The 53445-nt window shown below is 36.0% G+C and overlaps 1 long non-coding RNA gene across 1 annotated transcript; it reads right to left on the reverse strand.

The window, feature by feature from the left end:
* Nucleotides 1-25182: 25182 nt before the first annotated feature.
* LOC117244228 lies at nt 25183-30433 on the reverse strand. The gene is made up of 3 exons (XR_004496897.1): nt 30389-30433; nt 30107-30258; nt 25183-26124 (listed from the first exon to the last, which is right to left on the reverse strand). It is a non-coding gene; the product is annotated as an uncharacterized LOC117244228 (long non-coding RNA).
* Nucleotides 30434-53445: the final 23012 nt, after the last annotated feature.

Below are 53445 nucleotides of genomic sequence, written 5' to 3' on the forward strand. Positions count from 1 at the left end.
GACTTGGGGTTCTAGGTAACCTGACTTGGGGTTCTAGGTGTCGGGTCTTGGGGTACTAGGTAGCTGGTTTCGGGCGTCAGGGTAGCAGATTTTGGGGTTGTAGGTGCAGCTTTTTGGGGTTCTAAGTGTCAATGACCATTTTGTTATACAGAACTCTGTCCTGTGGCCAGCCAGAAGAAAAGATTATCTTCAACAAGTGTGACTTCCATCCACTGTCACTGAATCCAACCAATACAAAGGAGACAAGTAATTCTTTTCAAATATGAATCTATTCAGTACAGAAAGGGTAAACTCAGCAAGAGTCAGTGGAGAAGTGCTGTTTCTTTCCTCATTCCAGCATCTGATATCTGTGGAACTCAGTAGAAAGATGCTAGACAATAAAACAAAAAAAAACCCCTCCAACCAAACCACAACAACAACAAAATGAACAAAGAAAAACCAAAACAAAAAAAATAGAAAAAAAGAAAAAAAACCCCCGCAAACAAAAGAACTCTCAAATCAACCAAACCAGTATTGCAGCAGAACAGCAAAGAGATACCCCCTCAGCCACAAGAGGGGGTCACATTACTGGTCAATTGCAGTCCCTTGATTTCTATATTTTTCTCCTGTCCATGCATTGCTTTGTTTCAGGATTTGTACAGTTGTCAGTAGAAGAAACAGACTGTCTCTCACTCACTGATAATTTATGACAAGTGATTTATTTTCATTTATAGTCTAAGAAATTGTGTTAATATTGTTTACTTGTTAATTAAACCTTTTATGGTAATAGTTTTTAAATTATTGAAATGACTGTCAGCAAAATATTTTTTCCTATCTACATGTGTAACTACTTTCTCTTACTAATGTTCTTGTAAACATTAAAACAATAATTTTGTCTTTCAGTTTGTACTAACTAAATGGACATAACAGCAGATGTTACAAAGAACTTTTTGTATTTGTTTGTGCTTTTCCTGTGGACAATCCTCTGAGGAAATCTATATTTTTAGGTTTTAATTTAAGCTTTGACTTTTATCCCCAGACTATATATTAACAATTAATATCTTCAGTAATTTATTAGAAATGTGTGTGGGGCATTTTTTACTATTTCTTTCTCTACATAGACCCAATAATATATATAACCTTGTGTTTCAAATTAACACACTCAAAATTGAAGTGTACTCTCTGCTTTAACCGGAGAACTTCGTGGAAATCCAATTTCTGATGCTGTGATTTTCTTGGAAATACAGCTTTCCAGAAAAGCTTTCAGATAAGAATTCAGAAAATTTTGAACAGGTTTGAAATGAATCCTTAAATATTTGATTCATGGTCTGAAATTCCATCTGATTTGCACTAGTACAGAAATCCTGACTTGGTTAGAGAGGCAATGCTTTAGACTGACAGTGGATCAGGGTCATTATCCTTAACTGAGAGAAACATCTATGTGGAAATTATGCTATTAAAGATTTGTTGTAGCTGGTAGGATGTACAAAAGCTGTGCAAGCAGTTATCAGAAATACTTGGAACTTTGGTGTGTTATCATGGCTGATTCAGCCACAAATCTGAAATGCAGCACGATGCAGGCTGCTAGAAACGAAATTTTCAACAGGAATATGAAGTGAGTCAGCTGATTCAGAGGTTGTTAGGTTTACCACATTCTGCACCATCAGGCTATTATCTAAAATTCAAGTTAGTTTTTATCCTTCTTTCAGGGTTGTATTTTGATGGCTGAGATGTGTTCCATTCATTCTGGGACACCACGCTACCGTACATGAGGGCTGATTCTCAAGTACGTGGTAGCTAACTTCCAATTCTAGCACTAACTGTTTAAAGCCTACAAAGCACTTGGCTGCCATGAAGTATTAATTTCCTCCCTCTCCCCACCCTCTCCCCATCTCCCCCTTTTCCCCCTTCTCTCCTCTCTCCCTCATTTTTTTCCATTTTTCCCATAAGGAAAATGGAGTTTCACAACTCCGATTTGGATACAACACTAGAGCAAAGAAATGGGAATATTCTCCTCAATCTCTGTTTATGAATTTAGATGGGAAGAGATTCAACTATTCTGAAGATGCTTATCCATAGTTATTTGTGGTCTGAAAGTTTGTGGCACATATTGCAACTCAAGAAAACAAGTCAGTTCTATAAGACAATTATGGATTTTTTTTATAAAAGAAAAGCATAAGCAAGCAAGTATTTGCTTAATGAGACATATTTCTAAGCTAATATGCTACAGTTTTATTAGCTAATTAAATATGAACAGTACAATGATCAAATAATGGGGACATTTAAAATTGAATCAATAAATCAGTTGGTTCCAATTATTCAGTCTCTAAATTACTGCATTAAGTAATCACCTCAGGTTATGGGTTTGAAATGGGAAGGAATTGTTCAGTGTTATCTTTGTCTTGGGAGAATTTAAGAGGGATATAGTTTCCATTCCACCCCAGAACCAACACAAATTCTTGTCAATATAATGCATATTCCTTATACTTTCTTGACTTCAGCATTATATGAACACTTAAACTGGGACTAAGAAGGAACTTTTTATATTCAGGCAGTAAAACTTTTAGAGTGCAAGGAATGAGTGAAAAACACACTTACGTGGTTTAATTTTAGTTAGTCCTGCAAAGAGCAGGGAATTAATTGGACTCAATGATCCTTATGGGTCCTTCCCAACTCAAAAAAACCTATGATTCTGTCATTCCTTTATCTTTTGTGTACCTGAAAGTCTGCAGGTAATTGGTTTTACCTTGAAAGCCCCATAGAAATATTAAAAACTGTTATTCATGCACAGAATTAATATTTTGTGTATACAACTGAGCATTTCCCATGTTTAAGTATTCCATAAAATTAAAATATTAAAAATACAGCATTTCTTATGCTTGTGGAAGAATTCAAAGTATATCTTGCATCTGTCATGAAAATACTTTTAGTACTGGGATCTCAACAAGGAAGGCTTTGTTTCCTGTTTAAATCATGACATAAAAATGATTGTAAAATAATGAAAATTTCCAAGAAGAAAAGCCACAAAACAGTTGTTCTGTGAAGCCCAGATCTCAGGGAGTGCCTGGGTTATCTTTGTCCTGAGTTGGGTTTTCAGGATCCCCATGGCCAAGTGCTCATTGCCCAACCTATTTGAACTCCAGCTCTGGGAATGCTGCTGGAGAAGGCCCCTGGAGAAGGAGGGGATGCATCACCACAAAGCTTCATGATAGATTAATATATATCAAATATTCTCTTATATCTAGATAATGTTTTCTGGTGTACCATCAGAAATGAGGGAATGGGCTTTCAGTTCCTGACTTCAATAATGTTCATGAAGCCATTGTTAGCTGTAGTTCTCCCTTCCCTATAAGTATTTTGAATATTGTCTTTAATCATGAGGAATCTAAAGACACAACCAGTGACAGTTTACTATATGAAAGTATTAAAAATTGTATTTCTTTCTTCATACACACATCTCAGCATGTAATCCTTACTTAATTTCCTTCACCATGTTGGTATTTTAAGTAATCACACATTCAGAAAACAGGTGAGACCTTTTTTTTAATGTAAAACACAAGAAGCTTTTAGAGATTTGATTGGAATTGCCACAAAATTATAAATATATTGAGGTACAATAAGCCTTTTTATAGCAGAAATATATTTTTTAAAAATTTCTATGTTTTTTTTTTGTGAGTTTGAAACATGATAAAATCATATGAAAACTTAGTGATGTTATAATAGGAAAATAAACGTGTGTGCATCTGCTCAGACCTTAAATAATAATTAAAAATGTTCCTAACCAAAAAGATAAGTTTATAACTGAATATCATGCTGGTATTTTTTTGATGATAATTTCATGTTAAAATACAGCTGTATTTGCTACATTCAATTAACACAGCAGTTATTATCATTTATTATACAGAACTATCCAGTAAAACAAATCCTTGAAAATTACACTTCACTATTTTTATTTTCTCCTTCATACTTGTCTTTTAAGTTCTGCATAAGTACCCCTATGGAAAATATATAGGTCAAATTTTTCTCATCTCATATTCACTGAAGTGTTTGCCTCTACCTGTCCAAATGATGTGATTTTCCCCTTTTTTTGACTTTTATTTTTTTCTGATAATATCTGACCCTGCAATTCCCTGTAATAGCAAATTATTTGTAGTTACTTGGGATAACACATGCAGAGCATTTAAGAGTCATACCTTGATCGATGCTTTAATCAGCATGAAATTTTAAAAATTATGTGTTTGTCTCAGGCTTATTTTTTGAGGTCTTTTTTGTTCTGGGCTGTGTGACAAGCAGAGACTTAAAAAACAGAAAAGGATTCTGGCAATGGAACCTCTATGAGTGCAAGAAATTGTATTATAACTGTCTTAGATTGTTCAGCTTTGCTGGTATTTTCTACCCCTGCTCAGTGTTGTGCAACAGATATTCTGAGATCTATACTCTGTCTTCATACCTGATTTCCTGGGTTTTTTTTTTCCTCTTTGGACAACCATCTTGCTTTGCACATGTTTATTCTGATTGCTAAACCTTTTTCATGCTTGTAATTTACTTTTAGTTAGAGAATGCAACTATAATTGCAGTACTCTACTTCAGTCCAACCCAGTAGCAGTCTGTTTTGTGTAAAAGCATTTAAAGAGAAATGTAAACCCTTTCAGTGCATTTCTCCTTTCCCTGTTTATATTCTTCTTCTATAAGTGACTGTGGAGAGTGAGTTTGATTATTACTCACTCACATGTATTTTATTTCCAGCTCAGAGTGCAATATGAGCCTGCTTCTGTGTTTTCTTTTAGCTGAAAAAGTAATGAAGATGTAAGTGAAAAGATTATTTAAATGTAACTAATGTAGATATGTAGATATACATGTGATTAATGTTTTAAATGTGTACGTATAACTAATATGTGTATAAAATATTTCAAGATTCCTGTTATATATTTGACTAGAAAACTTTTTACAGACCATATTTTAAGAAGATAGTCCCTTGAGGGGAAAGCTATTTACGTGTATTCTTGGCCATTTCCATTAAAAATCTTCTACTTCCTCCTGTAAGAATTCAAAAAAAAAAACAACAGAAGGAATCACTTTAATCTAATTCACCAGTTCCCTTCTCACTACTGCCCTGGAATCATCCCAAATATCTCCACTAAACAGCCTCATTCCAGCTCTAACAGCCCACCAGTCTCCATAGTCTCTTACAAAACCCACTGCATATTGAGTACTGTTTTGTAAAAAAAAGGCAGATCAGATTTCATTACAAAGAATATCAAACTATTAGCCAAAATATGATTAACGAATATTGAGCTTTATTTTATAGAAACACCATTTTGGGATTGGCTTTCTACTAAATGAAATAGAAACTTATTTACTTGTATGTTGGGGTATGTAAGGCCTACTGAAACGTGTGGCAGACACTGGTGTTCATTCTGTAGTACACTTCATGCTTTCTGACAAACATGATTCCAATTAGCATGGATCAGTAAAAGGAAAGGTGTTGGATCAGGCAGCTTCCAATGATGCGTTAAAGTTGAAAATTAAATTCTGGTAGGTTTACTCATAAAAGAAATAAAGGGCTTTTATGGCAGCTGCCACTTGCACAAGGACCAATCATTCATGACTCAGCTGAACACCTGAGACAGTTTTCGGTACGATTTGTTTGTTTGGTGGGAAGTTCACTTACGAATTTTTCATGCTGATCTAATTGATTTGCAGGAGGGAGAGCAATCCCGTTTCCTGCACCTGGTTTCACAATTGATACCATCTGGTTCATTGGATTAGCAGCTGTAGTTCACAACTTGCATCAATTCAGACACATTTAACAAGAGTTCTACATCTTTGGTCTCTTTCAATTCATTTTCCTCTTTATATGATGAGCTTCTCTACTGCCAGGCAAGGTTTTCTTAATTTAAAGTGGAGGGATAAAAGGATGATGACAATTATAATCCTAGTCTAGTTAGAGCTGAAAACAGCCTGCATCGAGCCTAAAGCAAACACAAGGGGATGAATTAACATTAAGGGACACATCTACTTTTACTTCTGTGGAGATGGAGGGTGCTCAAAATCTCAGAGGAGTAGAAGAAAATCTTTAAGATTTTCATCTTTAAGAAAATAAATATAATTGTTCCATTTTAGAAATTATTATCACGTTTACAAGGTTCTTTGTTGACTGTCTCACATGCCTTAACACTACTCCCTAACAGTTCAATAAATATTTCAATATATATATCTCATAGTATGAAAAACTGGGGTAAATTTAAACCTGTGATTTCCTTCACATATAAGCTATTGTAGAAGTAAGGGAAGTTAATTGCCATGAGGGACACACTGCCCTGGGCACACACACAATGATCAGGAGCCCTCATTTCTGTTCTCCATGTGCAAGGCTGACATCAATTAACTTGTTCTTGGGCTTCCCAACCCCACAGGATGATGAGATAAAACCATGCAACAGTGGCCAATTAATTTGTGTTTTTAGAGTAGTAAAAATAAGCTAAATAAAGGCTTTCTAGTGATTACCATAGAATGGTGCTAATCAGGGTGAATTACTCACCAGCATAATTTGTGGTGAACTGCTGCTCATTATCCAAATGCAGACTGTAATGGAAGGGAATATCATTGTGCACATGCCCTGTTTGCATGTCCTCTTTGCTAAATTTTCCATCTTCTTAGTTTAGAGAAGAAAAAAAAACAAACATGAAAAAACATACGTTTGAACTAGACTACTCTCCTAACATGCTGATGTTATGGAGCTTTTGGCAAAAATCTGTGTTTTTTCTGTCTGAATACCAGCACCACTTTGGGCCTTTTTGGTCAATGGACTCCTACATTGTGTCTAACCTGCTCAAGTCCTCTTTCTCTCACTGCATAAAAGCTGATGAACTAGAGTCTTTTGTAAAACAGAGTGAGCTTCTGGCCCACCATCCAGCATGAAAATTCTTGGAGAACACCAATGAATGCACAAATAAAGGTTTATAGTACAGGCTGCATTTTCAGGATGCAGATGCATGAACCAACATGTCATTCATATGAGATCATTTTTCCAGCCTGGAAAATAGTCCATTTTACAATCTTGATGGTCTCCTTATATCTCTCTATGATGTTAAGGTATAACAACAGTTCCACCATTTGGTACCAGGTGTACATGTACACAAAATTCCAATGATGAAATATAGAAATATGTATTTATTATTGGTATATAAGCACATGGATGTGGAACTTGTAATGGACATTGCCTTGTGAAGAAGCTAGGTCAAAATACACCAACAAAAGTTGCCATGATGACAAAAATTCCAACCAAAAAAAAAATTTAAAAAAAAAAAAAACCAGAAATTTAAATCTGATCTATTTATCTGGGATTTATCTGTGTGGCAATATTAATGATCAGCTTTTGATGCACAAAGTGTAGATCAAATATCAATTAAACTTACACTCTTTGATTAAAAAATTGCTAAAGTATGAGGTGTTTTACAAGACTTATTAATTCATTAAAAATATTTAAATAAATGTTTTCCAGTCACTGAAGAATTAATTTCTTAGCAGGGAAAGTTGCCAGTGATTGAAATCTTTGCAAAACATTCTTTCCCCAAGAATGAAACATTCAGGTCTTGTGAGTGCAGGTACCTAGCAATCTTTTTCTGCTCTTGCAGCTCTCTGTCAATAGTATTGTTTTTGAAAACATGTTAATTAGTAGTATTGCTATTTCCCAGGAGAGAAGCTATCTTAACTGCAGCTACTATCCAGAAAGCCATTGTTTTGGAAATATTTCAATTAGTAAAAATAAGACAAAAGGAATATAATATTTTTCCACTGTGTATAGATGTTTTTATACTGCAGCAGAGACATCGCTATTAAAATTTTCATAGTTCATTAACAGCACTGTCTACAAATGTATATGTTTATTTTCCATGTATTATAGACCCAATTAGGAGAGGGATAATTCTCTCTAATCTAATAATAACAATAATCCTCTCTAATCTAAATACTTTTAGATTTATAAGATTGACACATGTAGTTTTTTTTTATGTATGCATGTATGCAAGCTTTACAAATATTTAAGTATTTATATATTATATATTATTATATCTATTATTATATATTATATATATTATTATATATTGTGTGTATTAATATCAATTTTTTATACAAGGAGTAACAGAAGCAAATATTTAATTTTTTTGTTTTTAATAAAATTGGGTAAAAAAAATTTGCTAAAACTTTGATTTTACATTTACAGTACATTTAGAGCAAAAATTGATCCACTTGATTTAATGATTAATTTTGAAAGCTTTTCCCAGGAAGAGAAAAATAACAGGTCTAGACATGAGCATTTAAAATCTCTTTAGCATTTCTTACTATAATTTTACCTCTACTGTAGCTTCTAAATTCATGCTTGTCAAAACTGACAATAACAATAAGATGCTGCTGAAGCCAGTACACCTAGAGGAAAAGTAGCAATTACCATGAAATCACTATTAATTCAATATATGTTGAAGTGCAAAAATAGCTATTCACGAAAAGAGCAGACATTCTGCTATAGTCACAAACTAAATGGGCTTTTAAAAGAATATTGAAATCCAAAGTTTCTTCTTCATGAGGATAAAAATGTGATTGACTGTGTTTTTTGGCCAGGAAGCACCTCTGCTCTCATTCTACAAACACAGAATCATAGAATCGTTTGGGTTGGAAGGGACCTAAAAGATCACGTAGTTTCAATATCCCTGCCATGGGACACCTTTCACTAGACCAAGTTGCTCAGAGATACATCCAAACTGACCTTGAACGCTGCCAGGGATAGGGCAGCCACAGCTGCTCTGGGCAACATGTGCTGCTTTCCTCACAATAAAGAATTTCTTCCTCATATCTAATCTAAACCTACTCTCTGTCAGCTTGAAACTGTTCCCCTTTGTCCTGACACTCCAGTCCCTCGTAAAAAGTCTCCTGCCATCTTTCTTGTCAGCTCCCTTCAGGTACTGGAAGGCCACAGTTAGGTCACCCCAAAACCAAACAATCCCAATTCTCTCAGCCTTCCTTAAGAGAGGTGCTCAATCTGAAATGGCTGAAAGCCATTAGGCTGCAGGTGCTTTTCAGTCCACTGACAGATACCTGGTTTTGAGAATCAAGGTATATTGTCTAGTTTTTATTGGACACATTTCTGCAATAATTTAACTTATTGAATCATTCAGCCTGTAAAAAACCAAAAATGTATTACTCTAATTTTCTTCTCTTGCATGTAATACTAAATAAAATATATTCTAACAAGAATATTCTTTTCTGCAAACTTAGTCTCCAGTATACTTTCTTAAGTGAATATAGGAATAGAAGAAAAAGTTAGTTCCAGGTGAATTTTTCTGTCATTTAAAAAATCTTGTTGTAACAGTGGTAATCAATTTGTGTGTGTAGTGATACCTTAAAAGAAGTTAATTCAAAGATGATTTGTTTTAAAATTGTTAAAAAATGTTCTTTTCTCTCTTTAAAAAAAAAAAAATTGGAACATTGCATGGTGAAAATACTTTTAAAAATGCTATTAAAAACATAGTTATCAAATGAATAACTAGACTGGCAAAATTGCTTCGGGAGCTGAGGAGAAATGTGCTGTAAAATATCCTACTGGAATAATTTTAGTTTAATGAGACTACCAAGAAATCACAAAATAATTTCATTTAATGTTTCAAGTCACATTCACATTACTGTTATCTAGTTGCTTATCTGTGTTCAAGGTTCATTCAGAGAATTATATTTAAAAGTGGACAATAACTCCAGAGTTACAGTCTTTTTTCTTTTTTTCTGTTTCCTCATTTTATCCAGAATGTAAATTTATTGAAATGCATAAGATGTTCAGTTAATACCTGATAATTGAGTTAAGAAAATTAAGAAATTAAGATTTTAACTAGAATATGAGCAACTTAAGAAAATTCAAAGTAAAAGAAATGTGAAAGAATCAAAGGTAGGAGTAATATAGGTGGTTAATGATTACTAGGTGTAGTTAGAAACAACGTTATGTACCTCCTGCTTGTAGAAGGAATGCAAAGTAGTCAATAATGATGAAGATGAAGATGAAATGAATAGGCGAAGGATATATATCATTCTGATTGTCTTAAGGCTTAGTTAAAGTAGGACCATGTATCATTTACTTGTGTTTGTAGAAGTAGACAAGAAGGATGGACTATTGTGGAAAAAGAAGGAATCATATCTGCACTTGCATCTTGAAACTAACTGAAAAACAGGCAAGGAATCTGAACAATGCCCAAGAGGACCAGGAAAGCTGCCAACAAGACACAGTTCAGAAGTTCAAGCCCAAGGAAGAGGAAGTTTTCATCAATGGTCAGTTAAAAAGACCCCAGACCCATTTCAAAAGAAGAACTGAGCATGCCCAGAGGGGTGTGGAGTTAATTAACATAACAAGCGAGTGCAGGCAGAGTCAATGACAGGCAGACAATGAATATGTATTAGGCATATGTAATCCTATTCATATGTAGCACTTTAGGGGATAAATAGGGAATAAGGGGCTGTGGTAGGTCGTGCACATCTTTGAGAGGTGGCTTCATGTGCCACCCAGCTGTAATAAAGCATACCCTTTCTAACTTTAAATAGTTGGAGAGTCTTTTGTCCATGATTATACTGCTTCAACACTAAAAAACTGAAATGGGCAATGAAGATTGTACGGTCAAAATGTTCACTTTTCCTTTCACATGAATTGAACAATTGAAAACAAAATAAAAAGAACATGCTAGGATATAAGTTTCTTTAGCAAATTCTAAAATATTTATTTCTAAAGCATTCAGAATGAACATAAGGTGTAGAGTCAAAAAAGCTTTTCGTGGCTACAGTTACCAGGAACCAGCATGGGACACCAACAAGATGGGTTTCTGCTAAGGAAACCATTTATTCAGCGCAGGAACAAACTCAGATCCAGAGACAGAGAGCCCTGAACAGAGGCAGGGTGATGGGTTTTATAGGACAGAACCAGGGCAGAGTTTAAGGTTGGGATCTAGCAAGGCAGAAACCCCAGGGGCTCAAACTCAATCAGAACTCCCTGGGCTGCCACCTCAAGAGGAGTCTGGGGTGGGACAACTCTTCCTGGGCTCACAGGGCCCAGCCCCCAAGGCAGAGGATGGAATTCCCTCTTGCTGGGCTTAAAGCCACACCTCTCACTTTAACAGTGCTTATCTGAAACTAAATCTTTGCCTCCCTGGGTGGGGGCACCTCACAAGGCCCCCGTTATATTATAGACAGGATAGATCTCCTGCTGCAATGATTATCCAAGGAGAAATGTTGAGATTGTACAAAGACAGAAATTATGATGAAGTTAAAGTCCTGAGAGTCAAGGAGTTTCATTTTAGGTCACTATAGGGTATAATAGTATTTAGTCAGCATTGTTCTATAAAAGGAGCAGGGTAGGGCCAGTGTCTTCTGGCCTCTTTTCAATATGCTGTGTATTTACAGATGCCAACTAAATCATTCCTTTCTATTCTCCTAACACATAAATTTCCCCAGAAAATAATTTTTCTTAAAAGAGACCTGCAGAGATGTCAAGTGCCCCCACGTGGCTTCCAAGCCTGCTGGAACACATCTGCTTCTGTTCGTTTGCTGAAGGACCCAAGAGCTTCAGTAATACAGAGCCTTGAAAATACTCCCCTGTATTTTATTGCCACAATTTGTCCTAGTAAAGTCAGCAGAGCTAGTTGTGCTGAAAACGTCAATAAAATGTTCTCTATATTGTTTTCCAAACATTGTGCCTGCTATTTGTTGCATAAGGCTAATTTTTTTCTGGAAAATCTATGTCTGTGTGTAAGCTGATAAAAGAGGAAGTGGGGAAGAGAGACTGAGAGAGGCAGTGACATAGATACATGCTCTGCACAGTCAGAAATGTGCTTTTTGCAGCATTGAACCTTTGAACTTACCAACTTAGATCCTTCAGATTTCATGCTCCCTTTCATACACTGAAAGTCAGATTAAATGTTGTTAGTGTTTGCAGGGGCAAACAGTTCAGTTTGTTCAGTTTGCAGTTCAGTTTAAGTAACTGCAAATACTTATATAACCTATAAGCATCCTAGACATTTCCCTTTTTTCAGGATCAGACCTGTGCAGTGGACAGAAAATAAAATAATCATCACACCCATTTGGCAGTCAAACTATTTTTAATTTGTAATATTTCTTCTTAAATGAAAAGCAGAGCAACAGTGAGTAACTGTGAGTATTCAATCAAATTCTCAAAGCACAAAGTGTCATTGTTACCTTTTTGCTGAGTAAAGCTCTTCTGACCTTATGTACACAATACAGATTGCAGGAGTATTTAAGAGCAGCAGCATAAGAAAATCTATTGAAACATTGCTAATAAAGTCTAAAAGAGACAACAACGATGATACAATTTGATTCTGGAATCCGTGTTTTTTGGCACACCTCTTGCATTCTATACAGTTCTATCTTTCCTAAGGGAGATAAGAGACTGTTTCAAACATTGTTTTTGCCAGCTGTGCACTTTGTAAGCTTGAATACAAACTCACTGATACCAGCACACTTCAGTGTAAACCAAAGCCTGCATTATTACAAACACTCAGAAATCATAGACCTACTTGATTCGTCCTCCAAATTATAAATGCTAATAAAACCATCTGTGTTCTTTTAAAAGAACTGGTTTTCTTTCTCAGTCTCTAAGAAATACTTCTGACCCTAAAACAGCATGTAATACAAAGGAGCTCTTGGCATGTCCCAAAGCCACATAAGCTCTACTGAATTTGAATTTCAGGTAAAACCAAGCTCTGAAGCAGTTTCAAAAAAGAAACTCTGAGTTTTGGCAATGCTGTTTTTGTAAAATAGCTTTTAAGATGTGCTATGAACAGGGCAGAAGACCTGCTCCTTTTCAGAGGCCTTTATTGAAGGACACAGCTCTGGGGTGGGGGCCCGAGGAGTTGTGCACACTGCCAGTGCTCCCACTGGATGACACAGAGGAGAAGGATTCATGCAGCTTTGTCGCTAGGGCAGAGCTGGGCCTTCCTTCCTCACGGGAGTCCCTAGGAAGACTGCCTTTATGGACCCTTGTCCAGCAGGGTCACTCTTTTCCAGTCCTCTTGTGGTCATGGTGACACCTTTAAAAGGTGCTTAAAGCAGGCTCAGGTGTTGTAGGAAGACAGTCTTCCATCGAAGCTTGCTAGGATATGTCCCTTTGGTCTTTTATTCCCTTGTTAGCTCATTGTTTTGGTGTCTGTCTTGCCTTAGTTTGCATACGCCTCAGGGCACACAGCCCCCTGGGAGCAGCAGCAGTGATTCCTGACCTGGGAGGGGAGGTAGGAGTGCAGGGAACAGGGTTGTTAGATAATAACAGGTAAGTAAGGGAAAGGGGATAGAGGTACACCTGTAAGAGAACTCTTAAAACACTTCAATAACAGGTAGATAATTAACATTACTAACAACTATCGTAATGGTTTATAATGTTTGAACTAATTGACTAGGACCAATGAAAGAAAAACTTTATTCCTCACAAGATGCATTGCTATTTCATTGTGCAAGTGTTGTTCGTAAGGGCGTTTCCAAAATGCAATACTCCTTGGACCAAGACAGACTGAGGAAGTGAATTTTGTGAAATTCAATGAGGACAAATGAAAAATTTTCTAGCTGGGAAGGAATAATAATAATTTTTTTAGTAAATATGGGTTTAGACGCCCAGCTGGGCAGCAACCCTGCTGAAATGCTTTGGGGGTCTGGGCTAACAGCAAGCTGAGCATGACCTACCCAAGATACCCAGCTCTGTCCTGGGAAATTGAGGGGAGGGATTATCCCTGTCCACCCAGCACCCTGCATCCTTCAAGTCCTGATTCCACTGTACAAGAAAGGCAATCACAAATGGGGTCATGGGGACATGATATTTGGCGCTGGAGCACTGGTCCTATGAGGAGAGGCTGAGGGTCTGAGGCTCACCGAGCCTGAAGCAAAGAGAGCTTCTGGAAGTCCCACTTCCTGCCTCCCTCAAGAGTACAAAGAAGACCCAGGAAGAGTGTTAGCAGTGATTTTGATCGAAGGACAAAAGAACATGGGAATAAATTGAAACAGGTGTCATTCTCACAAATTTCTTTTCTCAAAGAAGCTTTTGCACCCTGAGGGCAGTGAAGCATTTAAGCTGGCTGCCCAGAGAAGTTATGCAAGACCATCTTTTCAAGCACTGAGAAGACTGGTTTTCTATCCAGCTCTGACTTGTGCAGGATTTTGGACTTGAAGGTCTCCTGGAGGCCCTTTCAGCCCAAGCAGCTCTTGGGGGCTGAACTGGTACAGAGCACTGGACAACTGAAAACTCTCCAGAAGTACCAAAACTAAGAGTAAATGCAGAATCTTTAAAAATTACTATTTGCTTCATTTTGTTAGTGGAAAAAATATAGACACCTAGGAATCTTCCACTCAATCCATTATGGATAAGAGATTTCTAAAGTGCTACTTCTTTAGATGTTCAAACACTTGCATTGATTGTAAGATATTTTTCTGGTACTAGGGTGAGAACTGAGGGGGAAGAGTCTGCTGTTTTCCATTGAAAACACATCTAAATATTTTCAAAATTCTGAAAATACTAACAAAAACTGAAGACTGAGCTGACAGCTAGGACTCAGTTGACATTTGTTCAGTTGACATCTGTTCCTAGGTGTTTTTTCATTAGGACTTTTCCATTGAAATTCCAGAGTTGTGCCATCAGATTCAGTCTGAGATAATCCAACTGTATGTTACTTCAAGGCTGAATCTCTGTTTCTTGTAAACCTAATGTGATCTGTTATGCTGCATCTGCTGTTTGTGAGGAATTCCTCATGGAAGCCTTTAATGGTATAAACTTTTTATTGACATGGAAGTTACAGAACAAAGGATTGTATATATATATATACCTTACCTTATCTAATAGATGTGGGAAATGGAAAAATAGAAACTTTTACAGATGCTAAAGAGTTTAATCTGCAGCCTTGGAAGAAGCTTGGGTTAATACAATGATAAAGATACACAGACATTAAGTAGAAAAATTATAAACTTATGTTCCTATAGTTGTAAGTAAGAATATGCCCTAAGTAAGTAAGAAACTATATTGGGTAAGACAGTAAAGAGTTTTGAATTGCAATAGTGTGATTTATAGAGTAAACTAAGGATTTAGAAGTTATAATAGAGATGTATGTGTGTATGTGACCTAACAGCTTGTTAGATGAAGATCAGATGCAGTGCGGAAAAACTTAGCAAAGGTGATAGGTTATAAAGTCAAAATAAACCCCGTCTCATCTGTCTATTGGATCAAAATGTTATATATTTCTGTGTAACAAAGAAATTCATGACTACCTTTGACCTATGGCTGACTTGTTGCTTCTCTCCAAATCTCACACCTTGGAGACTGATATCTTATCTGACTTATATGGGCAATAAATTATCTAAATAGCACGGTGGTCCCCATCCCTCGTTATTTCTGCTCCTACAAGTAGTAATATATTTAACAGAGAGCAAAGAATAATCTCCCCACATATTTCTCATTGAATAGTAATATTTCTATATATTTCTCAGTAATATTCTTTATTTCAGTATTTCCTTGCATGGTTTCTATGACTTTGCCTTGTCTGCAGTATTTTTATTCCCTTATTGCTGGAAAATGCAGACTGTCTCAGCATGCTCTCAACATGTCCTATTTCCCTACGCCTTTTTTTTTTGTGTGCCTGACAGCTTTCATTGATACACTGTGGGTGGTGCAATCTCCTACAGAGTCTTTAAAGTTTAGTAGTTTTGACATCGCACCAGGCTCATGGGAATCATGCAGTTCCCTTCCCCAACCTTGTTCCCTCAGCACTTCTTCGCTGAGCCCGTTGCTTTTGGCTTTCTCTGTACCAATCTCACACAATCCCTAAGAGGCATACAGATTACTTCCATGAAGAGACACTTGCTTCATCCATGGAATTCATGTCAAACTGTGTATTTGTGCAATGTCTGATACTCTTACAAGGACATAAACAATTAGAGAATAGTCAGTGGAAGGGTATTGGTGTTTTTTTAATGCAGCTCTGCACGTGTTTTCTGCAGCCTGCAGAAGCCATACATAACACTGAGGTATTACTGTGAGAGGTTATATAGATGTGAGCAAGAGTCCAGCCTGTTTATCTTCCCCACAAAATGCAGTTATGGAGTTTGTGTACAGGATCATGAGGTCTTGAAAAGGAAGACTGCAGAGCAAATGCAAATACTAGCAATGCTAGGTTAGAAATAACTTGAACTGTAGGAGGGACTGAAATGTTTGACTCAGAGATCAGGAGACAAAGTGAACCAAACTCTTCTAATAGTTGATTCATAGCAATGTCTCTATCAGATTTTCTGGAGCCCATCAGAAATAACTAACAAGACTCATCCATCAAACAGAAAAAACCAAAAATTACAAAGACAGTAGATGGCTGTCTATTTTTATCAGAAATGCACATAAAAACTTGTCTCTACAAATGCTAAGAAATTTTGACCCATAAGGAAGTACTTTGGCAGAATATATAAAAATCACCACCAAAAAAAAAAAAGGGCAATTTTTTTTTAATTTTTGAGTTGAGGTATGAATAGATTTTTATTCGCTGCTGTCCTCCATGAACTAAAATTAGGAATTTCAGTTCAAACACTGGGTTATTTTTAATTATTTTCTTTATGGCAGCTGTGATTAGAGAAAGTTACATTGCTGAATCCAACCCTCAACTAGTTACAGACACCTGCTAGAGTAAATGCTCTAGGCTATCCCTTTTCTCAGGATACTGGAACCTGAGCTCAAGATGTCTTAGATGAAGGATGATCTTGAAAAGCATTCTTAGACTCACAGGTTGCCTGACTTTTTTCTTCAAGCAGTCAAGCATAGCTTGTCTAATATAACACCACTAAAGAAAATAGAGGAGAAAAAACAAAAAGCAAAAAGTTTAGCAAAAAATAATAACACTTTTCCGTTAAACTTCAGAGGGGAAATTGAAATATTTTAAAACTACTTCTTTTCTAGAGTATCCACCCTGGGCTTTGCAACTGTCTGTGTGCATCCACTTCTCCCATCCAACACACCTTACCTGTTCCTTGACTTCTATTGTGATTTTCCTACTTTCACTGCGTACAGACCTCTCTGTACCAGTGTATTGCATTACAACTGCAGCATCTTTTCCTACCCTAACTCACAGCACATATGATACATCTTTTTATAAACCATTTTGGTAAAACCTCGGTCTGTTAAAGTAGGTGTTTCAACTTGTAAAATTCGCTCTAAAATCTGAGCAGTCATTACTCCAAGTAGCTCACTAAAAGCATGTAATTTTCCCAGTCCCTGCAAATAAACATCCTTAGCAATTGCATGTTTTTCCCAGAGGTATTCTGTCTTCTTGGGCTAGGCTTATTTTCTGTATTTCTGGTAAAAAATGCTGCGGCAGCAACTCTTTTTGTGAAAAGGCTGAGGCAGATATAAGGGTCAATGTATAAGGGTAAAATAAATTTATATCATAAATTTTCAGACGTGATTTGTGTTGTTAATAATTTCTTCTTGCTTGGAAAACAAAGTAAAAAAAAAAAAAAAATAGGAAAAGAGATGCGAACCCCCACAAGTTTCAATGCCTTTAAAACAACAGCATTGTGCAAAAATAGTGATTGACATAAATTTTTAAACAGATAGGCTGTAATTCTTTTCATCTACAAATTTCAAGTGTGTCATCACTGTCATTGACTTACCTTATGATGGTCTGAAAATAGATAAATACAATACCTGAGGACAAGAGCATCATAAATCTTCATTCAGAAATCCCTTCAATCTCCCAGTATAACAAGAAAAGTGAAAGGAACAGATTGCATTCAACTAGGCAGAGCTGCATTACTTCATGACATTAAATGATCAGCATGGTATTATGTCAGCTCATGTTATTGCAATTCACAGAACAATTTCAAAATGAGCAGTGTGCCATCAGTAAACTACCATGTTACATTTCTCTATGCTTATGAGGAAGTCTCTGCAAAATTCAAATTAAGCATCCTTTTTATGAAAACAGGAGCAGTTTAATGACTCCTTCCCCCCTCCCAACCCCCAAGAAAAGTGCTGTAGTGATACACGATAGTTTTTTACTTTGAGGGTGCTAGTCACCTAGAAAATCATTCACAACCTTTCATGCATTTGAAGTTTCAGATGGCACTTTTTCCTTTGTGATATTTTTATAATAGTTGTTGCTTCATACTCATTTGAAATAACAAGAATTACATTTTTCCTAGTGAAAGACAAGTGGTGTGTGTATGGTTTTCTGCAAACTGATGATTGTCTGATTCTGGAAGTCTAGGGGAGTATCTTCAGGAAACAGAGGCATCCTCTGTTCTTTTGAGATCAGTTCTTAACTGAGAGGTTTTACAAGATGCTTTTATTATGTAACAAGTAGATTTTAAAATTGAACCATTTGATAAACTGCAAAATTCCAGTTTATTGAAACCAGTTTATTGATCAATGGCTCCAACTCTTGCATTAGTTTTATCACACAATAAAAGTATCTACCAGCTGATTCTACTCAGCTCAGGCGACATAAAGAAAACAAACAAAGGAAAAGTGCCATCTGAATTTTCAAATGCATAAAAGGTCATGAATAATTTTATTTCAAGGTGACAGGCACCTTCAAGCAAAATATTATCATATATCACTGTAGCATCTTTATGATTAATTCTGCTGCACTTCAAATCACATTTTTGAGTTTCAGAAATCCTTTGTAGGACATTGTAAAAATATAACCACCATAAAGGTAGAAAAAGAAGGCAGGCAGAGGAAAAATGGTACTGTTGGCCAGCTGGTCTACCCTCTTTGATGAATACAAGAGTAAATTATGAATTCATACAAACGAATGATAGACCAAAAGGAAGGTCATTGAAAGCAAGAGGTCTCACAGAGAAGAAAAGAGCAACATAAAGAATACTATAAAATGTACAAGAATTGATATATATACTGTCTGACCTCAAAATAATCAAAATAAGGAATGTAGTAGCTAAAACATTCAGAACCTTCCCTTTAAAGTCACTTTATGATGTCAAAGGATGAAGAGGTCATGAAAGCATAGATATATGGAACCATTAAATTAAAAAAATAAATAAAAAAAAAATCTTAAGGAAATATTTCACTTCACAATACCAGTGTGGAGACATAATGATCAGCTTCTTTTTTTTTTTTTTTTCCCTTTACTCTGGCAACCACTTAACACAATTTCTTTAATACATTTCTAACATTCTCTTCTATCACCCCATCCTCTGCCCTTTCTTCTTTCCATTTCCCAACTTCCTTTCTTCCCTACACACAGATTATGTCAAGAGATAAAGAAAGAAAAGAAAAGGAAAGGAAGTGTCCATGGTCTAAAGGGGGTTAATTGGAAATGTCAGCTTTTTGAGCGCAGAGTTTTCTTCTTCCATTCTCTCCTTTACCAATTCAAGATCCCTTTGATCCTTCTTTTTTTTTTTACCTTTGATTATATTTTTTTCCCTCATTATTCTGTATTAGAATTGAAATGAAGTGCAAATTCCTAGTTTATAACTTTTTTCCTTCAAATTATTCTTAGTATTTGGTTTCTTCAGGTAAGACCCCGTACTTTATTCTTTTTCCCAAGTGTCTAGGACCAGAAGGACAATTTTACTTGTTTGATAAGACTTTAGGGTACATATTTATTTCTTTTCACTTTTTTCCCCGCTTTTCCTTTTTTGGCTATTCAAATTTTCAGTTCCTACTCTTCCATTTGGTCGCAATAATTTACAGATAATGATGAAAGACCATCATTATATCAGTGATTTTAAATAGCTGGCAAATATATTGAACTGATTTAGCTCAGATGATGAACTACTCAAGAGTGAAGAAAAATTCTTGCTTAATTTCAAACTGACATATTTTAATAGCAAGGTGAAAAGACTAATTGTTATTTCACATAACATTGGTACAATATAATGACAGGGATGTCAGATACAGCAGAGAGGTCCTCACTGAAAAAAGAGTATTTTCTGACTGTAAACCTTGAAGTTGTTTCATGTGGATATTAGATAAATGGCTGAAAGCAGTTATTTTGTATTCTTGAATAGACTGAATGTTCCTATATAATTTTTTCCCAAACAATTCCAGTTCCTTCTGTTTTTCAGTCATCTTTCTAGGTCTTTTCAGAACAGTGGTGTGATAGCGCCTTTTGTTATTGTCAGCATTATGGATTGTTCTGCTGCTGATTTGCCCTGGGTTGCTCCCATCGAGTAAGAGTGGTTCCTTCCTAGCTATGCCTGCCTCTTCTCTTTGTCAGTTATCCAAAAACCCTTCCCCATGTCCCAGATTGTTCACTGTCAGTCTCCCCTTGAACCAGTCATCTCAGTTTCCCAATTGTCCGTCACTGTAACCCAACCCTTTATTCCAGGATCTTCCCTGTCAAGCCCACCTGGCACCTACCCTTTGTGCTGGAAAGTTCCCTGTCAATCTCCCCGTGCCTAGGACCCCATTGGCTTGTTTAATCTGTACCCACTCCTGTGTTCTCCTGTTGGTTTGTGAAATGTCTATCCTGCCTTGTATCCGTTCCCCTAAGATGCCCTGGTTGGTTACTGCATTGTATCCTCCCTCTGATCCTCCCCTGTTTATAAGCTACTGTTTCACCCTATTCTTGATCTTTGGTCCCTGACCCTTTTTAGGGAATAAATTATCGGGGCTTCATACTGAAGATCCCTCTCCATCCTTTACTGTGATCCTTGGTGTGTTTTACCATCTAAAAGCCATGGAGTGTGGTGCCTTGACCCACGTTTCTCCCCACAAGCCGCACCCTGGCCTGCCTGTCTCTGTGGGGACGGCCCACTCCTGTTGCCGGACCAGGAGCCAGCCTGGGTGAGAAAAAACACTGGCACACTGACACACATGTGGATCAAAACCCCTTGGCACTGTCTTGGGGTGATTGTATGACAATGCTTTATTTCCTAAAGGTCTCCTTCATGCCCAGAAATGTCTGCTGTAGCTTTGAGTTGGATCTGGGGGTTGGGGCAGGTAGCCATGGCCTCATGGATGGTTTGGGTTCAATCTCTCTTGGTCCATGGCTACAGGCATTGTTATTTCATTGCATTTGCTGGTTAATTTTCTTCAATTTAAGCAAGAAGCTTCTGGAGTTTTTTGTTTGTTTTTTGGTTTGGGTTTTTGGGGGGATTTTTTTTGGGTTTCTTTGGGGGTGGGGCAGGAGGTGAGTTTTTTGAGGGTTTTTTGAGGGTTTTTTTGGATCTTTCCTTCCCCTGGCCTGGAGGTATTTCACTGGTAAATCCTTTTAGCATTTTTGTTTGCTTGTTTGCTTGTTTGTTTGTTTGCTTGCTTTTTTCCTCTCTGGTCTGGGGAGCTTGTGGAGTGGCTCCAGCCTGTCCGAACCCAGGAAAGACTGAGACAGCAAAAGAAGGGACATTAAACTCCACCAACTTCGGCTTCTGTGAGGGGAAGACCCATGCCAGAAATCTGACAGGTTCCCAGCTGCTGTGTGAACCCCCTTCTCCCTTCCCCGAGATGAAGGAGGGCAGCCATTTGCCTCCTGGCAAGATGAGGGTGGAGTTTAAGGTTCAGGTTGTTGTTTTTTCCTGTGCTTTGCAGGTATCTTGCTTTGTTAAATAATTTTACTTTTTTTTTTTTTTTCACTTTCATCCCCTAATATCCATTTCTCTCATTGGCAGAAGAAAAGGGAGTTATTGAAATGATACCTTTCTCTCTAGAGGAAACGCTCGTTCCAGGGCATTTCCTCCTGAAATGTTTCCAAAACTGAGACAGGCATATAACTACTGTATGATCTTTAATTTATTCTCTTCTTGCCCTGCTAAAGTTCCCCATACCTGCAAGAGACAGCTAAAATACTTTTAAGAAACATGATATATAGAATTACTGCTTGCAATGTTTGGCAAGACTGCTCTGCTTGTCTGTATACAATTTTCAGTTGTAACCAATTTTAGTGTTTAATAAAATTTACTTTAAATTAATACAATTCTTATTACATTAGATTTGTCTGTTTCCTAAGGACAACAGGTAACAACTCAAAATACTGCTATTTTTAGTCATATTATATTCAACTAACATGTTTGAACTGCAGAAATACAATTACTGGATATCTGGTAAGCGGAAGTACCAATGATCTTGAATAATGACCAAAAGGACAAATTGTCTTATGAGTTAAAGATTCAGATTTGTTCAATAAGAACACTTCAGTATAGAAGGGGAAAATGCATCCTCTGTAAAGTATTCAAGGCAATGGAAAAAAAAACCAGCAGTGAAAAACATAACAAAATACACCACTCTCGTATCTACAGCTTTCAGTGTACTCCTGTGTGCAGATTTTGTCCTCCAGTATAGTAACCCAGCTCCTCTGGTTGGGTGGGTGGTTTGTTGGGTTTTAAAAGTATATAACTTGAAGACACTTTTCATTATAAAATGGGTAATGAAGACGAAAAGAAAAAATTATACTTACAGTATCCAGTTTTCTCACAGAAGCCTAATATTAACACATTCACTTGGAAAGTTGTGTGGAAAACCACACGGCAGAACTCATTTTTTAGTTCAGGCTTTTGCTTCAAAAACTATTCCTGCATTTCCCATTATACTGCCAAAAGTAACAATCCAGCATGGTAAGATAAGAATCTGGCCAAACCTTCAGTGGTCACCTACAGAGCCTTGTTTAAGACTGAGAGAATTGGGATTGTGCAACCTGGAAAAGAGAAGGCCGCAGGGTAATCTAGTACTCATAGTACTTAAAGAGAGCCTACAAGAAAGATGGAGAGAGGCAATTTACATGAGCCTGGAGTGATAGGACAAGGGAGAACAGCTTCAAAGTGAAGGAGAGCATGTTTAGTTTAGATATTAGAAAAAAATTCTTTACTGTGAGTGTGGTGAGGCCCTGGCACAGGTTGCCCAGAGAAGCTATAGATGTTCCATTCCTGGAAGTGCTCAAGGCCAGGTTGGATGGGGTTCTGAGCAACTTGGTCCAATGCAAGGTGTCCCTGCCCATGGCAGAGGGGCTGGAACCTCGATGATCTTTAAGGTGCCTTCCAAGGCAGGGCAGTCGATGATTTTGTGATTCTTTGAAACTCACTTTTCATCTAGTTTGGGTCAGTCATTACATCTCATCAATTAAAGGGTATCCTTTATCCATTGATGGAGAAAAAATTACTGGTGATTGTAATATATTGTAACATAAAAAAACCATTAATTTTTTTCTTCTATGGCACAGTGATGGGCATGCATATCCATTTCCTATGGCTGAGTTTTGGAATCATGGAGCCAGTTCTATGAAAATATGTAGGAAAAATTGCTGTGGGAAATTTCTGTTTTCACTTTTCTGAATAAATCAACAAAAAAAATGCATTTTGTTAAACATTAAATCTGTACCCCAAGTATTAAGTGTATTCCTAGGTTGAATTGTTCAGATGAGTTCAGATGCTTATTAAGGAAAATCTGACTTGTACATAGGCCTAAGATAGCTAAGAAACGCCATCTGTGAAATGCCATGGTGAAGTCACATGCAGGCATGTGTGGAAGCAGATTTCTGCAACAGCTAGAGAAATATAAAACCCCACATCATTTATACTGAAATATTTTATGAACTGTTTTCCACTCAAGAGAACCTTTTTTTTTCTTTTCAGATAAATTTCATATGTCTTAAAAAAACCAAAAAAATCTACATATTTTCTATACATAGCAAAATCTCCATCTAGGTTTTTCAAATTTGATTTTTTAAATTTGTCCCATTGATAATATTTTTTCACTCTATTTCTCTAAAAACAGTTTCATGGTAAAAACTGTGTTGAATCAAATAAAATAGCAGAAATACCCTTCTAAATTGCACTCCATTATATTAGCCTAACTGGATTTAGTAACATTCATTGTAAACAAACTGAATTAAACAATAAAACATTAAACAATAGGCAAAGATAGTTCAAAATTCACTCTTTTTGGTGACAAGGAAGAACAGATCTTTAAATACTTTTTATTCAAGTGCAAGCATACAGAACTGTAGTTTCGTCTGTGGATTGAACTATATATAAAAAGTATCAGAAAGAGTAAGATTTCAGCTAAATTGGTCATTCAAAGGCTTCAAAAGTAAAATATTTTCAAAATGTCAGACTTCACCTGTTATTAACATTATTTTTACGAGGCTATGAGTCAGTGATTAAGAGATTTTTCCTTCCAAGGTGTTGGCATGTTCAGACCAAAATATCTGCATTGCAAATTAAAATGGAAAGTAAAAGCTAAGGAACATGAAGAAGGATTAGGGGACTGCTTTTTAAAAAAAATTCCCTGAAGATTTATTTTGAAATTTAATCTTTAGCTGACAATTTCTATTATTATTTGAAAGATAGTAGCAAATGCATAAAAAACCCAAAAGTCAACAAACCAAAGACAGCTGGGAAAAGGAATATGGCATATAGTTTTTTAAGAAGCTAAGCAATATTTTTGACTAGTTATCTTAGCAAATAGAAATGTCTATTTCAGTCATCTCTCTGCATTCAGTAAGGTGAGGTATGGATGTAGTGTCTCATGTAATAAGATCTTACAGGACTACTATGTAATTTTTTAAATAACTAACAAAAAACCAATTCAAAACCAGAATGATGTTAATCTCTGGTCAATGGTACAGTGAAATTATAAGAATTATTTTAAGCCTACCCTTTCCCTTGAAACAAAGAAATAAAAACAAGTGTCTAAATAAATAAAGCCATAAACCATCATCTCTGCCCCCATCATAATATCTTGGCAAAGAATTGAAGTTTGATAATATATTTAAACTATTTAGGCTTAAATAATTATACTTACTTGTCACATAAACTGGCCAGTTTATAAAGGTTTATTTCATTTTTCTGGAATATGAAACTGATATTAGAGAATGCAATAGTGTGTTTACAGGAATGTCTACATTAATTGCTGTGTTACCACTCATAATGCATTGTGTGCTAGTTGGGTAAATTCTTGACCAATTCCAATATGTTTAAGGATGCAATAATGCAAATCAGTGTTTGGCTCTAATAAATCCAAACAGCTATGGAAATAAGTTGATTTAGTTTTTATCATTTCCTCTCATACCTTACTGAGAGATTTAAATAGGCAGCATAATACTATTTAAACCAGAGCAAGGAAAAGAGTACATTTATTAAAAACTGTCAAGTCCACTTTTCTTTATGGTGTATTTTCTGCATGTTTTTGAAAGAATCTCAGAAACAAATGAAAAAATTACAAACCAGATTCTTAATCTCCAACAAAGGTGCATTTTATGTACATTGGGGAAAAAACCTTAAATATAAATAGACATGGGAGGAATAATAACAAGAATAACCATAACAATAACAACAATGATAACAAACCATCCTGCTGTCCACTTTTTTTCATTATTTTCTGTATCCTTTAGTATTCATTCTGATAACTAATTATTGCCTGAACAACAAATGCAAAATGGAGCACTATGTATATTCTAGGTTTTGTTTAAAGACACAAAGGTGAATCTTCCTCAAACCCTGTTTGACCATTTGACAAATTCAGGAGATAAATGAAATTGGCTTCTGAAAAATATCTGAAGTGCAAGACTGTGTATATAACAATGTACACACAAAGTCACAGACATAGAGGCTGATACAAAAATGCTTCCTTAACAAGGAAAGTTTCTTTCAAAAATCACTCTCTGCAACCTTTTTCCTATGAGATATAACTAGTACTGCCACTAAATCACAAACAATATGGTCAAAATACTGACCATAATAGAATGAACCCTTGTAATAAGTGTTAAAACCCTCAGCTCATGTGTGATACAAAGACCAAGAACCAAACCATGACAGAAGGCAAACAAATAGGATTTCATGGCTAATGTTTCAGGCACTTAATGCAGACAGCTTTTGTTTTCCATTGAGGTTAACTGGAAATAATCCAATCTTCTCGGAATTTCAGACAGCCCCCCACAGCATTTGTGTCCATAGTTCTCTTCATCCTCTGAGTAGCAGACTTTCCGATTTCATTTGCTTCAGTACAACCTCTTCCAGTTCTGATCATGTTCTCCTTTAATTTGTCCCCAAACTATTTCATAAAGTGCTCTCAGAAGCAGTTCAGAAGACTTTTCTCCTCAACTTAAGCAGAAAACTGGGCGATAGACTTCAGCATCACTCAGGCACATGAGACCTCTGTGATGCCTTTACTCCGAGATGACAGTCCTGCAGGAAGGGTGATAAACATGGGGGTGAAGAAATCTGAAGCCATAAGGCAGTGAGCGCTGGTTAAATCCTGATTTTCAGAAACCTAACCATCTAATATTTAAAATTCTGTGATATTGAGCCATTTCTGCACAGCATAGCAATGTCATCTATTGTTACCTTAGTGCTAAGTGTGCTTTTCCAGTCTATAATGCACACATAACTTACACACTCTAGAGAAAGAACAGCTGGAGTCAGCCATCAGGGAAGTTACAGAAATATGTGCTTGTACTTTTCACTTCCTGTTTTTCATGATGCTCTGTAATGTGTTCTTTAGATGCGCTACAGTATTGGCTACATCTTTTTTAACCCTGTGGTCATTCTACCCAAAGTAATCCACAGTGTCTGTTAAACCAGCTCAGCTAAAAGCAAAACCATATGTAGTAATGAGCTGTCACCACGTAATTGTGTTTTCTGTTTCTGAACTGAGAAGAAACAACCTGTAAAATCAAAGTTGGGTTTATGTGAAAGACAATACACTTCATTGCCTCAGTCTAGTCTTCAGTCACCAGTGTGCAGCACATTTCAACAGCTAAACTGCAGCTGCTGCCCTTGATAGTGTCATTCAAACTGCTTTTGAGGTTCTCAACAAAGGAAACTGAGCTGTTTAACAATTAGATTTAAAAGACATGGAGGAAATAACAGACCATAAAAGTGAATGACATTCTCAGACAGACTCAACTGGTATTTTCCTTCTCAATGGAGACACAAAAGAATGACTGTGGTGAGGAGAGTATAGCTGTAATTAACTTGTCATTTGTATTAATAATTATATAGCTTCAAGACTGCATATTTTTACAGCTAAGGTCATAGACTAAAATGCAGGTTCAGTTCTTGCTTCTCTCACACTTCTCATGGGACACTGCACAATCAATTTATCTTTCAGTGCATTTACTGCTTTTAATGTGGAAAGGAATAGTAATTTTTATTTTCCCCACATTCATTTATATGAATTTGTAGTTCTGTTTTAGCTGGAGTTTTTCTTGTCATGAATGAGATTTAATAAGAGATTTTAAAAAATGGTCAAATTGGAATAGAAAAATTTTAGTACGGCATTTAGTTTTCAAACTTCCCAATTTTGCTTGAAAATATTTGTCCTATTTCATTAACATTCTCACTACGATATCCCATTTTAAGTTTAATTAAAATAAAACAGATTTTTTTTCTTGGAAAAATAACTTTTCTTCCTTATTCTTCATTTCATACTCAGTTTAGATATTAGAAAGATTACTTTAAGCAATAGTAATAATATAATTTGGATTGGACAGGATCCAAAGGAAGGCCACAAAGATATTCAAAGGACTGGGGAACTTAGTCTGTGAGAACTGATGGAAGGTGGTAGGCCTTTTCTCCCTGAAGATGACTCAAGGGGGCACCTTATCACAGTAGGCTGGTATATGAATATCCATGTCCAGTAACTAGGGTGACCACCAAGCCACAGTGAAATGCAAAGAGTAGATTTTTTAAATTACCTCACCGATGATGCTGGGCAGCACAGACACACAGCGACACAGGCTCCATTGGTCTCTGCTCATCCCACTGGACAGTAGGCTGGGGCACCCTACCCACCATATCAAAGCATATCTAAGAGCTTAGTCCCCAAGAAGTTTATCTCAAGGCTGTGCTTTTCTGATCTCTCTCTCTACCAGCAGGAGGCTCAGCCAGGTCTTTGAGAGGGTGTTATCTCTACACAGGAATTCTACTTCTCAAAACAGGCAGAGGATGAACACCCACATAATAAATGGAGTTTTCCCACACTGACATTCTTAGTATTCCCAGCTGTAAGGTCACTTTGAGAGAAACTATTCCCTCTTTGTCAAATATTCTGGTTTTAACCCTTTCCTCCCAACAGTCAGTAGGTTAAAGGGTGGAAGATTCATGAGGAACACATGGAGAAGACAAAGTTGCACTGGGACGGGTTTCATTTCAAAATAAGAAAGTAATTTTCTACTATAAAATCAGACACTCCCTGGAACAACCTGCCCAGGAAAGCAGCAGAGTCCCCATTATTGCAGTTTTTCAAGATGGAATTGAGGAGGATGTTGGGGCAATCTCACCTAAGCTCATTTTCCCACCAAAAGGTGGACCAGATGATCTCTCCTTTCCAAATTATTAAGTGACTCTGAAGATATACTTCCTATTTTCAGTTGAAGATAGGAAAAATATGTGTGAAGTTCTTACACAGCTAACAAGAAAATCTCACTTTCAAATTTACTGTAGTTTCAATATTTCAGTTGTAAATTCAAATTTAACTGAGTTGGCCAGTTAACAGCACGGTAAATGTCATAAGTTTTGTAAAATTAAATCAATTGATGTCACATTTTTTGGACTGTATGTTCAATAGATTCCATTCAAATTTCAAATTTATTTGAATGGGAAGAGAGTAAACATATTTTTCAGTTTCAAGAGAGACTAGGAAGCATTTCTTGGAATTTTGCACTGGCTGAGAAGCAAAGAAAACAGGCATGGAATGGTGGCACAGAAGAGTGGCAAACTGCATCTTAAGACTGCTCACATAGCATGTATCAGGTCCCATTATTTAAAATTCAAATTAATGCTGGAAACTATCAGACTTTCTCAATGTATGAAAAAAGTTCTATATTAAGAAAAATAATAGTAATAAAGTATTCAGCACATATTGTGTATTTATTTATGCGTTTCAAGTGGTGAAAATTTTGTCCTCTGTCAGCCACTTGTGTAATCTCTGACATCCAACTTACTTAAGATAGTTTATGTCTACTGAAGCACTAAATCCAGGCATCTGGATTTTTACTCTGAATCTCAGAGGACAGACAAGATAGAGTCAGGGAAAATTAGTTTCATACTATCTCATTTACTTGTTTAAATGAAAAAAAAATTAAAAAATAATTGTGCATCATGTTTTTTACCTGGTTAGTCTAAAATAAAGAGTCACAACAGTATTTTGGCCTCACTCATATAATTTTTTGTCCAAAGATGTACACATGAAGAGTAATTCAATCCAACATATGAGGGGTTGAGATGTGTTAGATGTTTTTTAGAGTTGGGGCTTGTAAATATTTTGGAAAGCCTATTTTCCAGATACAGTTAAGGAAGACTATGTTAAGATTCAATGAAACATCTTCATTAAGTTGTTACACATGGATAAAAACAAAGGACGCTTCATTTTGTCATTTCCTGAAGTAAATGTTTCACTTAGAAATGTGCTTCAGTATTACTAAATGTCTACTAGACTTAAGAAATTTGATTACATGAACCTTTTCACACTGTGCTGACCTCCAGTTTGTCCCAAAGCACAGTATGGTTTTGCAAAGCAAATATATAGACACATATATATATATACATTTATATGTGTGTGTATATGCACACTGGTGCCTGCCACATATGTCATGGAACCATTTAGGTTGGAAAAGACCCTTACAATCATTGAGTTTAATCATTCCTCCAGCACTGCCAAGTCCACCTCTAAACCATGTCCCTAAGAGCCACATACACATGGCCTTTAAACTCCTCCAAGGGATGCTGATTCAACCACTTCCATGGGCAACCTGTTCCAATGCTTGAAAAACCTTTACTGAAGAAATTTTTGCTAATACCCCTTTTCTTCTTGTTCTGTCGTGTCACTGTAGGACACAAAATGATTCATACAGACACAGCTCAATGTGTGATAGGAAAAAGAGAGCAGATTATTCTGTGGTTTCAGTATTTATAGATTCTCTTCAACAACCAGGGATTGGATAGTTAGGTTACCACCTTCCCAACCACACTGGTCGTGAGAAACGTCCATCAAAAGTAATTTTTTTAATGGAATGTATAAACATCTATGTTTATAGTTACTTTCCTGGGAAAGTGGCTAGAAACTATGAAAACAAGATTAGAAGGTTTCATTCTCAGGGTGACACTATTGCTTGTTACTTGGAGAAGAGCCTGACCCCCATCTGTGCTCCCATCTGGCTCTGCCCACCTTTCAGTGAGTTGTAGAGTGTGAGCAGGTCCTTCCTAAGCTTCCTTTCCTCCAGGTTAAACAACTGTAGCTCCTTTGGCTGCTCCTCATCAGACTTGTGCTCCAGACCCTTCCCCAGTTCCATTGCTTGTTGTTTTGGACACATTATTTACCTGTTAATTTTATAATTATATCAGGTAAGGGAATAGGAATAACTAATTCAAGCTCTGGAGATTTCATTTCAGGTATGTCTCATGGGAAGTCTTCAGTTTCTTAAGTAGTCTAAAAGATAACCTTGCACACCTCAATCTTGTCACTTCTGCTTGTACATAACCATTGACATTGAGGGCATCTCTGAAAGCAAGGAAGAAATGGTTTAGATTTATCATCAGCTATACTGTCTAACATAATTTGACAGCATGAAACTATGAAATGGATGGAATGATTAAAATTTAAATTCAGCCATACTTACAGTAGGTATTAAAGTCAATGCACTTTCTGAGCCAAAAGTCATTGGAAAGAGTTAAGGCAGAAGCACTGAATCTTTTGGGATCCATCAATTTCAATTCATTTCCCCTAATTTTATGGATCAGTACTTGGTCTCTTCACTCTAGTGTCTATGAAAAGTCAGTCCTAGTGACAGCTCCTGAATAGAATGACCTGCATGTGTAACTTTTCCAGTTATACTTTTCTAGCTTTCAAATATTTAACCACATAATGTGTGTCTCCTAGAATTAGGTTGATGCAGTGGCAAAGTACAGCATATTTTGTTTCCCTTGGCATTGAAAGTGGCATAAAAACTCCATTGACTACAGTTCCATGGTACACTTCTAATAGTCTGGAGAGCTCTGTCCCAAACAGACATGATTTGCCACTTGCCATATATGCTTTTAGAAAGTATATATTTATACATATGTAAAAAGCTGAATTTTGTGAAATACATAATAATTATATTTTTTTAAAACAGCTGTAATTATTGCACTAAATGTAACTGATACCACAAAAACATTGACGTGAAAAGCTAATAATACTTAATATTTGTTCATAATAACCATTTGTCATTGCACCTGTAAACATCAGCAATCTATAGGTGAGAGGGACCAGAGAGATAAATCTATTTATCCTTTCTTATATTAATGTAACATAATGTCACTTCCTTAGTGCATTTCTTTCGACAAAGATATTTTCAGTAACAATGATGAATGTCATATATTTTAGCAATTTTAAAATTAATTTGATGTCTATATGAAAAGAAATAGGAAACAATTAATTTAAAGCTTTTTAAGACTATGAGGATTTTAGAGGGATTAATACAGTTTGTGGAGGTTTAAAAAGAAAAAAAACAGCATTATGGGGAAAACTTTGCCCTTTTTTTTTTGTTTTGTTTTGGATTTTTGTTTGTTTGTTTTTGTCAGTCTCTAGAATCCAGCTCTTAAATGGAAATGCAAAGAGGAAATCTAGTTCCCCTTCCTCTGCCTCCACTCCATTCATCATCTGATGTTTGATATTTATGTCATCTGTCAAAGCATTCCATTATGAACAGTGAACTATTCCTGATGCACAATCATTAGCAGCAAAGTATGGAACCTTAACTAAAAGGTTTTAGATGCTAAATACTTTAATATTGCACTTCCATGCTGTTTTCCAAAAGTCACTTTGCTATTCCCTCCATCCTAGGCAGTTCAAGAGGCTGTAGAGGCATCCTAAGAGGATAAATCAGTTTGCTTCATTCTGCATTGAAGGGGAGAAACTTTCCAGCCCTAGAGGTGACCAGGATTACTCATCATAGCACTCAGAAATCATGCCTGAGGAGTGCCAGGAGAGCTTGAGTCATCATTGCTCTCAGGGGTGGCAGGGGAGGAATCCTTAATATTTTTTTAATGTCTTTTCATTGCAGTGGCCATTAATAATGTATCATGACCTTTAGCTTTGTGTGTTAATTTGGTCCAGAATATTAGAGGATATACTCTATAAAGTACACATTCATGCTTTGTCAATATTTTTAGCCATCATGTGTATAATAAGAAGTAAAGAAAACAGACAACATAGTACAGATGCTCATCCAGCCATTATGCTCTCTCTGCCACTATAGTTCACTGACTAATGGATTTCTGATGCAGATGGAAGTTTTTGGACCACTGAGATATTGCTTTGACAGATCAGGCACAATAGCTGTGACTGTTAGTCTTTCAAGCCTGAAGAGCTTTCTTGCGTGGCTTCAAGAGAAGCCCTTCCAGAGCAGCAAGACAGACACAGCAGACAGCATTTGAAAGCAGAGACAAAAAAATAAAAGTGAAAAGAAGTTGCTTTCTTTTTTCAGTAATGAAGGCCTTAGCAAGCTTGCTTGAATGCTGCAAGAATAAATCAAGTTAATTACACAAAAGTAAAGAGAAGTTCTTAAAGAAGAAATGAAGTTCCACCAGGTCCACATATTAAAAAGTTGTCTTGGAAGTGAAGTACTCTGGTGACTTGAATTATAGTTCAAAAAATACTTTAAAAACTAGGAAATATTAATAATAATGTCACAATCTATCTGAGATTATAAACACTGTACCTTAACTTGTTAGAAAATAATAGACAGGTATCTGAACACATTATTATTAAGAAAAATAAACAGATCAATTAAAGGAATATGAATGACCACTAAGACATATTTATAAAAAAATGAAAAATTTATTTTTATTGTCTGCACCACTACTGTCCTCAGTGGACACTGAATTATACTGCAAACACCTGCCTTTGATTACCAGCATCTTCTTTTACTCTTTTTTTCACTCTTTTCTGCTATTGGTTTAACATAATAAAAAGGTATTTCTTATAAAATTAAGACATTGAAACCCAAAGAGAAGTCAACTTCTAGTTTTGCTTGGATTTTGTTTGTTTCATGGTAGGGATTTAGTTGGGATTTTTTTAAGAATACATTGGAATACATTGAATAAAAAATATGCTTCATCCCAAAACCAGACAAATAGGTGCACTAATGGTAGAAAGCTACATAAAGATGTGTATCAGTAATAATAGTTTAAATGATGGCAAAATAATGAATGATGTTGGTTTTCAGGAGTTGTTCTACGTCAGTCTTTGACCACAGATGGTCTGATTATCTTCTCTCCATTTCAGATGCCACTCACAACACTGGAGTGTTATTTAAATAATGGGTACTGAAATATCTTTTGTTTTAGAGTATAGTTTCTATATATTGATAACTTGTACTGCATTCTCTTTTCACTGAGAAGGCAAATCAAGACTTTTCTTTCAATTTAAAATATTCATGCAAAGCAAAACATTGCTGCTGGTCTTTGCTGTCTTCTCAACATTTAATAAAATGTAGATTTTTATTCCACAAAATTCATGTGTATTGTAATTGTTTCTCAGTGCTATACTCATGTCTTGGCCTGATATCTTGGCCTTCCGAAGCCCTACATTCTTATCTGCTTTACCTGATAAGAATGTGAATTGTCATGGGAATCATCTCTTACAATTAATCTCCCCTATCTATAGCTGACCAAAATCTCTGTCTCTTTCTGTATCTGAGATGCATTTTACAGACACCATAATCAGGTTTGGATATTATAACTCTATGCTACATTTTAAAGGAAAACTGCAATTAAATATACTATTGTAATGTTCACTCCAAAATATTACTTACTGAAAATTAATATATATATATTTATTTTTTTTGTGCAATAGGCTAAACTAAACTATTTGCTGCCCAGACTCCTAACTACAGCTGCTCTATGTGCTTGGTATGACCTTTTTTTTAGCTGGAAATGAACCTTATATAACCAGTGTTATTACTTTTAGGTAAATTTAATTGCATTCATATCTAAAGAGCTGAGATCCTTTAAGTAGAAAAGGAAAAAGCTTTGCACTTATTCAGTACATTTTATTTTTGTTAGTAACAATATATTTACTATTTGCTCTTTTAGTTCTGATTTGAAATCTAGACCACTTTAATGTGCCTGTCCTAACCTTTTACTACATTTGCATTATACTGCTTTTTGCTTAAATTTAAGGGTTCCTCCCCCAAAATTAACCTTCATCTTTCTAAAAATCTTTAATGTAAGTAATTATTATTTACAATTGTGCCAAAATTAATGTGCTAATAGAGTGCTGAATGGGGAATCAATGGAACAGAAATTAACAACTCAGGATTATATTTGAACATTTTAAACTCCAGTTTACTTTGTAATTATGTTTTGGCTAACATTAATGTTGAAAAAAGTACTTCATCACCTTCTTTAAGTACTGTTGTTTACAATTTAGCCTTCTATAACCCTTGTTCTTTAGTCAAAATACTCCAGTCTCTCTGAAAATTGCTCTGCTTGCTTTGGCTGACTCAAAGCAAATTTTAACTCACCTCAGAAGTCCTTGTCAGCAAGCTCACTTATTAGTGGGACTAATCAGACATTGGATTGGTCATGCTCCTGACTTCAAGTTCAGTTTTGGAAAGGTAAAACTTTCTCCAGACAGAAGTTTTACTGCAGTTAGTGGCTCCTGGAAGGAGAGTAGGCTGGAATCTCAGCAATAGCCAAATCTGAAGAACAGGAATGAGAGAAATTAACAGCATGAGCACCAGCCAGAGCAATGTATGCCTTCATGATGTGGCTCCATGTGAGCCTATTTCCAGCCTGTTAATTCAGAGCCAGACATCCAGCTGTACGGCTCCTGCTTTTTTGTCCCATGATCTGTACCCTCATGAGCAGAATACCGTCAGCTGTGTCATTCAAAGTAATGACCTCCTGATTTAGGTGGTCTTAATCCTAACAATAATGTGAATAGTCTTATTTTGTGAGGCCCACACTAACCAACAGAGAAATGCAGCTTTAATGCATTTATTTAATTAATGCACCTTTATGACATCAACATGGAAAGCAAGTGCAATCAACTGTATAGCACTTTATCAGGTCAAGGATTCTTGATCTAAGAGAGAATTATTTAGAGCCTCTAATGAAGTAGTAGCAGCTGTGTGGAGTTTTTTTACATTACTTTTTATGTCCTGTTTTTAGCAACAAAGTATTAAGACCTTGAACTGAATTGAATATAGTCGCTGATAAAGCAAAATATGCCCAAAGGGCACATCAAAATATAGGGAGAAAATAATGTGTGTTTGTCAACCACACATTGATGTAGAATATTGCTTTGACTGAGACATCTTTGAAGGCAACAATATCACAAGAATATGCTGCAGTCAAACTTTTGAAATGTGTTAGTTACTTTTTTTACTGAAATGCCAAAAAACCCACCTCAATAGAATTGCACAGGCTTGCAACATTTCAGTAACTGTTACCCAAGACAGAAATCTGTGCTGAAAAATCCTAGATCCAAGCCAGCAAAAGCAGGATAAGTGAAAGGAGATTTCAAATTCCTTGTTACTCAATTAATTTGAAATACTAATGCAGAAGATATATAATGAATGCTGAAATATAAACCAAACATAGACTTCACAACGTAATTTAAAAGTCATGTCAATTGCCACAGCACTAAAACAAGGAAAAGGTCAGATTATTCATCTTTATTTTTTTATGTAACAATACTGTCGGTGAATTAAAATACTAAAAAAAAAGCTTATATCCAGTAGTATGAACTAGATTTAAAGTTGTCTTTGCCTCATACCCTGCATTATAATAATAACTTCATTACAAATTCACCTGTAGTATTATCTTTTATTACAAGATCAATTCCAGAGCTCTTCTCACAAACTGAATCCTTGTGTTGAAACACGAGCATGACAGTACCATAGGGCCAAACTGACCTGTGATGTTTTGCATTTAACCTAAGGAGAAGTCCTACATCTTTGGCACTTTGCCACCACTGTTCACATCTTTATGGGTATTTTGGTATACCTTTTCTTTCTTTCTATTTTTTTTTCTTCAGTTGAATGAAGGTAAGAAAACAGGGATTCTGATGTAATAATGTAAGTTGATTCTGATGTAATAATATAAGTTGATTTGCGAAGACTCAGAATATAATGGAAGAGACTGCAAAATTGAAAGATCTAGCAACAATTATGGGGTAGATCCCCCTGCAATTTCCTGTGTGAAGTGTGGTCACTGAGTGGTCTTCTGCATAATTACACAGCTTCAGCTCCAACTCAATTCCATTTTTCTCATCAGCCCTGAGCCTGCTTAGCTTCCTGTCAAAACCAGAACTCCATACTGTTGCCAAATTAGGTTTTTCAACTTACTGTTTAATGTAGATGTGATTCTGAACAGCTATTTTTCTCCAAAATAAGGTGTCAGAAATGGAAGTCTTGTAAATATAAGTCTTCTTTATAGTAGTGACAAGCTTTGTTTTCTTGTAAGGCATTTCTAGCAAGACATTTAAATTGTAGTTCTTGGCTACAGAATCTCATGCTGTGCTGCTGCATTCAGAAAGCATTATCACTGTAGGAAGTAATAGCATGTGGATATATTAATTAGAAGTTTTGAAGAGTAATGATGAAGATAAGATTTATCTACATCTCTGTGATTCACAGCTATGTGAAACAGAGTAGCTAAGGAATGACATGGTAATTCAAGTCATTGCATTTTATTGTAAATAAATTCATCTGTTAATAATGTGGTCTAGGAAGAAATACCTAGAAAGATAAACAAGGCTATTTGACAATGAAGTTCATATGAGAGGCTTACCATAGGGCTTGGACAAATCCCTGCACTTCATTTCTGCATCTCCAAAGTAATATTGGGGTCAGCAGTTAATAGTTTCTCAGAGGATACTGATTAAGAAGTCAAATGTGATGTCTAAGCATTAGCATTGTTACCACTAAAGTTTGAAGAATTAATTAAAAACATAAAGGGTACAGATTTAGCAAAAATTTCTTTAACCAAGATGTTGTCAAACACTTCAACAGGTTTCCCAGGGAAGAGATAGACTTAAGATCCCTGTAGGTATTTAAAAGATGCATAGATGTGTGTGTCACTCAAAGACAGGGTTTAGTGGTAGACTTGGCAGTGTTAGGTTTACAGTCAGACTTGATGATTTTAAAGGTCTTTTTCAATCTAAATTATGATGTCATTTAAAAGAAAATATAATGATCTATGACTATTAGGAATTAACAATTGAAAGAAACCTTCGCTGTTTCTATCAATTTTAAAAAAATATTGCTAAAGAAATGAAAAGTTAGAAAAAAAGGAGAGGTATGTAAATTTTTCAGCATTCCTAGACTAAGGTGGATAAAATTCAGAAAGCCTCAGTTTTTTTCCAGTCCTCAAAGCTTCATGCAGCTTCCTGAAATACCTACCTTATCCTGGTAATTGGATAACTTAAAATGAAGCCAACAAACAACATAACTATCAAGATAAATACTTTCACCTTTGGTTAAAGGTATTGCTGCAATGGGAATTGAAAACCAAAATCTTTCCTCATATGTAAAGTATAAATGAAGTCAATATAATTGTGGTTATACTTCATTTGAATCTGGCCATCAGTTCATGTCTAACACAGAAAAAGATTCAGTTGTGTGGAAAGAAACAAGCAAAAAATCTAAAATATAGCTTGGGATAAACTTCAGACTTTTACAAAATATTTGGAGTTCAGCAAGGAAAGTACAAAAAATAAAGCATGTTAAAGGAACTAGTTATTGAAACATTGCTTCAAATTAAAAGAGAGTAAGTTTAGATGAGACATTAGAAGAAATTATTTACTGTGAGGGTGGTGCAGCCCTAGCCCTAGCAGAGGTTAGCTGGAGAAGTTGTGGAAGTGTTCAAGGCCAGCTTGGATGGGGGGCTCTGAACAAGCTGATTTAGTGGAAGATGTCCCTACTCATGGCAAGAAGTTGGAAAAAGATGATCTTTAAGGTCCCTTCAAATCCAGTGCATTCTGTGGTTCTGTGATTGTTGGATATAAATTCAGTTTGAAATACTGTCATAGTTTCACTGTCCTTTCAAAATATATGCACCCGTAAATACACTTGTGTGTTTTCTGTCTGTGTGTGTGCAGGAGTCTTCCTCAGTTATGTCATCTCTGCATATGTGGCAAAATCCAGGGACAACTTTTCTTCCTGCTCCACCCTATGTTTAGTACAGAAAAATAAGGTATGATTACTATGAGAGACAGACAATGCCTGGCATATTGCCACTCGGGATAGGGAACAGATTAGTATGATTAGAGCTTTGCTGTTCCACAGCAGCTTTTATAAGTCTAGTGATGAACTAGACTAGTAATTGCAGATGACTCTGATTCAATGTGATTGGACAAGCATTGCAGAAGAAAGATAAGAAAGTCTAAAGATGAGCACAAGCACAAGGCTGGAGCACAGGAGTGGAGTGGGATGCTCAATAGAAGTGGTGAATACCACTTTTTAACAGCACAGATACAACTCCTAGTGCCTATCCCAGAAGTTAGGAACACCTGATTTATCTGTTTTCTTCCCTTTAAGGAATGCTTTAAAATAAAAGAATTATCATCTTTTTCGTATAATAGTGATGAAAAGTAGTTCTTCCTAGGAATACTTGGCTTTAGATCATAAAATTAATTCTTACTTGGTGATTATGATGAGACAATATTTATGCCCCACAAAGTATAGTACATAATCCTGTGAATTGTAAGTAAATAGCATAATGAGTTTAAATGTCTCTTTCAGACCTCACCTGTTCTTCCTGAATGATAAAGTTACACAACAAACTTTGCTGACAGACACAACATTTAATTTTTTTTAGCACGCTAAAGAAAGTTATGAAACTTAAAGTACCTTTCCTTTAGAGGAGTTTCACATGAAACCTCTGTCCATAATGTGCACTTCAACAATGTTTTCTTGTATTGAGTCTCAGTCTTACAAACTCTCATGCAGGTGCTTTAATTTCATTCACCAAACTGTTGATTACACTTTTCCCTGTGGGCTATGTTGCTACTTCTTGCAGTTGCCAGTCATTCAGCTCAGCTTATACAAATGTCCATATGAACGAAAATGCTATGTATTTGCAACACTATCTAACACAAGGAGTAAAAGAGGATGAAGTAATCTCAGAGATTGCTTGCTTATAATGCAATGTATAAGTGTTGGCTCAAGAGAATTGAAAAGTCTCTGAAAATATTTTGAATCCTTCTGTGAATGCAATAAAAATAAATAAAAAAAAAAAAAAAATATTTTGAATCCTTCTGTGAATGCAATAAAAATAAATAAAAAATAAAAAAAAAAAAAACTAAAAAGACCAATGAAAATCCAAAGTATTTGTGCTAGCTAAGGTATTTTAGACAATGAACTTGATAGGAAAAACATTACATAAAAGATTCAAGAGGATATCTATCATTTCCTGCCCTTTACTATGAGGCCAGTAATTCTCTGCTGTTGCCTCCACTGCACATTTCCCAGTAATTCCACAGTGATTAATTCCCATTTATCATAGAGTTCTTCATGAAGACACTTCCAGGTTGGAGCTTGAAGTTATGTAGTCATGAAAATCTGGGATGTTTAAAGTGTGCAGAGGAGGCAGTTGTGAATGCATTGCAGGAACATTCAATTAAAGGTCTATACAGAAAGGTTTATCCTGCTGTTCTGTTTTCCCATTTTACTAAACCATCAGTGTAGTAGAGGCTGAACCAAGGTGTCTTCTGTCCTAGCAGGTAATCTGTATGCATATCATCTGGCTAGATGTTAAAACAATCTTCTCTTGACTTTTTATTATTGCAGGTAAATTATTTTACTTCTGCTTTATCATTCCTGGAACTCACTATCAATCAATCATTAAATTATGCTCCTACATGAAATGCAGGTCAAATCCTCACAATCATTTGTGTAAATTGGGATAAACTTCTAGCTGTGCATGCCAGCCTGAATCCTCCCCAGCTCTGATGGAGATTAAAAGACAGTAAGAATTACAGAGGCAAGAGCAAAAGCAGAACTTTGGGTGCCAGTTTCAGCATCAATAAAGTATCATTAGTCTATAAATGTAGAGTTTCGCACAGACTGGATTGTGTGTGGATTTCTTTATAATAGCATTGAATTTTGTGATATTCAAATCTGGTGGGAGAAATAAAAAGTTAACTTTTTCTCATATGTGATATACTGTTTGTCTTACATGAAGTTAGGCTTCACACACACACAGAAGTTCTCTTTTGTATTCAGATGGTCATGCTGAAGTCCATATTTGCACCATCAGGAAATTGCAACTTCAGGAGGATATAAATATAAAATAGTGTTTCAAATATCCAGCTTCTACTGAAACACTTTCAGTGAGTCACTGATAAATCTGTTTAATTGTAACCTCCTGACTTCATTTTAACAATGAAAAGAATTATTGTTCAGGACTGTCACTGTCGAGTTGTATATATAATTGAATCTCTGTATGGTTTTGTACAAAAAATTGTCGCTCTCCCAAAAATCCTTTGTTTTGTTGGGGTTTTCTATTTGTTTGTTTTGTTTTGTTTAATGAAATAAAAGCAGTTCTACAGTAACTTAGCTACTTATAGTAATTTAAATTTTATTCTAATGATTTTTGTGCTACATTAATTTTGTAATTAAGAGTGAGAATGGTGATCATGGCTGACAACATTCACAAGCCAGTCTTCTAATTCCTTGATTAGCTGCTGGCAGGAGAATTGAAAACAGACAATTTGACTTGTTTTCCCCACGGGAATGATACAGGCATGAAGAAATATTAGCAGAAAAAAAAATGAAAATCCAAATCCTAAATGTCCACCTGGGGCCCAAAATATTAAAGCAGTTAAATCTAGTTTCTAATATAATAGATCTTCATGTGAATTCTCAAGCATTATTTACCAACAGTGACAAAATTTTGTAAGAAAAAAGCAAGGTTTCTTCATGCATTACTTTATTTTATGGGAAACATTGGTGTTTAGACTTGGAAAAAAATAATTATGCATATTCTGAACATTCTGAGTAATATTTTCTAGGTAAGGACCATATGCTTGCACTAGTTTCCACAGAAATGAGTGCTCATCTCTTCTGAAGTTATGTGAGTCACCTTCAGATGCAGTTCAAGATGTAATTTTATCATGTCAGTCCAGAGTTAAATAGATTCTTCACAGTGGAAAGACTTCTTTAGCCTTAGATGATACAAGAAAAGTGACATCAAAATGAAAAAAGAAAACCAAACTTAAAATTATATTAGTTCTTTTAGCCTGTAGAATTCTTGTTTGGAAAATAAATAGATCTCGGTGGTTCATGGGATTGACACCAAGTTGCAAGACGGAGAGTTGCTCTCTCAAATTTTGAAGATTTGACCTTTAGAGTTTTTCCACAAAAGCCCTCAATATAATTTCTTCTTGATTTCATTGGATCAGGTTTCTGTCTGTGCTCAAATGAGATTTCTTGAACCTTGCAACTCAAGGAGTCAGAAATGAGCGTTTCACCCATTAAAAAATGATAGTTTGTCTTGGTTTGTACGGAGAAAAGTCAGGTAGTCATAAATTCCCAAATGAAGTGCTGTATGTATTCTACCATATTAGAGTCTAGGATAACATGAAATTCAATATTCATTCAGAAAGCACAGCAGTGTTCATGAAATACCGAGTTCTGTAGTTTCAAACACTTTAATTTCTGTGGGCCAGAGAGATAACTTTTTTATATTTCTGTGCATACATTTGAAAACTTTATTATTCTTTGTGAAGAGAAAGGGGGAATGGTATACTACTGTTTGAGGGTATAGATTTTACAACCATGCTGCGCAAATTGTAAATTGTTCACACTGGCGGTTGTCTATAGGTCTGCAATTACATTACTTATAATGATGACAATTCAGACCTGACAGGTGCTTTGGCACTGCTGTAGTAAATATGGTTTCATTATAAGAACAGCAGTGTATGGAGCTAGAGATTTAAAAAATATGCTCTGACTGATCACAAAAATATGTATCCCTTGGACAAGGATTTTGGAAAGCAGCCCTTGGGTAAACTCAGCATTATGGCTGAGAGGTAAAGGACACCATCAGGTACATGCTTCCAGATGTTAATCTCCATCTATGGGGACAGCAAGCTCAGAAACTACCTGAGTAATTTCTTCTGGGTCCCATTTCTCCACCCTGTGAGGAAAGGCAACACACAAATTTTATCCTGCCTAATTCATAACACTCAAGGGGGATGCTGGTTTTCCTCACTCTGATTATCTGCATGTCTGTCATAGAATCACAAAATGGTTGAAGTTTAAAGAGAACTCTGGAGATCATCTGTGTCGAGATGAAGAATGAGGCATGGGACCGCCTTGCTTCGAGATGATTTATTGCTCAAGCAGCCAGATAAAATGTCAGTCTCAAGGCGTGAGATTTAGAGGAGCAACAAGTCAGCTATAGCTCAAGGAAGACACAAGTTTCCTCTTCACACAGCAATATATAACATTTTGATCCAATAGAAAGTTGACACGAAACTTGTTTCTACTTATTAACCTATCACCTTTGCTTAATTTTGCTGCACTGTGTCTATTTCTTAGCCACTAAGCTGACAGGTCATGTACTCATACACACACCTCTATTATGATTTCTAGATCTCTAACCTACTCTATAAGTCAGATTATTACAACTCAAACTTCACACTATTTTGATAAATATAATTTCTTAACTATAACTATAGAGACATAAGTTTATAATTTCTCTACCCGCTGTCTGTGTACCTTCATTATTACATTAACCCAAGCTCTTTCCAAGGCTGCAAATCAAACCCTTCAGCATCTGTGGAAGTTTCTATTTTTCCATTTCCCACACATCTGGTTCAATACTCTTGCTCTAGAAGCTTCATCTAGAGCAGGCCATCCAGGACTATGTCCAAATACCTTTTGAATATCTCCAGTACTCCTCACTCTCCCTGAGAAATCATCTCCAATGTTCAGTCAATTTCACAGTAAAAAAACCCCACTATTTCTACAGTTCCTGTGTTCCAGTTTCTGTTTATTGCCTCTTTTCCTGTCATTAGACACTTTACTACTGTAACGAGTCTTGGTACTTCTGCAACCGCTTTTCATGTATTAATTGATAAGATCCCTTCTGCGATCATATAGTTCTCAGTCTTTCTTCATATGAGAGATGCTACAGTTCTTTAGCCATTTTACTGGCCCTTCACTGAACTCTGTGCAAAAGTTCCATGGATTTTTTGTGTTGGGAAGTCCAGAACTTGCAAGTAAGGCAACATACTTGGAATACACAAAATACTCCAAGTGTGAATTCAGCAGTCCTGAGTACAGGAGAAGGATCCCCTCCCTCCACTTGCCAGCAATACTATTCCCACAATTCCCAATGCAGCCCAGGATACCATCTGCTTTCTTTGCTTTTCTTTTCCCTTGAGGGAAGGTTCATGGCTCACGCTTGTCCTGGTGTCCAGCAGCCCCCATAAGCCTTTTCTGTAGAGCTGTTTCCTGTCTGAGTGGCCCCCAGCATATGTTAGGGTTTGTAATGATCCTGTGTCAAGTTCTGTGAGGTTCCTCACCCTATTTCTTCAGTTTCTCAAGATCCCTCTCAGTGGCAGCATGACTTTCTGGTGTACCAGAAAAACTGTACCAGAAAACTGGGTTTTTCATTATCAGTGAAGTTGCTGAGGGTAAATTCTGCCACATCATCCAAATCATTACAGAAAGTGTTAAACAGGATCTGACCAAACGTGATCAACTGAGATATACCTCTAGTTACTTCCCCCTGACCAGATTTCATGCCACAGGTCACCACCCTCTGGATCTGACCATTCAGCCATTTTCCAATATATCTCCACTGTCTGCTCATCCAGCTCATACTTGACCAGCTTCTCTGTGAAGATCTTAAGGGGTGAATTATAAAAGTCTTACCAAAGTCATCCACAACTCTCTCTTCATCTAATGACACAGTCAATTTATTGTTAAATGTCATAAGATGGTAGAGAATGACTTCTTGGTGAATCCATGTTGACTGGTCCTGTTGGACTTGTATTTCACATGTCTAGAAATGGTTCTCAGGACTAGTTGGTCCATTACCTTCCCAGGGTTTGAGATTAGGCTGAATTCTCTACAGTTCCATGTTGTGACAGACCCAGTTGCGGCTGGGTCCTGGGGGTCTGTCTGACCCTCAGCTTCTGCTGGCAACAATCCCAGATAGACATCCTGGGGGACAGAGCTGCCATCCGGGGTTTCCAGGTAGTCTCCAGCCAGAGGTAACCCTTAGGAGCACAGGCAAAGACTTCAAGGTCACAGCTCTTTCAGAAGTGATTCAGCTCTGTTCAGCCCAGCCAGCTCTGTTCAGGGGTTACCCCAGCCAACACAAGAGACAAGAGACGGGAAGACCATGTGGTGCTCCACAGAGAGTCTTTATTGCAGGCTTCAGTGAAGGGGACCAGTGATGATCTAACCCTGATCTGGGCAAAAGCTGGGGTTTTCATAGGGAGGGGGAGAATCAGGAAGGGGACCAATGGTCTGAGACTGGGGTAAGATGACCAGTAGTTAACAGGGAGATAAAATGGGGTCCTGAGGCAGGAAGGGGTCCACAGCTTAGTCATCATGACAAGGTAGTTTTGTCTTATGTTAGGGGGCAGATCCCCAGGGAGCATGCCTGTCAGACTGGGCTTCCTTCACAGTTCCAAGCCTTCCTTGGAACTTTGCCTTTTCAGAAATTAGGAGTAACACTTCCTTTCCTCCATTCTTCAGGCACCTCTCTCAATTGCCATGATCATTCCAAGGTTGTCAAGAATTGCCTCTGAAGGACATCAAGCAGCTCACTTAGCACTCATCCCATCAGACCCCTTGGACTGATGTATATGTAATTTGATTAAGTATTTGTAACCTGATACTCTTTCACCAAGGATACACATTTCTTGCTCCAGACTTTCCCTGTAGTTTCTGAGGTCTGGATCCCTGAAGACTGATCTTACTCGTAAGGACTGATGTGAAGAAGATATTCAATACCTCAGCCTTTACTGTGTTCTGTGTAACCAAGTCTCCTGCCTCACACAGCTGTGCACTAACATGTTCTCTGTCTTCCTTTTATCGCCTGGCAACTTATAAAACCCATTCTTCTTGTCTTAGACATCCTTTGACAGATTCAAGTCTATCTGGTTTTGTCCTTCCTAATCCCCTGCCTGCATGCTCAGTCTCAGCAATCCTCCAGGGCTATCTATCCATACTTTCACCTTCTATATACTTTCACCTTGCTTCCACCTTCTGTTTGTATCAAAAGATTAATTTTAAACCCATTTTTCTATGTATCACTGCCCACTTTGAGTTTGGAGCTGGACAGAAACTTAGAAAGATTAATCTGGAAGATTAATATTTAAAGGAAGAGCATCACTCCAAAGTCAATGAGAAGAGGATGAGATCAGTTTCATCACTTATTTTCTCAAAAAAATTAAAAAGTCTTAAATAATTTTCCAGCTCCATCCAAGCATTTCATAAATGTAAAGAACTCTACTTCCTATAAATCCAAATTGGGCAAGTGACATGAAAATTTTACAACATGCTTATTCATCAATGCCAGTGGCCAATACTCCAAGTTTTTTTTTTTAAGGAGAAAACACTTTGAAGAAAATTTAACAGTTAGTTTTTATAATTTGCTTTTTATGTAGTCTATCTCTCTTAATTGGTACCTAGGTGTTCTAGTCATTTAATTACCCAAAAAATTACTCATAGACATTTCTAGTCCTCTCTAGTTAGACAGATACTTTAAAAATTAATTTTGACTCTTCCAATGAATCTGAAAAGCAGAAAAAATGGAGGGTTTTGTTTTGTTTTATTAATTACTCTGAGGTAATGTTATTTTTAAATTTGTTATTAATTTTATTCAAGGGTTCCTGATTTGTATTACTGGAATGCTTTGTGTTTATAACAGTGTCTATATCTGCTGGATATTTTATGTTTTACTGGCTAAATATGACACCTAAAAATAGCCAGCATCAGACACTTTAGATAGGAAAGATAGAAGACTGATTTCATTTTGATATGACATGACATTTGACACTCAATGTCATGTATCATGTCCTGTATCCATGTCTAAAAGTCCTAAAGCTGCCATCAAATTGGATTATAAAAAGAAGCTATTGTAATAAATGAGAAATTAATTTTAAAAGTTTTATTAATAGCTTAGATGAAAACAAATTTGAGTACTTACACTGTAGTTATATTGTTCACACTTTCTAGCCACTGTTAGCTTAAAGCTGACTTTTTAATATTATATAACTTATTCTTCCAGAACTAATTGCCCTTAATCTATACCAACTCCTTGATTTTGTCACATTACTTCCCAAATGTATAGCAAGCAAAAATGCTCTAATCCACCACTGTTTTTAAAAAAATACTGTAGTAATATAGTGCATTTTGATAAAATTACCCTCTTCTTACTTGCATGTGCAGTTGGAGGTATATGTAGGTTTTTAATGGCAAAGTCACTCTGAAAAACAAAATTCTGTATTATAAATTTCTGTTAAATGGTAAGAGGTTTTCATGCCTTGACTTCTTTCTTCTCAGATCATTAGCTGGGAATATGTATTGTAACTCCGCTGAAGCACTGTGCTACATTAAGTAGCCTCAAAAATGACAAATGGATATGAGAAACTGTAGGGCAGACAATTTCTTCCCATACTGTAAAAATTTTGATAATGATGACTGAAATATGCTTTCATATTTAGCCCACAGTTTGTCCAAACAATCTCAAAGGTATTTTGATAGTGTGCTGTGAAATTTATCTTACCTTCCTAGCTTTTTGTCATTCTGTTTAGTCATGCCTGAAGAGCTGAATTGCACAAATCACTTCTGGTAGAAAAGAAAACAGAGATTAAAGTATAGGGAGACTGGAATGATTAACGCTACAGTGTTATCTAAAAATTAAGGGTTTATCTGCAATAGGGATATAAAGGACTGGGTGAGCACCAGCCCAACTTGCTAATGAACTAAGATGCAATCTGTAAAAAATGTAGTTCACTACAATTTATTGTCATTCCAGCGCTCCAGATTAACAATTCTATCAGTGACTAGAAACCCTGGAAGAGAACATTCCTGCAGGTAGCTTTCAGACATGGAGAGAAGATAAATCTGTGAATCCAAAACCTACCTTAGGCACTATTAATAGGTGTGATGATATCACATGAAAAAGTGGGGTTAAAAAGTAGTAGTGGAACTGATCAATGGAATCAAATACTATTCATCTAAGGGAAAGGACAAAAATTATATAGAAGCCCAAGGTTGTTCCTTTGCCTTCATAAGGACCACTCTAAGTGACTGTGAAACAAGGACCACACTTTGTAGTCTCTTTACAGTCTCTGTAGTCTCTGTAGGGCAGAGAAGAGTAAACCTTTAAGCAATAAATTATTGGTAGTTAAAGGAGTGTTTGGGGAAGTGTCACCATATGCTTGTTTTTTCACTCTTCCCTAGACCTCTAATCTTGACCACTGTCAGTAGGAGAGCACAAAACTAGATGGGTCTTTGGACTGTTCTTATGTTCCCATCTTATATTCAAGGGCAGCATGAACAAAGTGACTTGTAAAAAAGAAGTCACTTGCCAAATCTTAGACAACCAATAGGTACAGTAAGAGCAGGCCTGTCTGCCTCTTGATTGACATTCCAAAACGGAGTTTTGTATCTCTTTAAGGACACTTTTCTCAGATTCTTGGAATACATAGGTAAACTCTTCAGTAAAATTAGAAAATTACTGCCACAGATGTATAACAAAGGACAAGAGAAATGCCCCTTTGAAAAGTAGCCCCATAAAATCTCATTTTGTCATAGTTTCTTGAATCTCTTCTATGTTTCAGCATGGCTTGTTGCAAACTGCAAATAAAATTAATCTCAGACACCTTGTTCTCAGGGCTTTTCTTCCCCTCTGATTATTGTATTATATCATAGTATTATACTATGGATTCATTTTCCATGAGACATTGAGTTTGCCCAGTGTTAGATGTATCAATACAGTGTGTGGTACACAGACCTTCCCATAAGCAGAAAGCTACAATTACATGTAGATATTTAGTGCAGCATGAACAAAAAGAAAAATACATTTTACTTTCATTTTATAAATAAAGATTAATCCTCTATTTTATAAATAAAGACCATTTATCAATGAAATGGTCATGTTTTTCAGCAGTATTTTCAAAAAAGCATCTCAAAAGTAGATAATTGTTTATTGAATTAGAATGGGCATTGTTTAAATTTTTTTTTGGCCTTTATTATGATTTCTTTTTAATGAAAGCATCACTATTTCTTCACTTGGGAACTAAACAAAATTATAACACCTCTGGAAAATGAGTGGCTTTGCCCTAGGACTCAAATTTACTGAAATAAACAGTTTTTCTTCTATTGCTCATGTCAGAATATCCCATACTATAATCACATATTCAGAGATATGTTACACTTACTGATAATGTCAGTGTAAAAAACCAATAAAATAGTAAAAAACCCACATCTAAATATGTTGTTTTAAAGTTCAACTATCTGTACATTGCAGAGAGTAATCAAATAAATCGCTAACAGGTATAAGCTAAAAGTCTGCTTACATAGTCTAACTGCAAAAACCCAGAAAAAATATATCAATATAGATTTTCTTTTAAAAATAAGCACTCCAGAACTTTCCTGTCCCCAAAGCTCTGCAGTAATGAGAAAACAACCAAGGTTTCATGACAATTTCAGTTCCAGTTAAGAAATTGGAAGTTGAACAACCGAGTGGAAAAAATGTGTTTTAAGAGTTATGGAGAAGCTAATGTGGATTTGTAAAGAAACAAAACTCTGCCAGACCAATTTAATTTCCTTCTCCAATGTGACAATAAGATTTGGGAATAGAAAAAAGTTGCAAATGCAATCTTTCCATGCTAGTAAGGCTTTTGACACATGACATTCTTATGTGCAAATGAGGAAGCAGGGTTTAGCTGAAAATAATATACTGGGCTGTGAACTTATCAGAAATCTGAACACTTCTCAGTGCTTTGCTTTTCACAATGAAAGGTTATCAAGACTAGAAAGGTTATCAATGAAAGGTTATCAGGATCAGACTTTTGCTGTTTCCAACATTTTTATTAGCAATCAGAATGAAGAAATCTGCTTATTCAAATCACAAATTACACACTTTGAAAGAGATTGTTCATATACAGGAGACAGATTTTAGGATTCAAAATGATCTCATGAAAGATGCATGATGCTCTAGCAGAGGAAAGGCAATGTGCCGCCACTCAGGCAAATTCATGTGGCAGTGCAGAACTTTGCAGGCAGCAGCAGCTATTCAGTAAAGCCATCAAGATGCATCATTGAATCTCAAGCTTAAGGTGAATCAATAACATCTCAATGTCCTGAAAGAGAATGATCTAGTCCAGTTAGTGACCAATACAGAACCAAAATGGTCAAACACTGAGGAGAGGAACAATAATTGGAATGGTTGTGAATAAACAAATGTGTCCTCCTCTTCTCTGGACTTCTTGACTGTATGCAAACCTTCAAGCAAAAGTGAGAAAATGGAGTTGTTGGTCACCTATTGGGATTTTGCGAGAGAGACGGGACCACTTAAAGGTGTTTTAAAGCATGATTTATTACTCTTCTTCCACAGTCTCATGAAGGAGTGAGTATGTCTTCACCTTATTCACCAGATGTTCTTGGTGAGTGGTCCCAAGATTATAGGTCACAATGTTTTTTTAAAGGTTAATTAGCCAATAAACTAATGCCACAAAAGAATGTTTCTACTTTCACACCAATAGGTAATTATTTTGTTTTATATGTCTGCTGCAGTGCAGACATTCTTAACCAATCATATAATGACACATAAAACTACTTGTTATACCTTAAATTTCATACTACCTTTATAACTACTTCTATATCTTAATTTTAAAATGTTAAAACTTCCTACAACCTAACTTAATGTCTTTTTATTTAAACTCATATTCTTATGATTCTAAGTCTGGAACCTTTCTCCAGGACCTTAAATCAAACCTTGTGTCCATGCGTATATCTAAGCTTGCATTTACAAGATTTTGAGAGCTTTCTGTGCTTGGAATTCCACAGTCACCAACTAAACACATCCTTCTTTAGATGTTCTAGTCAAAAGAAATGACTGCTGGGAATGAATACAATTTCTACACATTACAGACATCCAAAGACTTAAACTTTCTGAAATAAAGAGCTATAAAGATAGTATTTGCATGTCTTTACCCATAAGAAACTTAAGAACTGAGTAGAAGATGACCCTGGCAATAAGATTATCATCTAAGTTACCATGTCCTAGGACAGGGGAACAGATTTGATCATCTCTCACAGGTCAACAATTCTTTAACTTCAAAACCTTTCTCTTGTATTTGCTTTATTGAGTGAAAATTACATTTTTTAGCTATTTGTAGGCTTTTTTACTTCAATTCATTTTTCTCAGTATATCTTTGACATAACCAGTAGAAGCCATTTCAGTTCATCTAAAATAGATATGTTGAGGCCAGATTACCTATTTACCCAAGGCACAGTAGGGACCTTTACTGGAAAATTACTTCACCTCTCTTTGACAAAGGATTCAGGAAGAAATTTATTTTTCCTGGCTGTAGAAGTCATGACTAGTTTAGACTAGATACCTAATTTTGATGGCTAATATTTATTTTAAAAAAATATGGTTATTCCCCTCAGATATCAATTATTATTTCTAATTATTATGGAAAGAGATCAATAGTAATATTAATCTTTAATTAGCTCTGTGATTTAGTTAGTTACATCTGGGGAAAGGCAGGAAAATACTCTGATTTTTAAAGGAGGACAATCACTCAAGTATATCTTTCAGTATCATTTGAACCATCTGCACAGTCAGGTGAAATCATTATCATTTTCCCACATGGCACTGGTATCTTTTATATAGATGGGCAAAAAACCCAAGGCAGACAATAAATATAGCTTTGTCTTCAGAGATCCTGTACGATTGAGAAATTGGTTTTTTGTTACTAACTTCATCTAAAACAAGTGATAAAATGTGATTATTTTTATTTATACCATGATCTCTTCAAAATCCATTATTGCTCAGAAAATCTATAAGAAAAAAACCCTAACATCTGTGAAAAATGATATTCACTTTTCTGGTAGATTTTAAATTTTTTAATAAAGAAGACAATAGGAGACAATAAAGCAAAGGGTTAAAATGGCCGGGTGCTTGGCACTCTGTCAAGAGCACGCCTGGTGTTTTGGAAACACCCTTTATATACTATTTCTATTGCATCAACTTGATGCATATTCATAGACTTTATGCATATTCAAACTTTTCTATTAACTAGTTTACATCTTCCAGGAACTTTTTAGAATGGCCACTCCATGGCCACCTTTTTAGAGCATGTGTGGTTTTTGGCTTGCAGCTTTAATACTCTTCTTATCGCCTTTTAATTTGGGCCTTGGCTCCTTCTTTCCACAGACAGTGAGTGCTGATAATCAGCAGGGTCCCCATCATCTATTAATTGATTGTTATTCTAACTAGGCAGACAGTTCAAACATACTATATCAACTATTACAGCAAAGCCATTCTAACATTATACATACTGCATTCATCTTAATACTTGTGAAAAGATAATATTAGAATATGTATTTATAACACGTCCAAATCTCACTTCTTTGAGAAAATGGCAGGTTGTCCTTTGTAAGAAAAAGTGATAGAATCTCCAATAAAGAAAACACTCCTTGACAAATTCACAGAACCTATTACTGGAAGAAAAAAAACCAACTAAAACAAAACAGCTGTAATAGCTCTCCCTCTGGTGAGCTGACACTGACAGGATGCCTCGGGGTTCTTGTGGTAAAGCTGTCCCAGTCTTCTGTTTCTCTCTACATCTCTCTTTTCCCCTCTTTTTCTCTTTTCTATCCTACTCCAGTCAGGACCATACTCTTTCTTTATCAGTAAACAGTTCTCAGATATACTATTTTTCCATGTTTGTGTTTTATTTTCATCCAAGAAATTGATCAAAAAGAATCTTCTTGACTCCCCTTGCAGCTGAACAGGACACCATCATCAAGTTTTCCATTGATGTGAAAGGAATTTTAAAAAGCAAGTAAAAATCCTGTTCAGTGATCAAGGTATCTGCTCTGTGGACAGCTTTTCTGTAGCTGAGACTGATATCTTGGGATAGAAAAAAATTGTTTTTAGCCTTTTCCAAGTTTTGCAAAGGTACAGCAATGTAAGTGAATGTTCAGGAATAAAGTGGTTCCCTAAAGTTGTCCAGACATACAAATTTGGAAAGGATTAAGACTTTTACTAAAAATACCTTCTGCCTTCTAGAAACCTTTTCCCCCTAACTAATGAACTCTACTGCATGCCAAAACCAAGAATAAAGCTCTGGATTTCATGGACCTTAAATTCTATGATTTCATGGACAAAAAATCCTGAAAACTTACTGTCAGAGAAGCTGCAGAGGAACTCTGGAAGTCCTTAGACTACAGAATTTATATGAAAATGTGTTTCTGCTGAGAGTCTTTGTATTATCACACATAGGCATTCACTTGCTCTTAAGCAGGTTTGCGTTGTAAGTTTCTCTTTCCTCTTGTTCTGATAGCTTATGCTTTAAACCCCATGGGGAAGAGCTTCTACAGGACCAACACTACAGAAAATCCTGCAATAGATTGCAAAAATCTGTGAGTTTGAAGTAATGGGTCTTTAAGGCAAGCCCAGATTAACACATTCCAGTTAATATTTGAATTTTCAGTAATTAAAACCAAAGCAATCATTGCTTCATTCCAGCAGTATGATTAATAAACATTAGATGAACACATAAGTTGTATAATTTGTTTTAAAAATATGTTTTATGAATTATGAATTGAATAAGGTAAGAAGAAATACAAGTTACATAGCTTACAAGTTACAATAGCTTACACCTTCCTTCATTTTTTATTGAAAAAATTCAACCATAATGTTATAATCTCCTTTATAACTGAAGCTTTACTTAAAATGTCCTTCATAAATTATTAATTTGTGAGGTGAAGAACAGTGAAAATTGAGCTGTGTCCCATCTTCATGTCAGCTCACATATTCACAAGTGTTTTAAGAGCAATACTAGAACTCATTTTCAGGAGCACAGTTTCTCCTATATGGCCATTTAATTTGATCAAAGACAAGAGGTGGGAAAAAGATGGGAGTGATTGAGCAGGCAAGACCACATGAAAAGGAGACCGTGTTGTTTCCTATTAACAGATGTCTTGTGCAGAAACATCTGGTATAGGCATGGCCTTGCCTTCACCCTCCAGCCCTGGAGATGTGTTTGATACAAAATCCTTTGTTAGTTTTCTTTAGACCTGTTACCATCCAAATAAACACAGTAGAGCAAGGGAAACTAATCTCTGTATAATAAACCAGATTGAACCCAGGAAGGTTGGAAATATACCACAAAATGATTAAAACCAAATTAGGTTAGATGATGGTGCCAAAAGAGTTGTTATATTTTATTTAATAATTAAAGATGGAGGAAGGGAAGGGAAGGTGCGGGAAGGTGCGGGAAGGTGCGGGAAGGTGCGGGAAGGTGCGGGAAGG

Source organism: Parus major, chromosome 1, assembly GCF_001522545.3.
Source record: "Parus major isolate Abel chromosome 1, Parus_major1.1, whole genome shotgun sequence".
In the NCBI taxonomy this organism is placed as follows: domain Eukaryota; kingdom Metazoa; phylum Chordata; class Aves; order Passeriformes; family Paridae; genus Parus; species Parus major.